This window comes from Myotis myotis, unplaced genomic scaffold (genome assembly GCF_014108235.1).
Source record: "Myotis myotis isolate mMyoMyo1 unplaced genomic scaffold, mMyoMyo1.p scaffold_m19_p_10, whole genome shotgun sequence".
NCBI classification, from domain to species: domain Eukaryota; kingdom Metazoa; phylum Chordata; class Mammalia; order Chiroptera; family Vespertilionidae; genus Myotis; species Myotis myotis.
Window position 1 is genome coordinate 1,637,400 of NW_023416314.1, and position 69,711 is coordinate 1,707,110.

Consider the following 69,711-nt stretch of genomic DNA (forward strand, 5'->3'; position numbering starts at 1 on the left):
TTGGTTGATTCCTACATGTGCCCTGACCAGGGATGGAGCCCGCAACCCTGACGTAAGGGGACGATGTTGCAACTAGTTGAGCACCAGCCAGGGCACGCGCACCTTTTTAGATAGGATCAGTCTAGGAATGCAACGACTCCCCCATCTCTAGAACAGCGGTTCTCAACCTGTGGGTCGCGACCCCTTTGGGGGTTGAACGACCCTTTCACAGGGGTTGCCTAAGACCATCGGAAAACACATATATAATTACATATTGTTTTGTGATTTATCACTATGCTTTAATTATGTTCCATTTGTAACAATGAAATTGGGGGTCACCACAACATGAGGAACTGTATTAAAGGGTCGCGGCATTAGGAAGGTTGAGAACCACTGCCCTAGAAGAACGAAGGATTTCAGGTATGTGTGCATGCGTTTGAAGCAGAAGCTGCTTATTCCTGTGTTTTGTGTGTGTCTGTCTGCTTCTAGGTGTCTGTGCATGAACATTTGTATTTCTGTTTCTTCGCCTGCGTAGAGAACATGCATAGGTCTGTGGGGACACACACACTCTACACGGGGGGGACATGTGTGTGTTTGTTAGTGCTCACCCTGTTTCCAGTTTCGGAGAGGACCTTGCTCATCCTCCAGCTCAAATCTCTCATGTGACTCGCGAGGGAGGACACCGAGGCCCAGAAAAGGAAAGTGACTCATCCAGGATCGCCAGTGGGCTAAGGTGGCAAAGGTGAGACTAGAACCCAGAATTTCTGATTTGTAGGCCAGGACTCCTTCTATAATATTAAAATAAATTACAGATGGAAAAAAAACAGGCAAGGAAATTCTTATTTGTTTTTTCCTCCTCAATCAATGAATAAGTATAAGAAGGTCAGCTCTGAATTAGCTACACGACCCCAAATGTTAAGTTTTTAACATTGACCTGGTCCGTATTGACTTCTTTTATGAAAAGCATATATATATATATATATATATGTGAATTTCAGAACACGTATGAAGGCTTGGTTTTTGAAGAGAAATATCCAAAATATATAAGCTGTTGTATGAGTTAAACAGTAAAAATAGCTGTTGTTTCTCATGATGACTCTAGACCTAATATAACATGACAAAATAATACCCCAATATCCATGATTAACCTGAATTGGAGAGGGGTCACCTCCCAGGCCTTCATGTTGCTGCTTCAGCTGCATTGGTAACACACACACACACACACACACACACCAACCACATCATCAGCCAACATTCTATTCTGGTGCAACAAAATATTGAAAGTGATCACTGTGGATTTTGTTGTTGTTAAAAATATGTTTTTATTGATTTTTTTGTTTTGAGAGAAAGGAAGGAGAGAGAGAGAGAGAGAGAGAGAGAGAGAGAGAGAGAGAGAGAGAGAGAGACATTGGAATCAAACCATCAACCTTTTAGTGCACAGGACGATGCTCAGCCACTGAGCCACACCGGGCAGGGCTGACCACTGTTTTCAAACAGCTGGTCCGTCCATCCTAGAAAGGAACCTGCAGATCTGAGGCTTTACAAACACCATGCCAGGACATGCGCGTAGGTGGCAGTGCGGGATGTGTGGGCTGAGTGGAACTCGCGTGCGAGCAGGTGTGCTGGCGTTGTATTACGTTCACGTTATGTCTGCTGGCGACGGTGTTTGCTCTCGCCGCGGTGTGCGTGTGGGTGTGAGGGCTTCCATCCAGCGTGAGACCAGCGTGCATCCAGGGCTTCCATCCAGCGTGCAGGAATTGTCCCTTCTATCAAAATAAAAAGCCCTCCCAAATGTCAGCTGTGGGAGGGCGCCGGGCTCAGGGCGGGCGTGGGTGGAGCACCCACGCTCCCACCCGGCTCCCTTTCCCTTGGGGTCCCCTTGCGGATTCTCCTGACGTTGCCACGCTAGCTCTCTCGGTAAATTCCAGTTAAGAGGGGATTTCCGAACACAATAAACCAGACTGTCATTTTCAAAGTTATGTTCCTTAAAGTTATGTTTCTTAAACATAAGTGCTGCCTGTTTTGGGTCCTCCCTGCTGGCCATCTCCCCCTGCTCTGCGGCCTTAAGTGCGCCTCCTCCTGGTCTTTGCAGCTTCTGGCCTTGGCGCTGGCCTTGTCACAGCAGGAGTGCAGTAGGTCACCCTTGCCTCCTCCTCTCCCCATCCCCCACCCCCAGGCCAGGTCCCCAGAGCAAAGCCAGGACCTGTAGTGAGGTGTTCAGCTGTGCTTACAATGGGCTGGCCCTGGGCTTGAAGTATTGAATCCTCACAGCAGTCCCCAGTTCACAGGCGAGGACAGGCTTGGTACCCATGACTTCCCCAAGGGCACGCAACGGCAGACTTGGCTGAGATCTCAGCTCTATCTGACCCCAAAGCCGCACCCTTCACCGTGACAGCATAAAGGCTCCCTGTTCCCACATACAAGCCTCCTCTTTAGGGACACGGTGAGGGACCCCGCCCTCAGGGAACGCTTGGCCCTTTCACAGTGCAGTGGTCCCTGAACGGCCCAGGTGTAAGCAGCATGACAGGAACAGGTTGTAGGATGCACTTCAGGTGGTGGAGGCAGAGGGCCTCCTCCCTCCCTCCAGCACGTGGGGCAGGAGCAGCTGGGCTGGCGCGCGCAGGCTCACTCAGCGCCACCCGCCCCAGCAGACAGCAGCCCTTGCACCTTCTGACTTGGCCGTGTATTTTAGGCTTGGCCTGACCAGGTGCTCTGGGTCAACAGGCTTAACTGGATTCTTTTCAGCAACCTTCCCTTTAGAGGGGAAGGGACAGGAGGGGAGGATGGGCCCGGGCGCAGGGGAGAGAGTGACGCAGGCCCGTTGCTTCCTCCCTCTTCCTCCCTCGGGCCTGTTTCTCTATATGTAAAGAGAGGCTTCGGCTGGTCATCCCAAACACCGTCTGCCTGGGTTTGTTCGCTCCCCGTGCACAGAGTACAAAGCGCTAGGGACAAAGCCTCCACTTTAGGGTGGTGACAACGCCCTAAAGCAGGGGCAGCACAGTGGAGAACAAGCAGCTCTGCCCCGGAGCCGGGAGACCTGGGTTCTAGTCTTGCTTGCGATACAAACGGAAGTGACCTTGAACAAGCGAAGCCTCGATGTGCTTACCTGTTTTAAAAGGGGGGGACAAAGCTTCAACAGATATTGTGAGGATCACAGGGAGCAGCTGTAGTGGGAGCCCTTGAGACGTTCTCTTAAAATGTTATACAAAAAGAGCAAATGCGCCTGGCAGTTCCTCAGGAAGCTAAAACTAGGATCCAGCAATTTCACCTCCAGGTACCGGAAGCAGGATTCAAAGGAAGAGATACTCACGGTCAGAGCCACATCATTCACAACAACCCAAAAGGGGAGTGTCCATTCACAAATGGACAGATCAACAAAATGTGGTCTCTGCACACGGTGGAATAGTACTCAGCCACGAAGAGGAGTGCAATTCTGCTCCATGCTGGAACGTGGATGGCCCGTGAAGACGGCATGCTAAGTGGAATAAGACAGGACAATATGATTCCACTGAGATTACGAGCTACCTAGAATAGCCAAAGTCATAGACATGAAAGCAGATGAGAGGTTATGTGGTGGGAGGAGGGGAGGATGGGCGCTACTGTTTCTGTTTGATGATGAAAAAGTTTTGGAAATGGGTAGTGATGATGGTGGCACAACAATGCGGATGCACTAAATGCCACTTGGGAACAGTTAAAATGGTGGGTTCTACGTTATGTATATTTAACACATCTTAAAGGTAAACGCACTTTAAAGTTTTAGTTAAAATCTCTAGGGTTATCTTGGCAAAACCTGGGGATGCGGAGTCCTAGTTCCCTTCTCTGATCTTGGGCAAGACATTTTGGGGAAGTAAATTGTCTTCCTCTGTCAGATGGAGCTAAACAGCAGCCCCTCTCCCCTGCTCCCTTCACACCCCCTCTCCCCGCACAACTCAGAGAGCTGGGTCAGAGCACGCCAGGAAGCAGCTGGCGCATCCAGGTGGCCTCTGTTACCCTCAAGGAGGGGAGGCCCAGGCCCAGGCCCGGCTTACCCATCCTCAGAGCCGCTGGGATCCCTTTTCTGGACCCTGCCCGGGGCCAGGAGGGCTTCTCACCCTTGCCAGCTCCCACCGCCGACCTGGCTCAGCCGGCCTTGGGCCCGTGCCAGCTCAGGGTCCGGCACTCAGCAGGCTCTCACCATTTACTTTGTACTTGCGAGGATCCCCTCCCTCACGCCCTGCTCCATCCTGCACCAGCTTCATGCAGGTTGGCCTAAGGGAGAAGCCCGTTTTGTTTGGTGAGGGAGCTGGGGGTGGTAGGTCTTGAAGATGCAGGAGAGGAGCAGACACTGAAGGACACGGATACTGTCTAAACAAGTCCACGTGCAGCGCCCAGAGAATCCCAGCGGCCCCCAGGCTGACCTGCAGAGGTGACAGGGCTGGAAGGCAGCAGCTTTGAGCTGTGGGGTGGAGAGAGCGCTGACGGCACCCACGGATCTTAGTCTGGATTTATGGAGACCCCCCCCAATGGGGTAAACTGGCCTGAAGGAGGCACAGAGCGCTGTCCCCAGGTGACGGCCGGGAGATCCGGGCATCTTGGCACGAGCACGGTGGGCTCTTGGCACTCCTATGACACACGCCTGTGCGCGCCCGCAGCTCTGAGCGCCCGCAGCTCTGAGTCGCCGGGTGGCAGGGACCCCTTGCCTCCCAGACGGCGAACCCCGGGCAGGGTCCTATGTCCGGGTCCTCGACCCTGTCCTGTGCGAGCGGGTCTGGGGGCCGACTTGGGCGGCGCTCACCCCCGGGGTGCCGCGGGGGGGCGGGGAGAGCGGCGCCTGGCCCAGCCCCGCGGATGACAGGAGCGGGGAGCCGGGAGGGAGGAGCCGCCGAGCGCTCGGCGAGGAGCAGAGAGCGGCGCGGAGTCGGGCGGCTGCGAGCGCGGAGCGGGGAGAGGCGCTGCCGCACGCGGCCAAGGACCATCCCCGGGGAACCGGCCTCTGTATGGCATGTGGCTGGTAACTTTCCTCCTGCTCCTGGACTCTTGGCACAAAGGTGAGCCCGCGCGAGCCGCCGGCGGCGGGGGCAGCGCCGGGAGCGCGCGCGCTGACGGCCAGGCGGGGTGCCCGGTGGGGTGCCAAGCGGGGTGCCGGGCGGGCTCCAGATGTCCGGGGACCGACCCGCTGCCCGGCCCTGGGTGGGTGGCAGCGGGGACAGGGCGAGCACCCGGAGAGGGGCCGGGTGAGAGTCGCCCCGGGCCGCTCCGCTGGCCACCGCTCCTGCCGTTTTGGTGTCGAGGTGAGGGTGGTGGGGGGTGCCCGAGCCCCTCCCCCCTCCCCGCTCCTCGCTGGGCGCCGTTCTGCCCCGACCCCTCCCCAGCTCCCGGGCCGCTTCCTGCGGCTTGGGGGCGCTGGGACCCCGGGGTGCCCTCTGAGTTGCCCTCCGAGTGGCCGGGTCCTCGGGCGGGGGGTGTCCACGGGAGCCCTCGCTTCTTCCGGCCTCAGACCCGGCGGCTACTCCACCGTCGCCCCCGCGCGCCTCCGCCGCCGGACCCCTACGCTGCCCGAAAGGCGCCCAGTGGAGCGGGCTCGATGCTCAGCAGAAGAGCTGGGGTCCCGAGAGCTGGGGTCCCCAGGAGAGCAAGTTGTTCTCCAAACCCAGAGGCCGCCCTCCCAGCTCCCCCTCCCCCTCCCCCTCCCCCCCTCCTCGCGCACCCGGGCTTCGCGGCTCCGCCTTAGCTACCGAGCAGCGCGCTCCAAGGCGCCAGGTTCTCCGCTGCGTGCCCGTCAGCCGGTCAGCCGGACACGGGCCGGTCTTCCGTCCGGAGCGGGGATGGGGCAGGAGGGGCGGGGCGTGTCGCTGTCCGGCAGAGGAAGCGTTGCCAGGGTGGGTCCAGGTGTCCGGCGTGCCCAGACCTGCTGGCGCTGCGCACCTGACCTCCAAGTGGCCGGGACCGGCAGTTGGAAGGGGGCAGACGTCTCCGACCAGAGCGCCTGGGCACCGAGTCGGGGCCAGGCTGTTGGCGGCCGGGCTTCCAGGCTTTGGTAGAGGACGTGCCCGGGGCGCGCAGATGGCGGGAGACCAACGGCCGAACTCCACGCCCTTGTGCGGGAAGCACACACGCTGTGCGCTCAGCTTGCCGGGTTCAGCCCTCCAACTTTTCTCCCTTCCGCCTGGGGGCGGTTTCTCCCCACCCCCCTTTGCCCAGGTGATGACCCGGGAGGAGCGACCACTGTTGACCCCTGGGCGACGGGAGAAGGGCAGTCCAGCCAATGGCGGGCGCTCCAGGGGGCCCAGTCCTCCGTGCAGAGGCCCCAGGGGTGCGGTGTCCCCAACCTGCTGTAGCTGGTTGCTGCGGCTCCTGGCTTTGGGGGGGGGGGGTAACCCCTATTCCATTTGTCAATACTCCTGGACAAAGCCAGACTGAAGGCCAAAGGCACTGCTGGGGTTTGCCTGGAGGACTGGTGAGGGGCAGGGGAGGGGGAGGGGGGAGTGGCCTCCCAGTGGTGGACAAGGTGAGTTTCTCAGAGCAGTGGGGCCGCTGGGGGCCACACCAAGCCTGGGCCAGGTTGGCTAGCACCTTGTCCCCTGCACAGCACCCTCCCGCCCCACTTTCGGGGAGCGAGAAGGCCGTCTAGCGTTCAAGTTCCCCCCACACCCCGCTACACACACCACCCAGCCTCCCTCTCCCAGGCTCTTCCTGCCTCCCCGCCCCCGCAGGCTGGCTCGGCTTGCAGTTTTAATTACATTAATATTAAAAATACATAAGGTGAGGAGCGGCAGCTTCTCTCGGGTTCCCTCTCGCCCCCACCCCTTTTCCATTTTGTCTGGTGAGAAAGCGGGGCCTGAGCCCTGCACACCGGGGCCCAGCTTTGTCCTCAACCCACCCACCCCCTCTTTCTGGGGACCTCCTCCTGAGCAGCCCATTCCCAGGAGTGGAGGCCCCTGCGCAGAACCCGATGCCCCTCCCCCCCCCCCCCCAGAAGCGGGGCATTAATAAATGAAGCTCCGCTACTCGCTACTCGATAGGAGGCAGCAGATGGAGGTGGGGGCGGAGACGGCCCAGAGGACAGCGGGGTGCCCAGGGGCAGCACCCTTTCCAACTCGGGAAGGAAGTTGCCCCTGTCCTAGGTCGGCCTGGGAGGTTGGAGGTGCAGGTGAGGCAGCACCTGAGTGGCTCTTTGGCCTGCAGAGCCCTGGCGCGCCTGCCATGCAGTTGCTCCAGCCTCTGCGCTGGGCCGGGCGCCTCGCCAGGCAGGCCTTTCATTTGCTTAGAGCCTTGATTGGGTCTTAGGTGCCAGGTTGGTCCCCGGGGCCTGTTCGCTTGGGCTGCCGTGGGAGGGAGGGGGCAGAAGCGGCGGGGAGGAGATGGGATGCAGTGAGAGCAGGGGAGATAGGGTTTGGAGTATTTTTCTCTCCCGTTGCCAGCCACCCCCGCGGCACCAAAGAAAATGTAAATGTGATGTACAAGCCTGTTTCAGAAAACAATACCCTCCTGCAATAATTTGTACGTCCATCTGTGAGGAGCGGGAGGAGGCAGAGCCAGAGGAGAGGAAACGAGGAGATGGCTCATCCTCTGGACGGAATTAAGCGGTGATTGAATGTGTTTTAAGCTTCTGTTATTTCCATTCCTCTCGAAACCTTTTTTTTTTTTTTGGATAAAGACTGAGCTCAGACCGATTCCCCAGAACTAAACTGGGAAGATATTTTAATAATCGGTTATCGAGTCTTCAATAACCGTCTTATTATCGCCAAAACAAACCCCGGCTTGGGCAGCCAGATGAACCCCAGCGCGGCTCTCCCCGCTTCCATCCCGCGTGCCAGCATCTGTGTCGCCGGCATTTGCATTTTTACTGTGTAAAAGACCAGCTTCCCAGCAGTAAAATTCCTGTTTTCTAAAAGCCAAAGTAATGGGTTGCATTGATTTTTTTCATTTCCCACCCCAACCTCTCCAATGGGGACTCGTGGTTCTTCTCTCTTGAGAATACCAAATTAAAAGCCTTCGTCGAACCATTAAGCAAATCTCTAACACTCTGTTCAGTGTCTAATTAAAAGAGGGGGAGTGGGGGGGGGGGATGTGTTCAAAATCTTGAAATGGCAAATGCAACTCCGGGGAAGCAGGTGAAGAAGGCCCAGTGAGCACTGGGGTGGGGCGGCGGGCAGCGGCTCTGGCGCTAGAATTACACGGGCGAGAAGGAATTGCCTGGTGCCCACAAACCTCTGCGATGCGGCATGCTTCTGGGCACCAGGCAGCTGCCTTTCCTATATTTCCGCAGCAGAATGGGGAGCTCAACTAGGAACAAAAAGCAAGTGAGCAGTTGACCCGAAGGCAGCGTTAGGTTAGCAGATCCCAGGAGGGGAGAGGCTTCTGTTTCCTAAATTGGCAGGTGGGGAGGAAGGAGGTGGGCATGCAAGCACCGGTTTGGCCTAGAGATGTCTTGCTAAAGAAGCAAGCCCCCAAACAGAGAGGCTGGGAGCCCCCCCGACACGGGGTGGGGGTCCGCCCCAGCATCTGGTGGGCTCTTGGCCTTTGACAAAGGGGTGCGGACCTCAAGCCCCCTTACCTTCTCCACGGCTTCAGGAAACCCATGCTTGGTACCCACGGCTCCAGTGGGCACCCCTGGGCTTGGTGGAGGATGATTGTTGTGGATGAGTTGAAGGGAGGGTGGGTATTCAGAGAACGTTTTGTTTTTCGGGGTATAGCTCAGGCTGGGAGAGTCTTCCCTCCATCAGGGTCTCGTTGAGGGGACATTTGAAGCAGCTGAGAGGAGAGCCCCCACCCCCAGTGCTTTCTCAGCCCCGAGCACCGTGTATTCCCGGGAGCACCAGGCCTGAGTGGGGTGAGCCACAGGCAGCAGAGATGCAGGGTGTGGGGGTGCCTGGAACTCAAGGGCAGGCCCTGGATTTACATATAATTTACATTCAGATTTGCATGCTCACCTGCCCAGGCCAAGGGCCTCCCCCAGGAGCATCCAGGCAGTGGCCTTGTCCTGGTAAAGAGCGGGAGTGAGGCAGGAGCCGGGGCCTGGGATTTGGGGTGTGTGTCTCTCTCCTCTGAGTGTTAGGCATGCGTGGACTCAGCACCCAGGCACTGGCTCTGCTGTTGGGGAGGATGGGCAGTATGGCCGACCAAGCTTGGGGCGTGGGCTGTAGGAAGAGGAGGGTGAAGAGAGGGACTCGCCAGCAGTGGGAACAGGGCCAACATGAGCCCCCGGTGAGCGCCCGGACTCCCGCCCGAGGCCCAGTGCTCGGGGCTGTGGCTCCCGAGAAGCAGCCCCTGATGGGAAGCGGTGTGAAGTGCGGCGAACTGTTCTTTTCCCTCCTGGTCTGTGGACTTCCGGCTTGGAGAAGGCCGTGCCCTCTGCGGGGCTGGGGGGAAGAGCCGGCCCTCGTGTTCCAGCGCCTGGAGGCCACGGTCCTGCACGGCGGCCGGGGGGGGGGGGGGGGGGGGGAGGGGGCGGCGGGATGGCAGGCGCTGTGGTCACAGAGGGGGGTGAAGAGTTGGGATCCTGCTAGAGGAGCAAACGCCGGAGGGCAGCTGAGGGCTCCTCTGGGGACGGAGCCCGCTGGGAGCCTGCCTGGGGCTGGGGCTGCAGCCGCAGGAACGGGTTTGTCTGCATTTCCAGGCTCCAAGGCCTCCCAGCGAGGTTCTGGCTCGGGCCTCGCCGAGCCTCGCTTTCTCCAGCTGTGAAATGGGGTTAAAGGAGACAGTGCCTACGAAGCAGCAGAGCAGAGGTGGTGCTCATACACACATGGCCTCTGCTTCCGTTCAGCACTGCTCCCCCTCCCCGCCCCTCCCCAGCCCCAGCAGATCGTCAGGTCCTGCCTCAAGCAGCTGCACTGGCCAAGCTAACCGGCTTAGATGTAGAGTAAGAAAGACTGAGAGGGGACTTCCACCAGCTGGGTAGCTTGTAGCCTCATCCTCAGCGACAGAGCGGAGCCCCGCGGCGCCGGGTGTCCCTGGGACCCAGCACTCCCTTCCTGGCCGTGGCTGACGGTAACAGCAGAAAAGGGGAGGGCAGAGGTTGGCTCCAGACATGGTTATGGGGTGAGGCAAAGGCCAGCTCCTACCTGCCAAAGCAGAGCTGGGATCGGTTGCTAAATCTCTACCAGGACTGGTCAGAGTAAGAACTGTCTGGATTTGATGCCATAAAGAGATGTAAATGGGCCGCACAGGGTGAGCCCTACCTTGTAGCGGGGTGGCTTTCTCTGTCTCTCCTGCTGGGAGGAGTCTCGCTGGGTCTAGGTAGTTTGTGTATAGAGAACACCCTTGACAGCCCTTGACCTTGGGTGTCCCCGACGACTCCACCCTCCATGACCCAGTCAGCCTCGGAGACACAGCTCCTGACCTGGAGGCCAAGTGTTGCCCATGGCAGGTTGTGGCCTGTGGGCTCTCTGAGTGTGGGGGCTGTGGGCACAGCAGCCATGTGCCCTGTGAACAGATGTTTGCCCAGGGCTGGGTGAGCATGAACAGTGTTAGCCTTGAGTACCTCCTCTGCCACCAGCTGCTATCCCCTCGTCCGTTCAGCCGCCTGCCCCACCGCCCCGTGCTCTGCTCTGCATGACGCGTGCACTGACCGGTTCCAAGATCACCATCTTCATGAAGAACAGTCATTCAGTGTGAGCTGCCTGCCCATTGAACTGTGTGTGTGTGTGTGAGTGTGTGTGTGTGTGAGTGTGTGTATGAGTGTGTGTGTGTGAGTGTGTGTGTGTGTGTATGAGTGTGTGTGTGTGAGTGTGTGTGTGTGTGTATGAGTGTGTGTGTGTGAGTGTGTGTGTGAGTGTGTATGAGTGTGTGTGAGTGTGAGTGTGTGTGTGTGTGAGTGTGTGTGTGTGAGTGTATGTATGAGTGTGTGTGTGTGTATGAGTGTGTGAGTGTGTGTGTATGAGTGTGTGTGAGTGTGTGTGTGAGTGTGTGTGTGTGAGTGTGTGTGTGAGTGTGTGTGTGTGTGTGTGTGTGTGTGTGAGTGTGAGTGAGTGTGTGCATGTGAATGAGAAAAAGCATTGTCCATGGGCCTGGGGAATAAAGCGTGGCCTGAGTCAGGCGGGTTACCTAAGAGTCCACATGCCTCTATTTCCTAATCTGTAAAATGGGCACATCACCCTGCCCGACTGTCCCACAGAGCACTTGGTACTGCATGTGTGGGAGAAGAATGAGGGGCATCCTTGGTACATCACGTGACAACACTTTGTAAACCGAACGGGGTAACATATAAACACACACATGTAAAAACACAAAAATCGGTTTCAGCCTTGTGAGTGCTCTGCTGAAAGAGGAAGTATAATTACTGTCATTTCCTCACGGGGAAACGAAGGTCTCGCAGCTGCGTGGGGCGGTCTCGCCTTCTGGGGCCCACCTCTAGAGAATGTTCTCAGCCTTTGCTTTCATCCACATGGGAACAGCTGAGGCAGCGTGTCCAGGCTGGCAGCGGCTTGTGGAGCAGACACGGCAGATTCCCCGCTGCCCAGCGCCCGGGGGTGGCAGTCCCTGCCTGGTCCCTCCCAGGCCCTCGGAGGCAGGCTCCCGCAGAGCCTCCGGAACCTTCCCAGAGGGCGAGGCTCCCTCCCGGCACCCAGTCTGTGGGGAGATCCGTGAGCTCTGGGTCCTACCTTGTGTGACCTCACCTGAATGAGAGCAATGACTGGAGCCAGGTCCTGAGAGCGCTGCTGGGTCAGGGTCCTGGGCGCCCGGCTGCTGGGGGGTGAGAGGCAGAGACCCTGCCTCGGGGAGACTGCGTGGGCAAAGTCTCCCGGGGGAAGGTGTCCCCCAGTCAGATGCCCGCTGCCAGGGCAGCTTCCCACCAGCAGTGGGTCTCCCTCTGCCCCAGCCCCTCCGGCCCCAGGAAACGCCTTCCCTCCCAGGCGCTCGCCTGGTCATACAGCTCGACTATGACAGTCACCCTTGGAATCGGCCAGCCCGGTCCAGGCCCTGTCCCTCTGCTCCCTGGTCCTCCACCCTTCAGACCACGTGGCTCCAGGCCAGTGATGGCGAACCTATGACACGTGTGTCAGAGGTGACACACGAACTCATTTTTTTGATTGATTTTTCTTTGTTAAATGGCATTTAAATATATAAAATAAATATCAAAAATATAAATCTTTGTTTCACTATGGTTGCAAATATCAAAAAATTTCTCTGTGTGACACAGCACCAGAGTTAAGTTAGGGTTTTTCAAAATGCTGACACGCGGAGCTCAAAAGGTTCGCCGTCACTGGCCCAGGGGCAGCCTCTGCCCTGTGCTAACCGTGACTGGCTCATAGGCAAATGTGCTCTCCTCCAGGCACCCGGCGTCCCTGCTCCCTCTCATGCTCCTTCAGATGGCATTTCATCTCCCCACGCTGCGTCTCCATTCCTGAGGTGCTGCTTCGGCAAGTGGGGGTCCCCGAATGGGAAGCGGTGGAGACGGGTCTATCCCAGCTGGGACACAAAGGCAGGACAGCCTCTTTCTCATTCACACACACACACACACACACACACACACCTGCCGAAGGAAAGCTGGGATCGGTTGCTAAATCTCTACCAGGATTGGACAGAGTAAGACCTGTCTGGGTTTGATGCCATAAAGCGATGTAAATGGGCCGCACAGGGTGAGCCCTACCTTGTAGGGGGGTGGCTCTCTCTGTCTCTCCTGCTGGGAGGAGTCTCACTGGGTTTTAGGTAGTTTGTGTATAGGGAACACCCTTGACAGCCCTTGACCTTGCGTGTCCCTGGACGACTCCACTCTCCATGACCCAGAGGCCAGCTTCTCCATAGGCCCCCGGAGCCCTTCCCTGAGGCAATGCTCCACAGAGAGCCCAGCCTGTGGGGGGACCTGCGAGCTCTGGGTGCACAGGTCCACCGCTCTAGGCCTCACGCTCTCCACCAGGAAACCGAGGGGACTGGACAAAATAATCTTTTAAGCCCCTCAAGCATTAGCAGTCTAAATCGAGGGTCTCTGGGACAACTGTGCCGTCTGGGCCAGCTCCCTGGGAGACCCTCAGGCCACGGGGCCCGGGACAGGCCTGGCGGGAAGGGGCTGGAGGTTGGAGTCTGTTCACTGTCAGCTGTTGGCCCATAATTTCTCCTGGAGCCAGTGGAGCAGGGCCTTTAGGTTGAAGGATGGTTGATCTTCACCGGGTCCTGTAGGTTCCTGGTTGCTGGTTACAGGAAGTGTTCGTGCTGAGAATCTTTAAAAAAAAAATGGGGAAAAAGAGCCCTGGCCAGTTTGGCTCAGTGGACAGAGTATCAGCCTATAGACCAAAGGGTCCTGGGTTCGATTCCGGTCAAGGGCACGGACTGTGGTTGCAGAGTCCTCCCCGGCCTGGGCCCTGGTCAGGGCGTGTGCAGGAGGCAACCAATCGATGTGTTTCTCTCACATTGATATTTCTCTCTGTCCTTCCCTCTCTTCCACTCTCTCTAAAATGGGGAAATATCCTCGGGTGGGGATTAACAAAAAAGGAGAGGAAAGAACAACCATGTTTGTGATGGACAGAGGTGGAGTACTTGGACCCTGGCCAGGCTTCCAGAGGGGGTAGGATGGCCTCCCCAGGGCATTTGGAAGTGGGGGTGGGTGGTATTTTGGCATCTCGGTGCCTAGAGTATGGAGCTGCTAGCATTTCCTTGTGGAGAGGACATACTGGGGATAAAGTGTTTGATGTCTGGGACAGTCCCAAATAAATCAGAACTCTTCTACCCGAGTTGCTGTCCTTCGTCAGAGACCCCCTGTGGTATGTTCACCACCTGGAGACAGGACACACCTGGGATGCCGGCCCCTTGAGAGGCGCAGCTATAGAAAGGGACCCTGCTCTCTCACTGTCACATGTGGCCTCGTGTGGCAGCCACATTCCGGGCTGGTGTCAGGGCCAAAGGCACCGTAATGCAAGTAAAGGGTCTGCATGGTGCCTGGCAAAAGCCAAGTGCTGCAGAGACAGTGGGCACGGCCTGGTGAGGATGGTGAAGCAGGTGCGCCCGGTTCGGGGAGCCATGGACTGAAGTCCCCGGATTCCGTCCCCGCTGCTCCGTCTCGTCCCAGGGGAAGGACCAGCTCTGGCCGAGGGCCTAGACTCCGTCTGTCTTCAAGACGCGCACACAGAGGGCTTCCTGATGCTGCCGCCGGACCGCTCGCTCGGCTGGATTTGGATGGACGCAGGGGTTGAGCTGGGCCCCGGGCACCGCTGGCCGGTCCTCTCTGGGCCTAGTTTTTCCAGCTGTGGGGCGAGGACAGTCAGAGTGAAGACAAACAGTATACCGGAGGTAGTTTCCGGTTGTTCGTACGGAAAGCAATACCATCATTGATGAATCAGACGAGAGCAAACCGGTCTGTGTGCTCACACTGCAAACCTAGTTTTGCCCGCCTGCATGGGAGCGGGAGCCTTTGTGTGGAGATCAGCCTCGCAACGAACCGGAGCCTCACAGGCCCGCACGGCTGCCGAGCTGCATGGGCTAGCGCAGCGCTTGGCCACGCTTTGTCGTCGCATGGCCTCGATCAGCAGGTCCAGTCACTGCGGTGCGAAGGTCCTCAGGCCGACCGGGAGAATGCCCTCTGCTGGGGAAGGTGACCTTGGAGCCCAGATGGCAGGTCCATCTTTTCCCAGAGGAGGACGGCCGGCCTGGACACCGGGCCACCTGAAGCGAAAGCTTCCTGCCGGGGCAGACGGCCCTCCCACTGTCTGGGGGGCCCACACATTACATAGCGCTCCAGCGACTCTTGTGCGGGGTAACGTTGAGAGCTTCAGTCTTTCCTTGTGTCATTGTTATTAGTGTTATTGTAGGTGAGAGGTAAATGCTTGTTGTGGGGTATTTATTTCACAAATAATGCTTGTGCTCTAATAACAATGATCACAGCAAAAGATACTGAGGTGAGGCGGGCCCTTTCTCACTAGGAACCATCACCCCTGAAGTCATCTACCTGCGAGCCCTCTGCACAGGGTCAGAGCTGGCCCAGGTTGCACTTGACACAGGGGTCAGCGCTGGCCCAGGTCGCACTTGACACGGGTCAGCGCTGGCCCAGGTCGCACTTGACACAGGGGTCAGCGCTGGCCCAGGTCGCACTTGACACGGGTCAGCGCTGGCCCAGGTCGCACTTGACACAGGGGTCAGCGTTGGCCCAGGTCACACTTGACACAGGGGTCAGCCCTGGTCCAGGTCACACTTGACACAGGGGTCAGCGCTGGCCCAGGTCACACTTGACACAGGGGTCAGCGTTGGCCCAGGTCACACTTGACACAGGGGTCAGCCCTGGTCCAGGTCACACTTGACACAAGGGTCAGCGCTGGCCCAGGTCGCACTTGACACAGGGGTCAGCGTTGGCCCAGGTCACACTTGACACAGAGGTCATGCTCTGGCCCAGGTCACACTTGACACAGGGGTCAGCACTGGCCCAGGTCACATTTGACACAGAGGTCATGCTCTGGCCCAGGTCACATTTGACACAGGGGTCAGCGTAGGCCCAGGTCACATTTGACACAGGGTCAGCACTGGCCCAGGTCACACTTGACACAGAGGTCATGCTCTGGCCCAGGTCGCACTTGACACAGGGGTCAGCGTTGGCCCAGGTCGCACTTGACACAGGGGTCAGCACTGGCCCAGGTCACACTTGACACAGAGGTCATGCTCTGGCCCAGGTCACACTTGACACAGGGGTCATGCTCTGGCCCAGGTCACACTTGACACAGGGGTCAGTGTTGGCCCAGGTCGCACTTGACACAGGGGTCAGCGCTGGTCCAGGTCACACTTGACACAGAGGTCAGCGCTGTTCCAGGTCACACTTGACACAGAGGTCAGCGCTGGCCCAGGTCACACTTGACACAGGGGTCATGCTCTGGCCCAGGTCCCACTGCTCTTAGTGGCAGAGCGGGACTCACCTCTGGCTTCGGGGTCTGAGTGGGTGGCCGTTGTGCTGAGTGCCCAGTCCTATGCTAAGCCCCGGGATGGAGTGGTGAGCGGGAGGGGAGCTCACAGCCTGCAGGGAGCCCCGCCCACTCCCCTTGCCTCCCGCTCCCCTGAGGACCCACTGTGCTCTCCCACCCATGACTGTGCCCAGGCAGACTCCTCGCTCAGGCCCCTGCCCGTCTGGGGTGGGGGCGTGATGGGGCCCAGCGCTGGCTCAGCTCCCGGGAGGAGCCCCAAAAGTGAGACCAGTCAGTGTCCTGAGGGGGGAGCACAGTGCCTCCGTCCTCCCCATGGGGGAGGCCGCGGATGGTGTCAGTCCCCTGGGTGGTCATTCCCGATGATCGGGGACAATTCAGGGTGCACCTGGGAGGAAGCCTCGGTTGGCCAGACACCCTCCTCCCAACCCGGGCGGCCCATGGGTGACGAATACCTGGTGTCCCCTTTCTTTCCACAAACTAATCCCCCTGGCCAGAAGCAAGGCAGAGCGAGGGAGTTGATGCAACGAATATTTAGGTTTCGGGGGTGACCCTGGGGCAGCCAAATGCCCGGGGCGATTTCCGGTTTAAAAATATCGCTGTGCTATTTCCACTCGGCTAATCTCTGGGGGTGTGGAGCCTGTTCTATGGGGCGGCATCGGGTGCTCAGTGTTACCGCGAGGAGATTAACTGGGCTTAAAGCTGGGCGTCTGTCACATCACAACCGAACCCACAACTTCCATTTTCTATTAAAAACCCACTTTCCCCTCCGACCAGAGAAGCGCTGCTGTTGATCTGAATGTCTCTCTTCACATGTGAAGTGCTGCCCCCCCCTCGTTCTCTCTGTGAATATTCGCACTCAGCCTGCAAGGGAAGCAGCAGCAGCCGGGCTGGGGAGTGAGGGAAAGGAGGCGTTTCCTGTCCAGGGATTTGTTTCCCAAATTAGATTGGCCTCAGAGAGTGAAGGAGAAACCTCATCAGGCCCCAAACTTGTGGCAGAAAACGCCCGGGCTTGGGGGCCAGGCCGGCCTTGCTGGGGGCTGGCTCTGTCTCCGTCTCGCTGTGTGACTTGGGAAATCTCTACCCATGAGCCTCTTCTCCTCCCCCGTACATGCAGCTCCTTTGTGTGAGGATTACATGAGAAGCCCGGTGCATGCACACAGTAGGTGCTCAATTAATGTTAGTCTCCTCTCTTTGGAGAGCTTTGCGCCATTGGTCAGGGAAATGGTGTGGCCAGAAGGAAGTTGGGCACAGGCTCCAAGAACTCGACTGACCTCAGTCACCTGTCCTGAGCGATCAGGCCATGCGCACCAGGAGCCTGCAAACCTCCCCCCGCGCCCACCACCGTGGGCCCAGCCAGCTGATTCCGCCTCCTCTCCCCAGTCCCACCCAGTGCCCTGCCTGGAAGGTTTCTGCCGTGTTCCCCACACATGCCAGACTCACACGTGTCACCGAGCCACTGTGCAGGCGGTCCCTTCCCAGGAGGGCCTCATTCCGATCCTCCACCCAGGCTAGGCTCAAGCCCTGTACCCAGAGCCTCCCCGTTCCCAGAGCTTCTTCTCAGATGCTGAGTAATGGACCTCCCTGCCGGGGCTCGTGGGGAATCCGTGCTCAGCCCTCTGCTCACTGCCCTGGCGCTGGGGGACCCTTCTGGCCAGTCCCCTCCTGATGCTTCCCCACACCGGGCCTGCTCCTGATCCCCTGAGAACCAAGTCTTTCCTGGTCCCTGGTCAGCAAGGATGCGGGGAGGACAGCCCTGATTGCGGGGGAGGAGGAGGTGAAGGAGGTGGGAAAGGGCTGGAGTCCCACAGGTGCAGAGGGGCACTGGCCCCGGCATCCTTTGCCCTCACCTTAGGCCCCCTGGCCCCTGGGGTGGGGGTTGCTGGGACCAGAACAGCAAGCCCATCCCTCAGACTCACACCTCATCAAGTGGCACCAAGCACAGTCACATTCCCTGTTGCCCTTGGGCGGTCCTGGGAGGGGGTGGGGGTGGGGGTAGAGGGGAGGTAGGTGATGCAGTCCTGCAATCCTCCCTCTTTTGACACCAGGGCTCAGAGCGGCCAGAGGGCTGCCTGAGGCCACACAGCTGGGCAGGGAGGAGGAGGGAAGTAGCTCTGTCAGACCCCCGGCTCCGGCTCCGGCTCCGGATCCGCACACACTTCTGGCTCTTCTCTGAGCTGCTGAGGCTCAGAAGACTCCTCCAGGAGACTGAGAAGGAGGGAAAGCCCCGCGTGAAGGCCACGCCGCCTCCGGGAGGCCCTCGGGCCCGGCTACTCCCCTGCCGTGGCGAGGACTGCGCGCACCCACTGCCGCTGCAGCCACTCACTGTGCCCTGGGCCAGCCTTCACCTGGGCACGTGGCAGAGATTTGAGGTGGTCAGTGCCTCAGTTTCCTCTTTGTGCATCTGCTCACTCCTTTCTCTGAGCAGGTGGGATGAAACTAAAGTCATGTTTGTGGAAGGGCTTCTGCATCTGGGGCTGACAGCTGCCTGTGATGGTAAAATATGAGGCCGATGTAGGTGCAAAACGCTCTTGTTTTACGCCCGAGGTGATGCTTCCTGACGGCCACGCGCTGTCAGCCGCAAGCAGCGATGAATGGTTGGTCTGACCCTCCCCGGCCCAGGCTCGGAAGACAGCAGCTCTCACCCGGGCAGGAGAACCAGGAGGCCGCTCTCCTTTGCTGTAAATCTGTTTTTCATCCGCCTGACAGGTGGCTGGACAGTCCCGGTCAATCCATCAAGTAGATCTTCTCTTGTGGCTGCTGAGACCCTGTCCCTGGCTCTGGCAGGCCCCGGGGCCCGCGTGCAGGCAGGGGTGGGCGTTGTGGCTGGCGCTCCTGCGGGAGGGTGGGGAGCCTGGGAAGGGGCTCCCTCACAGGCAGGGAGGCTGGGACAGGTGTCCAGTGGGAGAGAAGAAGGCTGGGAATGTGTGTTGGGGTGTGGGGGCTCAGGGGATGGAAGACATGTTGGGGAGGAGAATGCCGCCTATATTTTGTGGTTTGACTTGTCATCAGCTCCGTGCCCGGCTCAGCAAGGGCGGCACCATTGGTTTGCGGCCCGGATCCGGTGCTGACTGGTACCCTCTGTGTTACTTTGGGTAAGTTAGTTAACTCTGAGTCTTCGTCTCCTTACCCTTCTATGTAAAATGGAAATAGAATAGTAGCATCGCGCCCTGGCCAGTTGGGCTCAGTGGATAGAGTGTCGGCCTGCAGACTGAAGGGTTCCAGGTTCGATTCTGGTCAAGGGCACATACTTGGTTGCAGGCATCCCTGGCCCTGGTCCGGGCTCATGTGAGAGGCAAGCAATTGATATATCTCTCTCACATCAATGTTTCTCTCTGTCTCTCCCTCTCCCTTGCACTCTCTCTTAAAAAAAAAAAAAGAAAATTAATGGGAAAAATATCCTTGGGTGGGGATTAGCAACAACAACAAAAAAGATTAAAAATAATAATAAAATACTTAAAAAAAAGAATAGTAGCATCGCCTAGGAAGTCCTGCATACGTGAAGCCATGACTGTGGGACAGCATCCTCCTCCTTCCGTATGTTCTCACCTGCCGAGTCGGCGCCTGACTTCTCCGCCTCAGGAATCTCTCTGAGCCTCCCAAGCCCACTTGTCAGGCACAGGGCAGCCTTTCTGGGCTGCAATGTGTTCTGCTCCCAGCATCCACGAAGCGGCCGTGGTGAGGGGTCTGATCAACGAGGTTGTCTCAGGAAGCAGCCAGGACCCCAGAGTGAGGGCCCCTGTCCCCACAGGCGGGCACTGTGAAGTGCCGGTCGTACAGCCCCCAGGAAGGGTGTGTGTGGTTGTGAATTCTGTTCCCAACGGTTGAATATGGAAGCTGGCGGCCAGGTGGTGCTGGAGGAGGAGGCAGTCCCCGGTGTATTACTGCGGTGGCTACAGCGATCTCATGGCTGGAAATCGGACTCTGGGCCCAGGTGGCCTGCGTCCGCCTCTCCAAGCCCTCACTCACCGGTTGTGTGGTCTTGGGTGAGTGGCTTGACCTCTCGGCACCTTAGCTCCCTCATCTTTAAGCGGGATGATGACGATGCCGACTGGTAAGGCAGTGGGGAGGACTGAGAGCGGTCCTGTAGCGGGCGTACGCTGGTGCCCGGCGTGCTGAAGATGCTCGGCAGTGGTTTGTTGACTGAATCCCAGCAGCGGGTCTCTCAGGAGGTGAGCAGGCTCGAGGAAGGGAAGCTGGCGAAGGTGGACCCTGAGAGAAGCTTTCCTACACCTCAGTTTGCCCACCTGTGAAATGGTGTGATTGCGTGACCTTGGAGAACGCTCCAGCCACTGCCAGTGGGCACATCTGAGCTTCTCGGGGTCTCCTGGTGGCTACCCTCCTCTTCCCCAGAGCAGACCTGCTCAACTACCTGCAGCAGGACTGTCCCAGGAGGAGGAGGAGAAGGAGGAGGAGGGGGAGGAGGAAGGGGAGGAGGAGAGGGAGGAGGAAGGATGCTACCACTCCCGGAGCCTCTGGGCGCTCAGTGATGCACTTGCTGTAAGAGGTCTCCCTGACGCCCTAGCTGGAGCCGAGGACGGATGTGTGTCTAGCGCTGCTGCCCGTGGCTCCACGTGGCTCCTTATGAGATGCTGTGAATCGCTCTGACCAATGAAGCTCAATGGCCTCCCTCAATGCGCTGCCTGGTACATTCTCCCTGGAGGCCCGGCTGGGAGTCAAGCCAAGAATATTAACGCGGTCCAGATGCGGGCCTTCCCCTGCCCGAAGAGTTGTGGCAGTTGAGGTCAAGTTGGACCCTGCACTCCGAGCAGTAGCGAGCGGGTTTGGGTTCGAGTGGTTCGTGTGGTCCTTGATCTTCCTGGTGCAGAGGGTGCGGCTTCCCCCGTGTCTGCCCCTCCTGGTCAGAGGTGGTCCTTCTCAAAGGGACAGGCCTCTCCGTGGGGAGGCAGGGCCCAGATTCCCTCACTCAGGGCTGCTCCCCGTTGGGGCAGGAACGCCGAGGTCCCGTGCTGAGATGCGTGCTGAGACGCTGCCCTCCCGTCGGTGGCCCTGCCACAGCAGCCGCTGCCATGGGAGCATGCTCTCCCTGTGAGCTGGGGCGGGGGTGGGGGACGGTGGCCGCTGGCCAGGGAGTCCGCAGCCTGGTCCATCCTCCCCACATTTATGAGCTGAGGAAACGCTGATCAGACGGGGAAGGGCATTCCGCAGTCGGCCATGGCAGGGCAGGTTGAGAAGTGGGCGGTCTCTTGCTCCCACACTCAAACGCATCACCCACAATCCTTCCTTCAGCCTGTGGGCTGGCATTTTCCAAACTGGCCTCCAGAGGTCAAGGCCGCTCTCAGGTCTCCTGGGGTCTCCGTCTTCCAGGTGAGCACCCGCACTCCTTTCAGCCGTGCCTTGCAGGACACGGGCTTACACCTTTGCCCGCTCGGCGGGGGTGGGTACGAAGTGCACCGAGGCCTCTTTGGGAGCAATGGAGTCACATGTCTGGTCTGGGGCTTATTAGCTTTGTCGTCTCAGGCAAGTCCCCAATCTCATCTCAGCCTGTAAGAGACAATGATGAGGAGCAGTGGCACCTCCTCCCCACCAGGTGGTACAGGGGATGGGTGTGAGCCTGCCTACGTACAGGACCTGCTCAAGAAATATTTATTACCTAAGCAATGGCTTCCGACCCTTCAGCCTAGCAGAGTGGTGGCCTCCTCTCGCCGCGCAATGTTTTAACTGTCCCTGTGCGAGGCCGGAGTTTCTGCAGGGTGGTCTGCCTCTGGCTCACCGTTGCCAGTGCCGGTAAACAGTTGGCGCTCAGTAAGCGCTTGTGGAGTGAGGTGCTTGGCGGTCCTGAGTGTGGGCTCGCTGCCTCTGGCCCGTGAGGGTCTTACCAACTCCGCTAACCGAGCCGCTCCCTTGCCCCCTGCAGCCCGCCCGGAAGATGCTGGCACCAGCCTCTACTTTGTGAATGACTCCTTGCAGCAGGTGACCTTCTCCAGCTCCGTGGGGGTCGTGGTGCCCTGCCCGGCTGCGGGCTCCCCCAGCGCAACCCTTCGATGGTACCTGGCCACAGGGGACGACATCTACGACGTGCCCCACATCCGGCACGTGCACGCCAACGGGACGCTGCAGCTCTACCCCTTCTCCCCCTCCGCCTTCAACAGCTTCATCCACGACAATGACTACTTCTGCACCGCGGAGAATGCCGCCGGCAAGATCCGCAGCCCCAACATCCGCGTCAAAGCAGGTGAGGCCGGCCCCTGCCCGCTGCAGGGAGCAGTCTGGAGGGCTGAGCTGGGGAGCGGGCAGCACCCATCATTCTGACACGTGTGTAACATTGTGGGGGAGGGGGACTTGGCAAAAGTCAGTCCCTCAAGGAAAGTTTTGTTCTTTGGAATCTTAACTCTTTGCCACTCACTGTAGGTCCTTAGGCTGAGAACACCCCTTGCTATTTTTTTAAATATTTTGTATTGATTTCAGAGGGGAAGGGTGAGGAAGAGAAAGACAGAAACATCAATGATGAGAGAGAATCATGGGTCGGCTGCCTCCTGCACACCCTACACTGGGGATCAAACCACAACCCGGGCATGTGCCCTGACCAGGAATCAAACTGTGACCCCCTGGTTCGTAGGTCAACACTCAACCACTGAGTCACGCCAGCTGGGTGAGAACATCCCTTTCTGAGTCTCAGTTTCCTCACCTACAAAGGGGATGCCAGTCTCTACCCTGCTTCTCACCGCCTGTGGTCATTGTGAGATCGCACACATTCACATGAAGTGCTCATGTTGGTGCTTGACTCATGGAAAACATCCAATGAGCTTCTTCCCTTCCTTCTTAAATTAAAAATAAAACCTTTTATTGAAACAACTAGAGGCCTGGTGCATGAAATTCATGCATGGGGCGGGGGGGGGGGGGGGGAGTGTGGCGCTCATCCCCTCAGCCCGGCCTGCACCCGCTTGCAATCTGGGACCCCTTGGAGGATGTCCGACTGCTGGTTTAGGTGGGATTGGGCCTAAAATGGCAGTCGGACATCCCTCTGGCAATCCGGACTGCTGGCTCCTAACTGCTCACCTGCCTGATCGCCCCTAACTACTCTGCCTGCCTGGCTGCCTGATTGTCCCTAACCGCCTCTGCCTCAGCCCCTGTCACTGCAGCTTCATCTGGAAGGTCATCCGGAAGGACGTCTGGAAGGTCATTTGACTGTCTGGTCTAATTAGCATATTACACTTTTATTATTATAGACTAGAGGCCCAGTGCACAAAAATTTGTGCACTTGGGGGGGTTGGGGGGAAGGTCCCTCAGCCTGGCCTGTGCCCTCTCACAGCCTGGGAACCCTCAGGGCATGACCACCTGCTGGCTTAGGCCCTGGCAGTCAGACATCCCTCTGGCAGCCCGGGAACCCTTGGTGGATGTCCACTTGCCAGTGGGGAGCAGGCCTAAGCTGCAGTCGGACACCCTTATCGCTGCTGAGAAGGCGGGAGAGGCTCCCGCCACCACCGCTGTGCTGGCAGCCATCAGCCTGGCTTGTGGCTGAGCAGAGCTCCCCCTGTGGGAGCCCACTGACCACCAGGGGCTGGTTGGTTTGCCCTGAAGGGTGTCCTGGATCAGGGTGGAGGTCCCGCTGGGGTGTCTGGCCAGCCTGGGTGAGGGGCTGAGGGCCATTTTCAGGCTGACCACACCCCCTTCAGAGAGGGAGGTCCTGCTGGGGTGCCTGGCCAGCCTAGGTGAGTGGCTGATGGCTGTTTGCAGGCTGGCCACAGCCCCCAGCCATCCAAGCTTCCAGTGGAGGCTGGCTGGAAGCAGGTATCTGGAATTTATTTAGCTCCTATAATTGAAACTTTGTTGCCTTTAGCAGAGGCCACAGCCGGCCAGGGCAGACGGGAAGCTTGGCTTCCTCCATTGTGGGGGCAACCAAGCCTCCTGCTTGCTCCAGCTCCGTGGCTGCAGGCCACCACCTTGCTTGGGTTAATTTGCATATAGTTGCTCTGATTGGCTGGTAGGCGTGGCTTGGGGCATAGCAAAGGTATGGTCAATTTGCATGTTTCTCTTTTATTAGATTAATATATAAAGAGAAATGCATTTATTATACGCATGCAGCTTGATGCATTTCCCAAAGTCTAACTGATACCCAGCTCAGGATATGCAGTTAGTCACACGGAAGCCCCCTTATGCGTTTCCCATCACCAGACCTGGGAGAAGCCCCTGTCCTGGCTCCTGCCTGATGATACTGCCGATGTCTGTACTTTAAACAAGTGGAGTCCCACAGTCCACGTTCTCTCGAGCTGTTTGCTCGCCGTTCTGTTTGTGGGATTCACCCCTGCTACTGTGCGGGAGCCATGCATCCATTGCTGTGGTCTCCTGCTCCCCACGCTGCCTGCCCTTCATCCGCCTGGTGATGGCCTTGCGAGGACAGTGTTTCTCCTGAGAGCAGCCATTCAGGTGAAATTCATGGTGGAAAACTGTTAGCAGTGAAGGAGTTTGGCCTTTGGAAATAGTAATTGGTCAAGGAAGTTGAGCCTTTCTCAGGCGGCTTCTCTAGAGAAAACAGAAAGTCTCATTTCTCGGAGTCAGGCCTGCAGGCCCGGCATGACACAGGTCAGCTACTTGGCGAGGACGTCCCTGTCCGCTGGGTGTCACCTTCAGCTGTGTGGTGGGCCCGGGCTGGCTTGGCTGAGTTCCTCTTGGCGAGGACGTCCCTGTCTGCCGGGTGCCAGCCTCAGCTGTGAGGGGGCCTCCACTGTAAGGAAGCAGGAAACTTGGGGAGTGGTTTTTCTGGGAAGAGCTTGTGGTGGGAGAGGACAGGTGGCCTGGTAGCCCCTGCAGGGGTCCCGGCCTTGAGCACCATCCCTTGGGCACAGGGGAGAGTTCTAGAGCGAGGTCTCTGACTCCGGGTCTGTCTGGCTCAGGAGTGCCTGTTGCAAGTACAGGTGCTGAGTAGCTGGGCCCAGGCGTGTGGGGAGCGAGGAGGGGGGGAGTTCTTCGTTAAACAGCTGATCTTCTTCCCATTTCGTTGGGTGGGGGAGGGAGTGATCTCAGAACCCAGGGCCACGCTCAGAGCCTCGCCTATGGGCTCCCGTGGGGTTGCCTTTCAGGAGCCTTCCTTTGTCCCCTGAAACGCAGGGGGCCGGCTGGGAGGGAGCACTGGGCGGGGTTGCTGCCCGGCACCGGCCTCCACGGGCCAAGAGGAAGTGAGGTCACATTACCTGGCACAGACTTCGTTGGGTTTGGGTGCAATTCTCACAATGACCCTGTAGAGTGTTTCTAACCAACGAGGGACTGAGAGAGGTTCCGTCACCTGCCCAGGGCGCGGCCAGTCCCACAGAGATGGCGCTGTAATGAGGCCCAGCCCTGCAGCCCCGCCTCGGGTGCCAGGCCTTCTACACGCTGCACTATTATTACTGCCATTACTTCATTATTATTTCCTTTTACAGATGAGGCTGCAAAAGGTTAACAGTTCTCGCCCAGGGCACACAGCTGCTCAGAGTAGGAGGCAGCGCCCGCCCGCCTGTCTGACACCCTAACCACTGGCCTCTGCTGGTCCCTCGGCCCATCCTGGGGGTACGCCCCAACCCCACCCTTCTCCTCCTTCCCTCTGCTTCCCTCCAGGGTCAGCTTCCCTCAGTCTTTCCTGTGTGCACCCCGCATCTGCAGTGCTGTGGCCAAACCCAGGAAGAGGGGCCCACGGCCCCACAGAGCCAGCAGCAGCGCCTCCCTCACCCCTCTCCCTCCCACTCAGCTGTGTCTCTTCCCATCACACCACCAGCCAGAGCCGGGAAGGAACAGAGCCCTGAGCAGGGTGGCAGGGCGGGCCCAACGGGAAACAGCCAATGAAGAGGCTCTTGATGAACCTGGGGGCGGGGGCGTGGGGGCCGGGGGGGATGTCCCCCTGAGAGCCATGGCAGGAGGGCACCCCCCAGGTGCCTGCTGAGGACAAGGCCGGAGGCAGTGGGGCTCCGGATACCCCTCGGCCGAGAAGGGGTTGAAGGATGGAGGGAGCCCCCCGGAGAGGCCAAGTGGAGGAGGACAAGGAAAAGAGAGGGCTGGGCCCGTCCAGCATGGGCCTGACACATGGAGTGGCTACAGGTTACAGCCCCGGAACCAGCCGGGCCCAGGGCACGCTGAGAGGAAGGGTCTGAGGCCGGGCGAGGCGGGCCCAGGTGTCCGCAGTGTTAGGAGGTGGGGAGAGAAGAGGGCTGTGCTTTGGAGGAGCGTGGAGACGCCCATGTCTCCGCACGCTGCGTTTCTGGAGACAAAGAGAGCGACAACCATTCTGCCCAGGAAGGCAGCAAGCCCCCAGTTCTGCTCACGTCCTCCATTTCCCCAAACTGCTTTCCACAGTGCGTGGCTGTGCCCACACCCAACAAAAAATCTGTGGTGAGGTCACGTGTCCATTTTTATCTGGCAATTTATGGCCCCCATGCCCCAAACTCTTGCCGCCCTGGGCCGAGGAACATGTGGGAACTGCAGTTTGGCTTCCTTAGGTGAATTCTAGAATACTCCCTCATGTCACCCCCTGCTGAAGGTGATCACACTGCAGGGCTCAGGCGCCCGCAGCGTCCTTCCCGTTTAGTACAGTTTGTCAGCGCTCCTGACCGTGGGGCGGGCGGTGTGGGATTGTGGTCTCGTGAAGGAAGGCTGGTATTTCAGAAGCAGAGTGGGCTGCCCTGGGGGGCGGGGGGAGCTTGCTAAAGAAGGAGCCACACAGGCAGGAGTAAGATCCCAGCAGGGCTCGGCTGTGTGGCTCAGTGGTTGAGCATCGACCTATGAACCCCGAGGTCACAGTTTGATTCCCTGTCAGGGCACATGCCCGGGTTGTAGTCTCCATCCCCAGTTGGGGGGGCGGGGCGTGCAGGAGGCAGCTGATCCATGATTCTCTCTCTTTGATGTTTCTCCCTCTCCCTTCCTCTCTGAAATCAATTAAAATACATCTTTTTAAAATCTTGGCAGGGAGTCCTGGGCCGGGTAGGTGGGAGGGTGGGAAGAGGTGGTGGAGGCTGAGGCTGGGTGTGGAGGGAGTGGGGGCCTCTCTGGGCCCCGTGTCCAGTGGAGCCGCGACACAGGCCTTCCCGGGCCCTCTCTCCGCAGTGTTCAGGGAACCCTACACCGTCCGGGTGGAGGATCAGCGGTCCATGCGTGGAAGCATGGCCGTCTTCAAGTGCCTCATCCCCTCCTCAGTGCAGGAGTACGTCAGCGTCGTGTCCTGGGAGAAGGACACTGTCTCCATCGTCCCAGGTAGGAAGACCGCGGGGCCACGCAGGCGGGGCGGGGGGTGGGGGCCGGGAGCGATGTCGCAGGGGTGCCGTGTGGGTTGTTGAGCTCCCCGAGGTCTTGAGCTGGTTCTGGGGAGCAGGTTGCTGTTGTTCTGGTGATGCTTCGGCAAAGTGTCTTCGGTCTCTGCTCAGTGCCCTCCGTGTGGGAGGTGCACAGCCATGTGCCAGCAGCCTCCACCAGGTGGGTGGGGCCCTGGCCCCTGACCCCTGACCCTGGGGCTTTTCTCGCCCTTGCTCTTCAGGATCGGAGTTGAGGCTGGAAGCTTGTTTGTGGAGGTTGTGGGGAGAGGGGCGTAGAGGCTGGCCTGTGGCCCGTGTGCTTGCATTTCTGCAGGACCGTCTGGGGCTCCTTTCATGAGGCAGCTGAGACCCCTCAGAATCCCGGCTGCCCGGCCCTGGGAGGGAGGTGAATGCCAGGTGGCAGGCTCACCTGTCGGGCTGCTGGGATGCAGCCTTCAGCATCGGCTCCTTCTCCTGGTCAGGGTTCCCCTTTGGCAGGAAAACAGGTCTAGAGACCCCAAGAGAGGACCCCAGTCCTCAAAATGCCCCCGGCCTCGTTACACACCATGTCCCCTCGCCCCGCCTCCCCACTCCCCATGGCCCAGGGCACCCCCTTCTCCTTCCTTCCGGGACCTGGCTTCCGTTCTGTGGAAGGAGGCGCTTGGCCTGGTACTATGTGCCCCTCGGCGTTGACGTCCCGTCACTAGTCCCCCGAGGTGACGCGGCTGCTCAGGCGTGCGGTTCGTTGGGGAGGACAGACTTCCTTGCACATGGCCTCGGAAGTGGGCTTCCCAGTCCCGGCGCCCTGGGCCCCGTGGGAGGCCGTTGCACAGCCCGGGGCTCCGGCCCCTGTCGGACCCTCCCCTCGAGCGGAGCCCGACCCGGGGCCTGAGGGTCTGGTGGCCCCAGGGCCCAGCTGGGAGGAGGCGGGCGCCTGGGCGCTCACTGCTAATGTGGCAGCATCCTTCTTGTGAGACACTGGCCTGTGTCTCTCTCTTGGTACATCTTCCTCCTCTCGCTCGCGAGCAGGTGGCAGGCCTGTCTCCGTGGCCCCAGAACTGGTGGTGGGACAGGAGTCCGAAGCCGCTTGGGCAGCTGCTCCCGCTGCGTGTGAAACCACAGGGAGTGGGAGAGGCTGGGTGCGCACTCGGGCTGGGGCGAGAGCCTATGTGGGCAGCACACGGGGGTGCGGGAACACCAGAGACCTGGACGGTGCTGGAGAGCTGGCTGGGCCCCGCCAGGCGGCCACGTGCAGCTCCACAGGGTCTGGGACGAAGAGGCCGGGGCTCTTGTGTCCAGATGAGGCACCAGGTGCACAGCCCAAAGGGGTGATGCTGGCAGCGACCATGGGCTGGTGCGGCCAGAGAGACCCTGGACCGGACCGCTCTGGGCGAAGCCCCAGCAGTGATGGGCACTGAATGTCTTGTCTGTGCACCAGGCAGATGGAAGGGGATTCAAAGTCCTACACACTCGCTTTGTGGAGTAAGTTATATTCATTAAAATAAGAAGACAGAGCCCTGACTGGTTTGGCTCAGTGGATAGAGCGTCGGCCTGCGGACTGAAGGGTCCCAGGTTTGATTCCAGTCAAGGGCATGTGCCTTGTTTGCGGGCACATCCCCAGTAGGGGGTGTGCAGGAGGCAGCTGATCGATGTTTCTCTCTCATCGATGATTCTAACTCTCTATCCCTCTCCCTTCCTCTCTGTAAAAAATCAATAAAATATATTTTAAAAATAAAATAAGAAGACAGAGAAGAGGAGGAGGAAGAGGAGGAGAAAAAAGGAGAAGGAATTTTGAGTGCTACCTATACGCCAGGCACTGGGCTAAGGAACTTTCATGTAATATCTCATTTTATCCGTATAAAATGCCGTAAGTGTATCTTCATCCTCTCCTTTACGGAAGAGGAAACTGAGGCTCGAAGAAGTAAAGTAACTTCTTCTGGGTCACACAGCTAGTGGAGGGGCAGGGCGAACCCAGGCCTGTCTTCTCAGCCTGTGTACTTAATGCACAGGGGGCTGCCCTCCCCCCCTCCCCCCGCACCTGCACAGGGAGCTGCCCACCCCGCCCCCCGCACCTGCACAGGGAGCTGCCCACCCCGCCCCCCACACCTGCACAGGGAGCTGCCTGCCCCCCCAACCTGCAGAGGGAGCTGCCCTCCTCCCCCGCCTGCAGAGGGAGCTGCCCCCAGCCCTGACCTGCACAGGGAGCTGACCCCACCCCCACCCCCTGCCCCCCGCCCCTGCACAGATGTCTCAGGGAGAGCGGCACAGTGAGGGCCTGTGTGCTGCGGGCAGCGAGGCTTCGGCCTCCTGAAGGGGAGAAACATCCGTTTGGCTTTTAGGAAAGGCTTTTGGAACCGAGTCGAATGCAGTGATTAATAAGCGTCTAGAATTTAGGACCCAGCTGCCTGGGCTTGAAACTCACTCACTGCTTACCAGCTGGGCAAGTCACTTGCCATCTCAGAGCCTCAGTTTCCCCGACCGTAATGCAATGAGGAGGAGGATTCAGTGCTTTAAGGAGGAGAAGTGTTACATGGAGTGTTTGGAGCCTGTGGGAGGTGTTGAGGACGGCCCTGCTCGGGTGCTGACCAGCGGGCGGGGAGCACCCCGTGCTGCTGCTTCCTGGTGGGCATGCGTGTTATTACGTAACAGGGTCTGTTCCCTGTGAGACTGAGCTTCTTGAGGGGGGAACGGGACTGCTTTCATCCACCTCCCTGGCTCCTAACACCTCCCTCCGCCCCAGCACACGCAGGGCATTGCCACTGACGCCCAGGGGTGTCCGATTGCACGGGTAGGGGAAGGAATGGGGAACAGCGTGGGCAGAGGCACAGCAACAGCAGTGAGCGCAGGGCGTGGGGGAGCGACAGCCCAGCTCAGAGAGCGGACAAGGGGCGAACTTGGCTCCTGGGCTCAGGAGCTGGAGGCAGCAAGCTGGGGGGCCCTTTACTTGGTGAGGCCCTTGCAGTGGGTGCTTCGGGCCGTCTTTCATGTGGGGACTGGGCTGTGGCCCCCAAAGGGCATAACGGTCAGTGGGTTTGCTGCTATCCTGCAGGCGCTGGGAAGCTTTGGTTCAGCGGGACCCGTTCTCTTCTCTCCTTCCGCCTCGGAGACGTTTCCTCCCCTGCTCAGCCCTGCAGCCCCTCCATTATCATTCGAGACCTCTTTACAGCTACAGTTCAGATCCAGGGACAGACTCCCCAAAGCACACACATCCAATCCCCCACCCGGAGGCGTCCCTGAAGCCAGCGGCCGTGGCTGGGCACCCAGGCTCTGTAGCTGAGGACCCGGAACCTGGGCCCACACGTTGCCTGCTTTCGTTTTGGAAAACACATTCTTTACAGGATCTTTTCATAAAAGTGGGATTCTCTGCCAACCAAGCTCACACTGGACTGTGTGTGCGCGCGATTGTGTTGGCTGTGGGTTGGAAGGCAGCCATGCTGAGGGGAGACGTACTGATGAGGTTGCCTTTGGGTTAAGGAGGGACCCGGAGCCGGAGTTCCATTCCATCCAGGGAGCATGGCATTGGCTCTGCCAGGCTGGGCTCAGCTGCTTCACCAAGCACAGGGCCAGCAGGAGCAGGTGCCCGAGGGCAGGAGGCGGGGCAGGGGCCGAGGTGGCCAGTCAGGCCTGGGAGAGCAGGTGCCTGGGAGGAAGGGGTGGGTCCAGGCTCCTGCCTTCAGGGTTTCTCCAAGGGGCTTTGGCAGGAATTCGAGGCTTGGGGCTACACGAGCTCTGTGCATTGGAAAGTTGTTGCCAGGCTGTCCTCCCCGCTGCCCACACTTGGGGGAGGCGTGCGGGGGGGGGGGAGAGGGGGCACACAGGTGAGCTCCTGGAGCCGGCCCCTGACTCTAAGTCGCCTGTTGGCTGTGCTGTCCCAGGGGTTTGTGGAGGTTGGAGAGCCAGCCCCAAAATGCTGCTTTTCTGGAGCTACACCTGCCCCTCCCTGCACCCCTTTCCTTCCCTCCAAGCGGCCATCTTCCCTCCCTCAGGCTGTTTAAAGGCGTGTGGGCAGGAGCACAGCCTTCCACCTGTGCAGGCAGATCCTACCCTTACGTCCCTCCCGGGGACTTGGTCTCTGGGGAGCGGGCGGCCTGGGAGTCACAGGCCTGGGCTGCGCACGAACACACCATTAAGGCCTGCAGCGAGCCGAGCCGGGTTTCATTTCCCATCTGCACACTCACCATTACGATGCGTGTTACTGGATATAGAGATAAATCCGCCCTGTTTCTAATAGCTTTTAATTTCCACCAGACCTGATTATATCGATGCGGCCTCCTGCGGGAGTTTCCCAGCATGCTCTTCCCCAGCATCCTGCGGCGGAGGTGGCCCCGGCGGGGAGGTTGGGACACGGCTTTACGCGGGCCAGATGGATTTGCTGCTGCCCTGGAGGCCAAGCCTGGATCTGCTCCCTCGTCTATGGGAACAGGGCCAGGCCGGGGCACACTGGGCACCTGCGTGCTGGGGAGGGGGCGGCAGGGCGGGGAGGACTCTGGCCCAAGGGCTCTTTTCTGAAGGTGAGCAGTGCTCCCTGCCTGCGGCCCCTGTGCCCGAGCTGAGCACCAAGGAGCCCCCGCCCATCCCCCTCCCGTTGCCCCAGGGTTCCACGTCGTTCATGGGTTTCTGCTCCTCTTTTCTCTGGGTCCTGCTGCACTGGGCCCGCATTGGTCCCCTCCTTCCGGTGCATGCCTCCCCCTCCTTGGCCCTACACTTGGGTCACGTGTCCTCTTCGGCGAGGCCTCACCTGACCCGGGCAGAACCGCTCCCTCCGGTTCCGCCCCTGCAGTGCTTACTCCGCCTGTCTCCTGTTGTCGGCGATGTTCCTCTCTGTCCCTGTGCTGCAGGAGGGTGCAGCCTCATCCCTCACAGCTCTTCATCCCGGGTCCACAGCACCCGCCACAGCGTAACACGCGACGATGAATGATGCTCTCTCTCCTGTACTGAGACCTGTGGTCGGCACTGTGTGCACATTCACATGTGTTGCCGCTCATCCTCACAATAACTCTTTAAGAGCGAGAACATTTTCTGTTGTGTTGCTCCTCCCTCCCCGGCCCTCACCCACCCAATTTGATACATGATGACATTGCGGCTCAGGGAAGGGAAGCACCTTGCCCAAGGCCACACAGCGAGCAGGCAGCTGGTGTGAGCTGGGATCCCGTGGGTGGCTCTGCCCCGGCTGCCTCTCCAGGGCAGGCTTTCCTCTCTGTGGCTTCCTCCTGCGACTCTGCTGTTTAGATGCAAACCTGGGGAACTGGGCTCTCCACTGCCTGGAGGCAGGGGGCGTGCAGGCGAGGGCCAGCCCGTGCCTATGAGAGGTGGATGGATGCTCAAGGCCACTTAACAGGGGGGTCTGGGCTCCTGCTGGGCGCTGAGCACAGGCTGGGCCTAGCAGCGGGACCAACTTGACCGTGACCTGCCCTTTGGCAGCGCCTGTCTGGAGCCCCAGCACCGCCCCGGGAGAGGCTAGTGTGCAGGGGCTGGGTTCCGTGAGGGTCGCAGCCCGAGCTCACAGGGCTTTCGCAGGCCCAGGACGCAGGGTGAGCGTGTCGGTGGAGGCGGCAGCACTGGCAAAGGCACGCAGGCCACAGGCGAGGAGGGCGGGCGCCAGGGACGCGGCCGGAGGGTGAGAAGTGGTGGGAGAAGGCTGAGGAGGACACCAGTACATTGAACCCGTGAAGGCGCCATCTAGTCCTAGAGAAAAGGACTCAGCCTGGTCACAGCGACTAATAGTGAACGCACACGAAGCTGCCAGGCGCTGTGCTGAGCATGTCGTCTGCTGGGCTCGTTTAATCCTCGCAGCCACTGGAAGGTGAGGGGACCGCTGGTCCCCATGTTACGGACGAGCGGGCAGAGGCACAAGGAAGCGCGTGCGCTGGCTGAGTCGGTGAGGCAGCCCGCAGTCGGACTCCATGCAGACCCCACTGCCTGCGCCCCAGCGTTGCACTATATTGCCTCACAAAAGTGAGCGCACAGAACATGCACATTCTGCAAATTGTCAGAGTAAGAAAACAACACATGTGAGACTGGGCGGGTATCTGAGCGGACGGTTCACGAAGAGGCAGTGGGCGTGGCAGGGAGGAGCCAGGCTGCAGAGTCCGCTGGTCTTCATTGGCAACCCGGGCAAGCTCCTTTCAAAGCCTCAACTTACTCACCTACGAAACGGGCACACTGAGACCGTCCCACATGGAAGTCTTTAGATGAAAATTAAGCCGCTGGAGAGACGCCTTCTCGGATGGAGGGGCGGCCTAAGCCCAGCAGGAACACGGCCACTCAGCTTCGTGGCATTGCCGGCCCCGGGCTCTGCTGCCCCCTCTGGGGGCTGGGGAGGCAGAGCACAGGGGGGCCAGGGGCCAGCCACCGAGAGCCGAGTGCTGCTGGGTCGCAGATTCGAGAATGGCTCCCCTGAACGTGATCTTGAGAAAGCCGTGAGCAAGGGGCTGGGTTGGCGACCACAGAGGCGTTTTGATTTCAAACAGGCCGTGGCTCTCTCTATCTGGGCAGAAGGAGGGAGACAGTGGCCGAGATGTGGTGTTGTTAATCTCTGCATCCACTCGTGCCTTATGTGATTCCTGATCACACTCATGTTTAGGTCCAGAATGAGGAGTGTGGTTTGCCACCAACTCGGCAAAGATCAGCTCTGCAAACCACCTGGTCTCCCCTGCTCCCAGCACTCAGTCCCTGGCTGTGAATAACCAGCGTCTCCGTAACCAACGCTGGTTGCGAGGCGCTCCCCCATGGCCTCCCTTGCTCCTCCCGGTAACCCTTACCTTCCCCGCTTCGGACAGGGAGGCGGGCGCAGTGAGGCCGGCGACTGGCGCAGTTAGAGGAGCGCGGAAGGGAGGAAATGCACCGTTAAATCCACGTGTGTGCAGGCCCCGTGGCAGTTCCCCGACGTCCTCTCCTTTAACCTCCTCTGAGCCCTGGGAGCGGCCTCGGCCCCATTCTCAGGTGGAAAGAGAATGTGACTCGGGCCAAGCAGGCTGCTCCCGGCCACGCCGCCGCCCGACGTGCTTGGACCCAGAGCTTTGTCCCCAAAGCCCAGCCTGAGGCCTGTCCCTAACTGTTTGGTGTGGTGGGACGGGGACCTCCGATTCAGGCAGCCTTGTTTTCTTCCTGGGGCTGCAGAGAGAAAGTCCCCTTCCTCGTGCCTTAAACACAGTCTGGCCTCAGCCAGTTTGGCTCAGTGGATAGAGTGTCAGCCTGCAGACTGAAGGGTCCGGGTTTGAGTCCAGTCAAGGGCACATGCCTGGGTTATGGGCTCCTCCCTGTCCCAGGCCTGGTCAGGACACGCTCAGGAGGCAACCAGTCACTGTGCTTCTCTCACATCAATATTTTTGTCTATTTTCCCCTCTCTCTTCCTCTCTCTCTAAAAATCAATGGAAAAATATCCTTGGGTGAGGATTACAGAAGAAAAAAAAAGAAACACACACACACACACACACACACACACACACAAAATCCGGTTTGCAGGTTAGAGATGACAAGGAAGCACTCCGAAGGGGCAAAGGGATTCTTTGCCCAGCCAGGCGGCTAGCCTGAACTCGTCATCGTGGTTGAATAAGGTTAGTGAGGGAATAAATGACGAGCATTGAGCTCTTCTGCTTCAGGGCTTCCCACGTGCGGTTTCCCTTCATCCTCACGTGTCCTGTGCAGCGGGCAACATTATTGTCCCCATTTTGCAGATGAGGAGCCTGAGGCACAGAGTCTTCTGCTCACCTGCCCAGGGCCATAGAGTGCGGCGGGAGGGAGCCGGCGCCGAGCCCAGAGGGTGTGACGGGAGCTCTTGGAGATGACGTGAGCCGCCTCTCACATTGTGCCCTGCTGCCTGTGCCACCTTTCATGTGTAGAGGGCCCTCGGCTTACACAGCAGTTCACAGGCATCGCACTGAATCCAACCCCAGCCGAGGGAGACATGTGCTTGACCTCACTTCACAGACAGGGAAACCAAGGCCCGGGTGGTGGAGGGGTCTCCCCAAGGCTGCGCAGCCAGGGAAGGGGCCACCGGGGCTCTGGGTTGATGCCTACACCCTCCTTGTGCCCTGGCCAGCGGGATGCTTGGCATCTGCATGCCGGTCGGTGGCTCCGGCAGCATACGCTGCAGCTCCTGACACGGGCAGACGTGTGTGTGTGTATGTGTGTGCGTGTGTGTGTATGTGTGTGCGTGTGTGTGTGTATGTGTGTGTGTGTGCTCGCGCGCATGCACATGCACTCAGGTGCCGCTGGCTGTGGGCACGTGCTGTGCTTTGCTTTCCCATTTAGTCCATGGCAGGCGCTACATTTCCAGAGCACCCACTGGGCAAATTTCGGCAGATGTAAGACAATTGCAGGACAACGTGGTGCCCAGATCATGCCGTGGCAGCGGGCGGGAGCAAGCGGCGTTGTTTGGTTAAGTTGGCACCTCTGTAAGTTACCCTGGAATCAGAGCGGAATTCTTTACAGAAGGTTATGCTACACATAACTCATTGTTGGGCCGCCTCGTTGTTGTTTAATGCCCACCTCACTGTGCCGTGGGCTAAGAATGTGTGTTTAGTGAAGTCAAGGGTTGCAGGGAAATGATAGGGTTTTCAACAACCCATTTGCTTGGCTGGTGTTCACATCAGAATCCATCTTGCTTTTAGTTCTCAGTCTCATTGCAAACATACAGTATTGCTTGCCGAGCTCTGGCGTTTAATGCAGAGTAGCATTTATTCAGAAGGAGCCAGCGGTGCCTGCAGAATGGGAGAGCTATGTATAGATGGCACTTCCTGCCAAGCCTGTGATTTTGAACTCTGTTGCGTATCAGCGAGACTTCGCTGCCAGAGCTGGAGCCACGCTGGGGACAGGACTATGGCTGCGAGCAGAGGCCTGCACAGGTGCAGTGGGGATCTGCGTCTGCCTGCCCGTAGCCTGGGGCCTCGCTGCTCCAGCACATGGTAGGCACTCAGACTATGGTCGTCAGTTGCCCGGAGGAACATTTAACAGCAGGCGATGGACCCTCAATTCGGTTGTAAAGGGGATGGACTAAAGGAAGAGAAGGGTGTGACTCTGGGGCTGCTAGAATAAAGTCCTCATTTGCTCCTGTTATGCCCCAAATCAGCAGGGCTTGCTTGGAACCCTCTTTGATGGAAAAGGTGTGTTGCAAAGCTACAGGGCATGAGCTATGGCCTCAAGGACGTGGGGTCAAATCCTGATCCTACTCCTTACTTACCATATGATCCTGCATAGGTCCTTGAACCTGTCTGAGCTTCAATTTCCTCAAAGAGAGGATTAGAAAATATGTACTTTTTCTATGTAGGAAAACATATTTTCCACGTTACCTTATATTTTCCTATATAGATATGTTTTCAATAAATAGGTTCTCTATATGTAGGTTTCAGTTTTTCCTAGTGCTGAGCAGACAGACACATGGCAGGATTAGTCATTATCTCCTTGTGACCAGGAAGGGAGGGGGAGTGAATTTCCAGGAGTGAGCATCCAGGTGTGAACATCCAGGAGTGAGCATCCAGAAGTAAGCATCCAGGAGTGAGCATCCAGGTGTGAGTACACTGGTGTGAGCATCCAGGAGTAAGAATTCAGGAGTTAGTACACAGGTGTGAGCATCCAGGAGTGAGTATACAAGTGTGAGCATCAGGTGTGAGCATCCAGGAGTGAGTACAATGGTATGAGCATCTAGGAGTGAGCATCAGGTGTGAGTATACATGTGTGAGCATCCTGGAGTGAGCATTATGTGTGAGTACACGGGTGTGAGCATCAGGTGTGAGTATCTAGCAGTGAACATCATGGTGTGAGCACATCCAGGAATGAACATGTAGGTGTGAGCACATCAGGAATGAACATCATGGTGTGAGTGCATCAGGAATGAAAATCATGGTGTGAGCACATCCAGGAATGAACATGTAGGTGTAAGCGCATTAGGAATGAACATTTAGGTGTGAGAGCATAAAGAATGAACATCATGGTGTGAGCGCATCAGAAATAAACATGTAGGTGTGAGCACATCCAAGAATAAACATGTAGGTGTGAGCACATCAGGAATGAACATGTAGGTGTGAGCACATCAGGAATGAACATTTAGGTGTGAGCACATCAAGAATGAACATCATGGTGTGAGCGTATCAGAAATGAACATGTAGGTGTGAGCATATAGGTATAAGCATTAGGTGTGAGCATATTGGAGTGTGAACTTGGCTGTTATCATCTTGGGGGTAGTTTGGCTTTTAGGGCTGCGGGCATAAGGTTGGGATGATGAGAAATCCTTACAGGCAGAGGCAGGCTAAGTTCTGTGACTCCACAAGCAGAAGCCTACTCCCTAAGCTTTGACCTTGGCCTTTGTGTTCTACCGCGTGTTGCTGTGTAGGGTCCTCAGGAGCTCAGGCAGGTGTGTTACTGGCTGCCCTGCCCCCTGTGCAGTGACTGCTGGGCTGGGTGGAGGTGGGAGCAGCCCTCTGCATGCTAGGGCAGGGGCAGGAGGGCCCAGAGACCGGCTTCACTATGTCCTCAACTTCGGAAGTTTCCCTCTCACACCTAGCGATCCCTCCCTCCACTCCAGGGTCAGAGCAGATCTGAATCCCCATGTCTTAGGGACCTGGAATCTGCCAGAATTCTGGAGTCTGCTGATAAGCAGATGGCAGGGTGGGGGCAGATGGCTGTGGCAGTGAGTGGCAGGGGCTGGGAGTGGGGACAATGGTGGAGTGTGGGCTCCGAGATCAGCTCTGCTGGGCCCTGAGGTCACCAGGCAGGGGATGACCTTTGTCCTCTGTGCGACGGTCTGGTGGGCTCTTAGGCCATGTGAAGCAGAGGAAGAGGAAAGGGCTGTATCTAGAATATTCCGGAGACTGCTCTGCTCTTCCTGACATAGGCCTAGGGGGGCAGTTGTGCAAGGCCTGATAGATGCACACCCTCGGGCCTGCGCCCAGGCAGGGGCACAGAATCCGTCAGGCTGTCGCTGACAGTGCTGTGCTCTATGTCGACTTCATCCCCTGGATGTGTGGAAATGGCCGTGTTGGCACAAGCAGCCACCGGCTGGTGAATTTTCAGTTCATTATTTAGTTTAGCAGATGCTTTTTGAGCACTTCCTGTGCATAAGATGCTGTTGTGTAGACAGTGATTCCCAAGAGCCTTTGCTTGGGGATATCAAAGGGTTTGGAGAAATTCTTCTTCCCACACCTCCAAAGGAACTCATTCAATGAAGATATGTGTGTATGTGTGAGTAATGTGCGTTGTGTAATTTGTACACAATGGGTATGTCCATCTGTGCACTCACACTCACAGCGCTTACTGTGGAGGGGAGGTAGACCCCCGGAGCGCCTGGAGCGGGGCCCGAGGCAGGTGCCTTGGCCCCTGATGTGTGGGCAGGGGCAGCGCCCGCAGCAGCCGGCTTGTGTGTCTGGTGAGTGTCCAGGGGTTGGCCTTTTCTGCTGGATGGAAAGGACAGTTCCTCATTTCCCCTCATCTTCCGGGTCCATGTGGGTGGCCTCGGTCTTCTGAGTTCTATGGACAGCCTTGGATCGGTCACTATTACCGAGGCCTGTGGCGTGTGGGGAGGGGGGCAGAGGCATGGGAGACATGGCGCTGCCCTCGAGGGGCTTGCTGTGAATAGGGAGGGTGCTCATGGGGTGCAGATGCCCCCACACGAGGCAGAGTGAAGAGGACACAGAGGGCACCGCCTCTTCTGCGATGAGGTCAGGCTCAGCGTGGGAAGTGACACTGCCCTTAGGTCCTGGAGGAGGACTCGGCCCGGAGGCTCAGCTTCTGCAGCGCTTTTCAGCTCGTGGCTCTAGACCAGCCGTGCGCAAACTACGGCCCGCGGGCCGGATCCGGCCCGTTTGAAATGAATAAAACTATTGAAGAAGCCGAAACCGGTTTGGCTCAGTGGATAGAGCGTCGGCCTGCGGACTGAAGGGTCCCAGGTTCGATTCCGGTCAGGGGCATGTACCTTGGTTGCGGGCACATCCCCAGTAGGGGGTGTGCAGGAGGCAGCTGATCGATGTTTCTCTCTCGTCGATGTTTCTAACTCTCTATCTCTCTCCCTTCCTCTCTGTGAAAAATCAATAAAATATATTAAAAAAAAAAAAAAAAACTATTGAAGAAAAAGACCGTACCCTTTTATGTAATGATGTTTACTTTGAATTTATATTAGTTCACACAAACACTCCATCCATGCTTTTGTTCCGGCCCTCCGGTCCAGTTTAAGAACCCATTGTGGCCCTCGAGTCAAAAAGTTTGCCCACCCCTGCTCTAGACTCACCCGGGAGCTTTTCAAAACGCTGCTGTCCGAGACCTACCCCCAAGAATCGAGTCAGGATCCCTGGGTGTCAGACACAGGCAGCTGTATTTGTGAGAGCCCCGAGGTGAGCAGCCCAGGTGGTCTGGTGAGCAGCCCCAGGTGGTTCTGGTGAGCAGCCCAGGTGGTTTGGTGAGCAGCCCCAGGTGGTTTGGTGAGCAGCCCCAGGTGGTTTGGTGAGCAGCCCAGGTGGTTTGGTGAGCAGCCCCAGGTGGTTTGGTGAGCAGCCCAGGTGGTTCTGGTGAGCAGCCCCAGGTGGTTTGGTGAGCAGCCCCAGGTGGTTTGGTGAGCAGCCCAGGTGGTTTGGTGAGCAGCCCGGGTGGTTTGGTGGGCAGCCCCAGGTGGTTTGGTGAGCAGCCCAGGTGGTTCTGGTGAGCAGCCCCAGGTGGTTTGGTGAGCAGCCCCAGGTGGTTCTGGTGAGCAGCCCCAGGTGGTTCTGGTGAGCAGCCCAGGTGGTTTGGTGAGCAGCCCCAGGTGGTTTGGTGAGCAGCCCCAGGTGGTTTGGTGAGCAGCCCAGGTGGTTTGGTGAGCAGCCCCAGGTGGTTTGGTGAGCAGCCCAGGTGGTTCTGGTGAGCAGCCCCAGGTGGTTTGGTGAGCAGCCCCAGGTGGTTTGGTGAGCAGCCCAGGTGGTTTGGTGAGCAGCCCGGGTGGTTTGGTGGGCAGCCCCAGGTGGTTTGGTGAGCAGCCCAGGTGGTTCTGGTGAGCAGCCCCAGGTGGTTCTGGTGAGCAGCCCAGGTGGTTCTGGTGAGCAGCCCAGGTGGTTCTGGTGAGCAGCCCCAGGTGGTTTGGTGAGCAGCCCAGGTGGTTTGGTGAGCAGCCCAGGTGGTTTGGTGAGCAGCCCCAGGTGGTTTGGTGAGCAGCCCGGGTGGTTTGGTGAGCAGCCCCAGGTGGTTTGGTGAGCAGCCCCAGGTGGTTTGGTGAGCAGCCCCAGGTGGTTCTGGTGAGCAGCCCAGGTGGTTCTGGTGAGCAGCCCCAGGTGGTTTGGTGAGCAGCCCCAGGTGGTTCTGGTGAGCAGCCCAGGTGGTTCTGGTGAGCAGCCCCAGGTGGTTTGGTGAGCAGCCCAGGTGGTTCTGGTGAGCAGCCCCAGGTGGTTTGGTGAAACCCTGGCGCTCTGAGAACCGAAGCTGAGCTCTGGGGTGAGCAGCCCCTCTGACGGGAGCTCAGGGTGGGGGTGACTGAGGCTGCACTGAGCTGTATGTTCCTAATGGAATGGGGAGCCACTGAAGGTGTGAGCGGGGATGGTCTGGAAGGACTTCAGGGAGTGGTCTTCAGTGATTAAGGGTGTTCCCAAACCCCTGGCGATGAGCCCTGCTCAGCCTACTGGAGTCCCGGGAACGGGCGCTGGCCATGCCTGGGCGGGTGGGCTGCAGACAACCTCCCCACATGGCCATCCGTTTCCTGTCCCTTCCCCGGCGGGCACCTGTGGAGCTGGCCAGAGAGCCCCGTGGAGGAAGGGCCCGCAGTGTCACAGCCAGAGTGCAAGCAGGAGGGGAGCTACGGCGAGCGGCACAGGTCTTTCTCTAGAACTCCAGTGAGTTAAACACACCGTGCCTGCAGCGTACAGCACTTGGCATGTCACACGTCGACTCTCATCACGATTCTGTGCAGCAAGGAGCAGTTATCCCCACTCACAGATGAGCAAACAGAGGCTCCGTGCCTTCGCGCTGCTCCCTCGCTCACTCCTACCCCGGAGGAGAAGCCCTTCACAACAGCAGGGCTGTGGCCAGGCGCTGCGCAGGCACTGCCCACGTGCCTCCCACGTTGTGGGCAGTCTTCTGTGTCCTCATGGTCTGTGGTTCGCCAGCAGGAATACGCTGGAGGATAGAGCAGCCAGACCTCGCCTGCGGGGCTGCCTCACGGACTCGCCTTGCCGAGGCCCAGGTGCGTTGTTTGATCTCATTTTATTCTCGTGACAGCGGCTGTCATCCCCTTTCCAATGAGGAAACGGGCACAGAGCAGCCCCCAGCCCGAGGCCGGGTAGTAGAGTCAGCGTGGGCGGTGAGGCCAGGCTGTGCAACTGGCTGGCACTGCCCCTGCCGTGACTGAGAGCGGGGGGAGAGGGACAAGAATGAAAGCATAGCACCTGCCCTGCGCCAGGTGCTGTGGCCTGCTGTGCACAGACTGACTTGTTCCTTCCCCAGCATCATGGTAAGCAGGGTGGAAGAATTGCCATCCCCATTTGAGAGATGAAGAAAAGGAAGCACAGAGCATGAAGGAACACGCCCAAGGCCACACAGCTGGTACGAAATGGGGTGGGGACTCAACACAAACCATCTGGTCCCAGAGCCCACTCGTCACCTGTAGGCCGTGCCATCCGGCCTCCTGTTTCCAGGTCTGGGGTCCTCCACTGGACTGGGCTAGGAGGGAGGCAGACCCCAAAGGGCAGGCGTCCACCTGGAACTGAGGCTGTGAATCCCCAGCCTCAGTCTGGACGTGGCCAGGTGTGCGGCCTATAGCTGGAGGCGGGGTGCCCAGGTGTGAGACCTATGGCTGGAGGCCGGGTGTCCAGGTGTGAGACCTATAGCTGGAGGCGGGTGTCCAGGTGTGAGGCCTATAGCTGGAGGCGGGTGTCCAGGTGTGAGGCCTATAGCTAGAGGCGGGTGTCCAGGTGTGAGACCTATAGCTAGAGGCGGGTATCCAGGTGTGAGACCTATAGCTGGAGGCGGGTGTCCAGGTGTGAGACCTATAGCTGGAGGCGGGTGTCCAGGTGTGAGGCCTATAGCTAGAGGCGGGCGTCCAGGTGTGAGACCTATAGCTGGAGGCGGGTGTCCAGGTGCGAGGCCTATAGCTGGAGGGGGGGGTGTCCAGGTGCGAGGCCTATAGCTGGAGGCGGGTTGTCCAGGTGTGAGGCCTATAGCTGGAGGCGGGGTGTCCAGGTGTGAAACCTATAGCTGGAGGTGGGGTGTCCAGGTGTGGGGCCTATAGCTGGAGGCGGGGTGTCCAGGTGTGGGGCTTATAGCTGGAGGCGGGGTGTCCAGGTGTGGGGCCTATAGCTGGAGGCGGGTGTCCAGGTGTGAGACCAATAGCTGGAGGCGGGATGTCCAGGTGTGAGGCCTGTAGCTGGAGGCGGGGTGTCCAGGTGTGGGGCCTATAGCTGGAGGCAGGTGTCCAGGTGTGAGACCTATAGCTGGAGGCGGGGTGTCCAGGTGTGAGGCCTATAACTGAAGGCCGGGTGTCCAGGGTGAGGCCTATAGCTGGAGGATGGGTGTCCAGGTGTGAGGCCTGTAGCTGGAGGCGGGGTGTCCAGGTGTGGGGCCTATAGCTGGAGGCGGGGTGTCCAGGTGTGAGGCCTATAACTGAAGGCCGGGTGTCCTGGGTGAGGCCTATAGCTGGAGGTGGGGTGTCCAGGTGTGGGGCCTATAGCTGGAGGCGGGTGTCCAGGTGTGAGGCCTATAGCTGGAGGCGGGGTGTCCAGGTGTGGGGCCTATAGCTGGAGGCGGGTGTCCAGGTGTGGGGCCTGTAGCTGGAGGCGGGGTGTCCAGGTGTGAGGCCTATAACTGAAGGCCGGGTGTCCAGGTGTGAGGCCTGTAGCTGGAGGCGGGGTGTCCAGGTGTGAGGCCTATAGCTGGAGGTGGGGTGTCCAGGTGTGGGGCCTATAGCTGGAGGCGGGTGTCCAGGTGTGGGGCCTGTAGCTGGAGGCGGGGTGTCCAGGTGTGAGGCCTATAACTGAAGGCCGGGTGTCCAGGTGTGAGGCCTGTAGCTGGAGGCGGGGTGTCCAGGTGTGAGGCCTATAACTGAAGGCCGGGTGTCCAGGGTGAGGCCTATAGCTGGAGGATGGGTGTCCAGGTGTGAGGCCTATAGCTGGAGGCGGGTGGCCTGGTGTGACCCTGTTAGCACCTCTGTGCCCCTGCTTTTACCCCTCTCCTTGGGTCATCTGTCTGAGGGTCACCAGCCCCCTGAGTGTGGTGGGGTCAGGCTAGGACGGGGTGGGTGTGGGGGGAGTGCTTGGGGTTCTGGGTCCAGTGCTGCCACTAGATCACTTTTTGCCCCTTCTGGGTATCAGTTTCCTCCTCTGAAAGTGAAGGGGCTGGAACAGATGACCCCGCAGGTTCCTGCCAACTCAGTTCAGTTTAACAAACTCCACTGAGCCCCATGTGTCCTCCAGCGTGCTGGGCACGGGGACACAGTGACACGTACGTGTCCTGCTGGGGAGACAGACATGCTAGGAAAGGGTGCCAACACGCGTGTTTTGTAAGGAAACTCTTGCAGGCATGCAGGGCAGGACCATCACAGCAGCCATGTCTGTGAGAGCAAATTGCACTTTACATGCCTGGGATGGAAGGCCACCCCACAGCGGCAGGCGTGGCCCAGAGCTTTACAAATCGCCTGGACACGTCATGACAGACGTTGAGCAGAAAAACAAATGCAGAAAGGTGCGGACAGTATGGTCCCATTTGTGTAAAGTTTGGAAACATGCAAAACAGCAGCCTGTGTCGTCTCTGGATACATCCATATGCAGCAAACGTACGAAAACATGCCTGAGATCAACAGACACCGTGTTACGAGATGTGCGTGCTTCCTCTGAGGACGGCGGCGGTGCCCACACAGGAACACGGCTGTTCCAGACTGTCTCATGTCTGAGAAAGGTCAGAAGAAAACAGCAAGATACCCATGGCTGTTTGAATATTATGTTTATCCGTTTCTAGATGCATGATCTATTTCATTAGAAAAGCACCCATTTCAGCACCATTTGCAAAACGGTCACAGTTTAGGTTCCCAGGTGACAGCCTAGGAGGGGGGACTGGGATGCAGAGTGTTAGGTGAAAGTGAGATTCAGGGGCCGATCCCAGAGGGGGTGCTGGTGGAGTTGGGGAGGGCAGTGCCCATGCCTAGAGCTCAGCCTGCCCTCTGCCCCCGGCCGCCCGGCAAGGCGTGGGGCTGAAAGTGGTGTGACTGAGGTGTAGCCACCTGTGGCCCCGCTGTAATCTGATTCCGGGCTGATGGGAGCCTGGAGAGCCAGCACGAGGCCACTGAAAATGAAGAATCAGGGTGTTCATGGGACTGTGAGCAGAGCTGGGAGCTGAGGCAGCTGGTCAGTGTCAGGCCCGCTGGGTAGGGACCAGGGACTTGGGGATGAAGGGAGAGGCCGGATAATTCCTCCCTTTGAGAAGCTGACTCCGTTCCAACTCCAATGGCAAGAGAGAGCTGGGGTCCCCAGCCACGGGGAAGCCTGAGAGGGAAAGGCGATCCCCGAGGGCTCCCGTGGGGCCACCTGGGGACGTGCAGAGCAGGGGTGTGCCGGCAGAGGGAGGCAGGGGCGGCCACTGCTGCCTTCTCGCCTGGCTCCGAGGACACCCAGGTTTGTTCCAGTTGGCCCTGAAGCAATAAAACCCCCATCCCGCTCTTCTGTTCCCCGCCCTCGCCCTTCACATCCCCAAGTTCCCAGGTGGCACCTGCAGGTGGTACCGTTGCTTTGTCAGGACTGGAAGGGCCTTGGAAGTCGTGGCGCCCAGTCCCCTGCCATGCGATAGAGGCCTTGCCTGGGCCTGGGCCTGGGCCCGGCCTCAAGAAGCACCCTCCTGCGGGCGAGGGAGCTCTCTCTGGGCAGGTGGCCGTGCTGAGATTGAGGCCTGGGCATGCCGCCAGGTTTCTCGAGAGCAGAGCCAGTGTGCAGGGCAGTGCACCGGTGTATCATGAGCAGGAGTGACAGACTGCTCCTGGGAAGCGAGGTTCAACTCCCAGCTTAACTGCAGGAGGCCTCTTCTTAGAAAAACCTTGAGGTGATGTTGGCAAGCGTGTGGACAGGTGGGCACTCACGTAGATGCTGGTACAACCTTTCTGGGAAGCAGTTTGGCAATATGTACCTGAAGCCATAAATGTCCATATTCTTTGGGCTCTTAAGAAGAAACCCAAGATGGCAATAAAAATTTTTGTTAACTGCAATGTTATTTATAAGTGAAAAGAATTTTTAAATCCTAAATGTCTAATAGTAGGGAATGATTAAATAATTGTGCAATAATCCAATGAAATATTCTAATACATTTTAAATACATTTTTATTGATTTCAAAGAGGAAGAGAGAGATAGAAACATCAATGATGAGAAAGAGTAATTGATTGGCTGCCTCCTGCATGTCCCCCACTGGAGACTGAGCCTACAACCCAGACACGTGCCCTTGCCTGGAACTGAGGAATTGAACCGGGGACCCTTCAGTCCGCAGGCTGACGCTCTATTCCCTGAGCCACACCGGCTAGGGCTCCAAAACATTTCTAATTGCATGAAAAAATATCTTAATATGATGTTAAGTGGAAAATACAGTTTACATATAGTAGGATCCTAATTGGTTAAAAATTACACATATACACATACACACATGTGCACGCACACACAAACACACACATGTGTGCATAATATGCACATACATGGAAATATGCACGTATATGTACATGTATTCGCATATATGCACATACATACACACCTACATGTACATATGTATGTACACATAAAGATACATATGCATGCACACATGCATATGCACGCACATATATGCATATACACATGTATGCACATATGCATGTGCATGCACACACGTGCACATGTGCATATCTACATGCATACCTGTGCGTACACATGCATGTACATGTGCATATACATATACACATATACTATATGTATGTCATAGGTGAACTCTTGAAAGAAACACTGCAGAGTGCTGGTGACTGCTGTGCTGTCTCTGAACAGCGAGGTTAGGAATGTTTTTGTTTTCTCTTCCCTTGTTTTCTGTATCTTGTGAGTCTGTATAGAGGAGATTGAACAGGAAGCGGTTTTGAAACAGAACAGCCATGTTCAAGTGTAGACGTCTGGCTGAGTAGCTGCCTCCTGCTTGTTCAGGAAGCTCCTCTTTAATGAGCTTCCTCCTTCTGTTGGACGAGAATCTGCTTTTGTGAAATTCCTCCCTTAGGCCACCTCCAAACTTCCACAGAGTGAGTTTGTTTCTTCCCTGTGGCCTGCCCTCCTGTCCCTGGCCCAGCCCAGTGTCCACCCACCCCCGTCCTGACCAATGCGACCATGTCTGCAGCAGCCCCTCTGTGAGATGACCCGGCCCAGCGCCAGTGGTCAGTGCCTTCCTCAGACCCCAGGCCCAGTGTGTGCTCCCGAGGCACAGAAGCAAGGCCCGAGGGCGTGGCGAGGCCCCTGCTTACAGGGACCTGCTGTCTCTGCCAGCATAGCTCAGGCCAGCAACTTCAGCAGCCACCTCAGGGTGCCAGCCCTCGGAGCACAGCTGGGGCAGCGTTGTCCGCAGCCACCTCAGGTGCCGGCCCTCGGAGCACAGCTGGGACAGCGTTGTCCGCAGCCACCTCGGGTGCCGGCCCTCGGAGCACAGCTGGGGCAGCGTTGTCCACAGCCACCTCGGGGTGCCGGCCCTCGGAGCACAGCTGGGGCAGCGTTGTCCACAGCCACCTCGGGGTGCCGGCCCTCGGAGCACAGCTGGGGCAGCGTTGTCCACAGCCACCTCAGGTGCCAGCCCTCGGAGCACAGCTGGGGCAGCGTTGTCCGCAGCCACCTCAGGTGCCGGCCCTCGGAGCACAGCTGGGGCAGCGTTGTCCACAGCCACCTCGGGTGCCGGCCCTCGGAGCACAGCTGGGGCAGCATTGTCCACAGCCACCTCGGGTGCCGGCCCTCGGAGCACAGCTGGGGCAGCATTGTCCACAGCCACCTCGGGTGCCGGCCCTCGGAGCACAGCTGGGACAGCGTTGTCCGCAGCCACCTCGGGTGCCGGCCCTCGGAGCACAGCTGGGGCAGCGTTGTCCACAGCCACCTCGGGTGCCGGCCCTCGGAGCTGGCTGCTCTTGGTAACTCTGGACTTCGGTTTCTCCGCGTCCTCATTCGTAAAATAAGATGAACTATACCTTTCTATAACCCAGATATCAGTGGGATGGCCCTGCCTCTTAAAAGCTATAAAATGCCTTTGATCTTCCTTCCACATCCTCAGAAATGCCCTGTGTCCTTCAGAGGCCTGAGGTCTAGGAGGCCACTGGTCTCCCAGCTCTGCCGAATTCCGCTTCTTTGCCGTTTCAGGGCTTCTGCTTTGTTTTTCCTGATGCCGCCCAGATAGGGCCTCGGCCTCCTCCGCATTCTGACAGAGGCCCGCTCACAGAGGCCGCGCACTGCGCAGACCTTCCCGGCTTCTGGGAGACAGAGGGCATGGACCCAGGAGAGGCTGCTCTGTCCCCAGCAGCCCGCCGGGCACTCACCTTGTCGAGTGGCCTCCCCCACCCCGTCCCCAGCTGCGCAGGCCCATGTCTGAGAGGAGAGCACCGCTTTTCTTCTTCCCGAATTCACCTGGGCAGCTCAGAGGGCACTGGGGTCTCCCTGCGATGTCAGGGGTGCGTGGTGTTGCTGTGTGTTAACACATTTAACAGTAATGTAGCCGGACCATCAGGGCTGCAGGCTGCCTGTTATTACTTGAGCCAATTCCGCAGCACTTATTCCCACCCTGCCAGCAATATGGGAGAGCAACAGGTCACCCACAAAAATCTGCTCTGCACCCCACCATAAGCCAGCTGCTATATTGGGCAGAAGGACAAGATTACATGGGGAAGTAGGCAGAGGGCATGCCAAATGGGCAGTTCACAGGTCTGGAGATTTGCAAAGGCCTGTGGGTATGTAAAGGCTGGGGGTCTTCAAAGGGCTAGTGATATGCAAAGGCTGGGGGTCCTCAATTGGTTCAGTGGTATGCAAAAGGCAGGGGGGTCCAAAGGGCTGGAGATTCTGGTCTCTGCAACAAGGTTGTTCATCTTTCCCTGATTAGAGGCAGCTCCTATGGGGAGGATGGGCTGCTTTTCTAGGTGAGCTCCCAGCCAGGTTAGAATGTGCCTTCTTTAATCACAACAAAACAGTACAGAGCACGATTAATATTTCTTGCAGTTATAGTTGGTCCCCAATATTCTATTTCTGCCCCTATCCGCGAGAAAGCCTGCGCTTCATCTCCTCTCCTTTCGCTTTACCAAAGAGCGTGGTTCTCCTGCTCCCAGGACGGGGCCTTCCTCCAGGTGGCGGCGTGTCACAGGGACTCCAGACACACTGGTGGCTGTGGCTTTGGTGGCCTGGGTGCAGGCCCCGTGTCTCGCCTCAGTAATGGGAGGGGATCGGCTGGCTGGTGCTCCCCACCTGCGGCCAAGTGTGCCTTTGTGCCAAGGATGTCAGCCGCACTCAGAGCCGCTCCACCCCCCGGGGCTGGGACCATTTATCATCTGATTTGGTGACTCAATGAAAAGAAAAGATCAGAATTTCTTAAGAAGGTTAAAAACAAAACCAAGAACCCCTTAAAATGGCTCGTTTTGCATTTGACTGGACTCTGCAATTTGCTATGGTCCTGAGGAGAGGGTGTGGGCTTGGCGCTCCTGAGCAGGTGGGCATCTTCCAGAAGGTGCTCTGGCGAGGGGGCGAGGGGGTGAGGGTCAGCAGAAGCAGGGGCCAGGCCTGGGCAGTTACTCACCTCCCAGGGCGTCCTCACCCCTAGAGGGAGAGAGCAGCGGAGGTGGTGCCCACCAGTGTCCTCACCTCAGCGGGATCCTGAGCAGCTGCTACTGTGTCCCGCGGCCCCTGCCCCCTTCCTCCGGGAAAGCTGTTCCTTATCGCCTCTCATCTGACATAACTGAGCAGCTACCCCTACACCTTCTTATAATGGTTGTCTATTTCTTTACAAGCCCTGCACTCACCTTTTGGCCCCACAAGGAGAGGAAGTCGGCTCAAGTGGGAGGCCTTTGAAGTGTTTCCTTGGACACAGGTCTCAGCGTCGGTGCCTGAGGCAGTGCCTCCCGGGGTTTGCTTCCTCAGCACAGGCAGAGCCAGAGCGCAGGGAACTCTGCTGTTCCCCTGGGGCAAAGGGGAGAGGCGCCTACGATGGGGGTTACTGGCTCCCAGGGGGGTGGGGGCATCTGCTGGCCCAGGTCCTGCCCTGACCCAGGATCAGGGTCTCTGAGCACAGGCTGCCCAGTTGTGGAGTCAGGAGGAGACTGCGGGGAGCGTGGTAGGAAGTTGCCAGCAGGTAGGTGAGGGGTCCGATTGGAGCCGCGATTTTCCAAGCATCGTGAGCGTGAGCGTGAGCATGCGGAGTGGCCCAGGTAGCCCCACAGCCCGCCCCCTCTTCTCCCTCCTCTGTTTCCACGTGACCCCTCCCGAAGGGACTTTAATTATAAAGTCAGTTTCGAGAATAGCTAAGAGGGGCTGAGCCCGTGAGCTGTCACCATCAGCTTTCAAATCCTTCCTTCTGCTGCTGGAGGACCCTCATGGCCCGCGGCCCTTCCTCGCTCTCTCTCCGGGAAGGCATGTGTGCCCATCATCGATTCCGACCCGCCCACCCGTTCCCGCGGCGCCCCCCAATCCCGGGTCCTGGCCCACGAGGCCGTGGTGGTGCGGGTGACAGTCAGACAGAGCTTCCCTTCTCAAGGAGAACTGTCGACATGAAGGTGGGGAAGATCAAGGAGCAGCGGCTGCTGAGGGGGCCGGGTGACAGAGAGAGTGACGGCCCTGAGCTGAATTAATTCCCTGGTGTCGGGTTTAATGAAGCGCTGCCTGGGAAGCCTCAGGAAGGCAGTCACGGCGATCCGATCCCATCCGATCGGGCTGGGTGCGCGCAGCTCCAATTAAGAGTTTCTGCATCTCACAGGAACAGGCCCCTTTGGACCTCGGGGCTCAGGGCCCCCTGCCCTGCCCCCTTCCAGGCTTGCAGGGCCCTCATCCAGACTTCAGGGACCTTTGCTCCTCTTAAAGGGAAAGGTATCCAGGGTCATTTTTGAGCTGCCCACACACATCCCTGTGGCTTATCTCCCGCCATCTCCCTTAATTGTCCTTAGGTGAGGCCCACGCCTGGTCCCCAGGGAACAGAGGCTTAACCCTGGAGGGGCCTGGTCCAGCGCCACCTGGTTAGTGACGAGCCAAGACAAGGACTGGGCCCCAGAACAGTCTCCCTGGCCCATCTCTGCTCTGGTAGCGCAGAGACGGCTGTGTCTCTGAGCCCCACTCAGTCACAGGTCCCAGCAGCCAGTTCAAGGTGATCCTCACAACCACTGCTAATCATGGCAGCCGAGCCCAGCGTCACACTTGACGACCAACAACAGCATACACACACCAGCTCACGTGTACTTTCTGTGCTGCAGGCCAGGCAGGTACTCTCCCCAGGGTCTGAATCCCAGCTCAGCCACTAACCAACACGTGACCTTGTGCAGCTCCTAGTGCTTGACTCCTCAAAGCCTCCTTTCTCACTGAAAATGAAGAAGAATAACTGATCACACACAGTCACCATGGGATGGACTCTCATTTTATACATGGCGAGTGAGGCCCCAGCACAGTGACAAAGGGCAAAGGGAGAACTGGAACTCGGCCTCCTCACTCCTAGGCCTGGGCTGTTTCTGCATGGCATTTTGCTAAAATGATGTTGCCATTCTTCTCCTTCTTCCTCTCCCTCCTCCTCCTCCTCCTCCTTCTTCCTCTCCTTCCTCTTTCTCCTCCTCCTTCTTCCTCCTCCTTCTCTGTCGCAACCTTCACAGCGAGGTTCAGGATCTGAAAGAGAGTCTGACGCACAAATGAAAATGCTATACAAGAAATATGAATTTAGAAGGCATGGGGGGCCGGGTGGAAACGTTTTTCTTGAACCAGACTTAGGATCTTTCCATTTAACCAAACCATTCTCCTTTGGCTTATTCTGACACCAGTGTAATTCCATGGGTGTCTTGCCATCAGCGTTACAAGTGAAAAAAATTAAAGTAATTAAGGCTTTGGTGTAGTCTACCTACAGGAGATTTCTCCAGCATCACTATTCTCCCTTTTTGTTTTTCAAGTTGGGATTTTAGCTGCTAATGGCGTTCTATAATTGCCTGTCCTTGGGAATTGTATGGTATTCCTGTAATGTGTTGGATTTTTACGATATTGCTGGAAATGAGTTTGTGTATGTAGTTTTATTGTTAGTTTTAATAATTTTTGGAATCCCTATGATGGCAAAAGCAGCTAGGCAATGATTAATGACGTGTTTTGCCATTTCCCCTGTAGATGCGGTGGCCCACGAGGAGCTTTGAAAAAGTGTCCTCAGAGACATGCAATGCCCCAAGGCATCCAAAAGGAGTATAGTGTGTTACATCCATTTGCCAGATATGGTCCCTTATCAATCCTCAAGGGTTAATTCCTGTATTAGGCCTTTGAGGCAGATGTAACATACAAGCGGGACATTCCTTGACAATTTGTTTTGCCTGCTGTAATAAAACAATTAACTGATTCGCATATGCATTTCCTTTTGTTAAAGGACCTGGCAGGGTTGTATGAGCCCTAATATGAGTAATATAAAAGGGATATTGTCTTTGCTGTACAATTTGCTGTACCTGTTTAAATAGTATAAATAGATTTTGGTCATTGAGTCATTTAATTGAGCAGTCTCAATTCTGTTTACCAGGCCAGCAGCATAGGCAGAATCAGAAATAATATTAAGAGGCTCTTGGAAATTCTGTAGTGCAGCCTTGATAGCTTCTAATTCAGTCCTTTGTATAGAAGTGTGACTGGTCTGGATGACTCTGTCTGAGTCCATTGTATGATCAGCAGCTTTTACCATTAGATAAACCATCAGTAAAAACAGTTAATTCTCCAGGAATAGATTCCTGCCTAGTATTTATTTATTTATTTTTTTTGGTATAATAATAGGGGTGTAATATAAAAATTGTAGTAACTTGGTTTTTAGTAGGTGACAACCAAGTTCCACTGCCAATTCAAATCAGTCTGAAGTAACATTTCCAATTGCTTTCCAGTGAAGGGAAGATAGATGCATTGGGGTTCTTCTCTAAGCTGCCTGCAGCGCTTTCTGAGTTGAGATATTAATTGAGCCATGAGTTCTATATATGTAACTATAGTTTTAGAGGATTGATGCCCTAGGTCAGTGGTCGGCAAACTCATTAGTCAACAGAGCCAAATATCAACAGTTGTTCTTCAAAATAGAGTCGCCCAGGCCGAAAACCGACTTCTGCGCATGGGCCACAAAGTTTCAATTGCACTGTATGTGCACGCCCACATGTGGTATTTTGTGGAAGAGACACACTCAAGGGGCCAAAGATCTGCATGTGGCTAGAGAGCCGCAGTTTGCCGACCACTGCCCTAGGTGGACCCACTCAATAATAGTAGGAGAGTTCTTATTTTGGACAATACCTCCAGTGCGACTATTTGCAGTAGGATTAATCTGTCCTAATAAAGGCAATCCAGGCTGTACCTGTGCTACTTGAGCTGAGGAGATTGCCTGCTCAATTTTTTGTAACTCCTTCTTAGCTTCATCTGTTAATGTTCGGGGTGAGGAAAGATTAGAGTCACCCCTAAGTATATTGAATAAATTTATCATTTCTCCCATAGAGATTTTTAGATAAGGCCTTAACCAATTAATGTCCCCAAATAATTTTTGAAAATCATTTAAGGTCTTAAGGCAATCCTTTCATATTTCCACATTTTGAGGCCTAATACATTGATTTTTAATTACGGTTCCTAGATATTTGAACGGTGTTTCTTTCTATACCTTTCTCAGATTTTTAAGCCCCATTGAAGGAGTTTCTTTTTAATTTGGTACACATTACTAAAGTTTGCTTTTCCTGTAGGCGTGCCATAAATTGCTACATTAAAGACTTTTACTTTCTTTTAAAGAGAACAACCAACTTGGTTGCTTTTCAGAAAAACAGGTAGGAGAAAAACATGCTGCACAATACTGCAATGCATATATCTCAAGTAAAAGTAACTTTCTTTTTACTTATGGTGTCTTATTAATGGTGAGATTTAATTCTTGAATAATAATGTTTAGTTTACTTTGTAAGTAGTAGTGGAAGAGATTTTAAAATTTCTCCTTATTAAGCTTAAATTTACTTTTAAACAGCATTCTTTTTGGCTAGTGCTCATTTGCATATGTATGCAAATCTTATTTTGGACTTTAGTAGAACCAATTGCTTATAAAGTATTGGCTTCTCATATAAATGAGCTTGAATGAGACCTTGATTATACTGTAAAAAGCTAACTTATTAAGTAATTAAAGTAAAGACCTTTATTGAAAAAGCAAAGTAAGCAAACTTAATACATTTGACCCATGAAGTACAGATTCCACCCCATCCCCCAGCCAATCTGAAGAGCAGGCTGGTGGGAGTCTGAGGCAGTATGTGTGCTCCTGTTTTGAAATTCCGCTGCTGAATATTCTGGTTTTGCTTAAGAAGTATCAGCAACCTTGTCCTGCCGAGCTTAGAAGCTGAAACTTTGATAACATTCAAAATACATGCATATAAATAGAACACAGTTATTAATTTTTTATTTGACAAAGCTTCCCACGTGATTTCAAGTATATTAGATCAGCCTAATTTAGTTCAAAAATATTTCTTTTAAGAAGAGAGAATAAATCTTTGAATCATTCCAGGGCCCTGAAATGTCCCAAAGCTATCTCTCGGTTAAAGTCTTGAAATTTAACTTGAAAAGACTATTAAATATATATAACCCAAAGGTTATATTATACACTTTTTGTAATTATTCTAAAATATATCAATTAAATTTAAACTGGTTTTAATATTAAAAATTTGGTTCGGATCATAGAATTAATCCTCTTTTTTAATCAGGCCAATAAAATATTATATCCTAGGTTGAAATTTTACCACACAAGGACTACAATATATTTTGAACTACTAATTTCTCCAGAGAAAACACAAGAATTATTTTCCTCAAAAATGAATTTCCATACTTCATGCATTCTATTATCACAACCATTATAATTCTTCCAACTTAATTTGAACTTTTAACTCTTAGAAGCCTCAATTTTTAGGTGGCAAGTTAAATAGCATTTTTCAGATTAGAAATATATTTATATTTTTAAGGATATTTTTTAATAAAATACAAGTCATATTTAATTAATAGATTCAAATCTCTCCTAGATTTTTCATATGAGGCAAACTGATTAATATTTTAGTATTTTGTTATTTCAAAATACCTAGATATTTAATAATTTTTATTATTTAATTCAGCAAACTCCAAAGACTTTGGAAAACTATGTTTAGTCATATATAATTACCACTGAAAAAGATTTTTTACCATATACTCTTCATTTTAGTTGTATATATTTTGCCTTAACAACTTTGCGATTTTAAAGCCAATTATTATTACTCAAGGCACTTTCCTTGGCAAATTCTGTAACAGAGATAACTCACTGACTTTCAGTGACTTTAATGTTAAAGTACTATTTTATTTTATTTTTCTTTATAAAAACAGGAGTGCCCGCAGGACCTGGGAGGCAACCTTGGAATGCGGTCCATTATTATTCAAGAACTGCCCATTATTATGGAAACACTAATCTTGTTGCCCAAACACAGCCTGTATATTTTCCTTGTGTCATTTTCGCCATCTTCTAAAGAAAAACAGGCTGAAAAAATGTAAGATAATTAAAATGTTTGCCTGTTCTATAGCATCTGTGAAGAGATGGGGCTTAGGCCAAGAGGCCACCCAAAATCAGGTGGGGTGCCTTCCTCGTAGACTAGCCTTTTTCTCTTCATGGACATGGAAGTCTCCAAACTGTGAGAACTAGCTTATTATTCAAATGTCAAATGACGGCCTGGGAAACAAAAACATGGTAAAATGAGGCTTTTAACAACACTCCCGAGAGCGGGCGTCCATTTTACAGGATCACCAAGAGACCTAGTGATGAATGGGCTGGGGCCTTTTTCAGTTTCCTTTACTTTACCTCTCCTTGTCCAGGGGAATCTTTCTAGGGCTTGTTCTATGGGCCACATGTACCGCTCATATTCTCTCTCCCCACCCTCACATCCTGTTTGCTCTGGAGAAATTTAGTAATGGCCTGGGCATCTACTGTCTCTTTTCTATGAAGATAAATTAAGGGCATGCTTAATAGACTAACAATAAACAAATTAAACCAAACAAAGACAGATAAAACAACAATTAACAGACACTCATATATCTGATATTTATAAGCACACGTAACACATAGACAAGGCTTAATAAATCAGACTTCTTTTCATGGATCTTTCCAATGTTTTACATTGCCTGGGACTTATAGCCAGATGCAGCCTAGACCTCAGCCTGTTGTTCACAGATCTCATCATATTCTCTCCACAGCACTGACTGGCATCTAAAGTTGTTTTAGCTAAAAGCTGCCAGTCCCAAGGCCTCACATGGTAATTTTCATACAAAGCATTAGCATCCTTTTGTGAAAGGACTGTAAGCCCATTTTCTCTAGTGGATGAGCCTTCCCACACTAGAGGCAGAGGATCTGGGGCCTTAGGTGTTACAGACTTTTGATCCCCAATACAAAGTGGGCATAATGCAGTTCGAGCAAGAGCCCACATAGTTAAAGATGACAAGGGCACTCGTTTTCCTTGAGCCTTCTTTAAGAGAGGACCTTTTGACACCTTAATTCCTTTATCCTTAGCATGCAAGCTAAAATTTTACAATGATGTTTTTGCCTTTTACTCAAATTCTTCCCCATTATAACCTGGCTGATTCCCAAAACTGTTCCCATCCACTTACAGTCATGGCTCTGAAGCTGGCTTGGCTTTGTGCACGTGAACGTCCCACCTTTCCAGTGAATTTCCACTTTTCCTTTTTCACTTCATTTTTCACTCAGGCGAATCTTTTCCTCCAGATTCCTATTTGAGTGCCAGATGCCGCAACCTTCATGGTGGGGATTCAGGATCTGAAGGAGGGGTGACGCACAAATGAAAATGCTATACAAGAAATACGAATTTAGAAGGCGGGGGGGGGGGGGCAGGTGGAAACCTCTGTCTTGAAGAGGCACCCCAATTCTGGCCAGTCCACTTTTTATTTACTTGAATACACATTTGCCCTTTAGCAATGCACACAGGCAGATCAAAGGTAAAGTTTGGTAAACAGCATAAGGATTATCAGGTTAGGGAATTGCCTGGAGCCATTGAGCCCAAAGCAGGGCAGTATTATGCTGATTTTCAGCCCTCCTGAATATCACAGTCCATTGGCCTTCCAAGGGGTCTTTTAGCATTAATATGCTGTTGTTTGCTTTAGCCTGTGGCACTTCTCTCCTCATCATCTTAGCCACCATTGATTAAGCCTTTGCTCTGTGCCAAGCACTATGCTAAGTGCTTTACAGATTTCACACCATTTAAACCCAACAACACCACTATGTGGTAGGTTTTAAAGGTGTTCCCATTACATTAGAGGGAACCAAGGCTTTCGTGGTCACACTGCCCAGTGAAGGGCTAGCGAGTGGCTTCTGCAGGGTTCGCGGCCAGTCTGCTGGACTCCCAGGCCTGCAGTCACTCCCCGTGCTCCCACCCCTCCTGCCCCCATCCTGGGTCACGGCTCCCCTGGGTCAGCCATGGGCCAACAGGAGAGCTTAGACGCTAGTTCCCACTGGCTCCCAGCATCGCGTGCCCGTGTGCCAGGCTCTGTGAGTGTGGGGCCAGGGCAGGTTGGCGGCTCAGCCTTCCTGGTGTCCTTACTGCTACACGGGGCTTCCATGCTAACATCACCCCGGAATGAGGATTTGCTGTGTTCCCCAATAGTCACAGAAAGAGGCTTCTTCTCCCTCGCCCTCAGCATGGGAGGCTGAGGCCCAGGGACCACACACAGCAGGGTCACGCCGGGGCTCTGGCAGCCACCCGGCCTGGCTCCCGGCCCTGCCACTTCCCCGGGCCGCCCTGCCGAGTATGTCTGGGGCCCCACCAACACGCACAGGAGACATCCTCTGGCTAATACGCAAAGAAGTCCTCTTTGTCCCAGTGGCCTGCTCGTGGCCCAGGCCATCCATGTGCACTGGCCGGGAGGGGTCTGGACGAAGTCCCTTGGAGACCCAGCATCCTTTGCTGTCCTCCAAAGCCCTCTGCTAACTCACCCTGGGGCAGGCCGCTGCCATGAGATACCCTTCAACTCATCCGTGCCTTCCCCCTCCCCCTCCCCCTCTGTCGGTAGGACTGCTAGGGAGGCCCTGGCAAGAGCGACTGGGGCAAACAGACACAGGTGAGCGTCCCACCTGGAGGCCTGGGCTGACACAGCATCCCCTGCCTGCTCAGCCTCCGTCCGTGTGACTTCAGTCCCCTGAGGCTTTGGCGAAAGGCCTCCTGGAGTCAGAACCAGAGTCCCTCTCCCCGCCTGGACCGGACTTTGGACAGAACAGAGAAGGCTCGTGGGGAGGGGTGCTGCCTCTGTGAGGTGCTCCGGGCCACGGAAATGTCACACCCAGTGGCTGGGAGCTGGCAGAGTTCAACACCATCAGGCAGTGGTACCTTTATGAAGCACCTGTTAGTAAATCACATCCAGGACAATCAGCCCCTCGGAGGGGCTGTCGGGGAAGCTCTGATGGAAAGGGGACCCAGATGCAGACCTGGGAGTGGAGTCTGTCCTTCCCCAGGGAAACCTCTTTCCTCCCTCAGTTCCACTTGGCAAGGTCAGTGCCATGGCCCTGGGTCAATTTCTGTAACTCCGGTGTCCTTGACCTTGAACAAGGGCACTGTCATTTGCCCCGGAGCCTCCGTGTATCTCCGGGGGGGTCGCTGGGGACGCTGGGCGTTGAGGACGCGTTGTGCTGCTGGCTCTGCGGCTCAGGGCGCCTCTGGAAGACAGGCTCGCCAAGCTGCTCCTCCCTCGTGCAGCTCCCTGCCCGGCCCAGAGCACCCAGGCGTGCGGCAGAGAGAAGGAGCCCGAGAGGGGTTAGAAACTGTCTGAAATAATTCCATCCTTCCCTGGAGACGCCACGTGAATGTTATCTACTCACCATGGCAACAGATTAAAAAACGAAAAAAGGTGTGAGCGTGTCGCCGTGGCTGTGATAATTCAGATTCATCATTCAGATCAGATTGGAGTGGGAGATGTTTTAAGGGAGCAGATGCAGCAGAGGGTGCGGCTGCAAATACTGCAGCACAGACGGTGGGGATCCTGCCCTTTAAGAAGCGGAGCGCAGCTTCCCGCAGCTTTTCCAGAATATAATTATTTCATCAAACCCCTTGCAACCAGGACTCATTACCAGCCTGGGTAATGCACAGTCACGCCTGCACGCGCAGACACACACAAACACATACACATGTGTGCATGGCGCCCCAGCCTCGCCCTCAGCCTCCGGCCTCTCCCAAACAGAAACCTCGGAGAGGCCCTGACAGCGTGAGGCCTTGGCAGGGCCGGCAGGCTGCGGCAGGAGGGCACGGCGGGGGCGCAGGCTCCATGCGGGAGGGGAGGCAGGCCCTGCTGGGCAGGCTGGCAGGCCTCCCTCTCCTGCTGTCCTGCCCACATGAGCCGCCCGCAGTTCCGTTCGTTTCCTAGAGCACAGCCTTGGAGGGCCTGGGCGGGGCTGGGGCAGGGGTGGGGCAGGGGCTGGGGCGGGGGTGGGGCAAGGTGGCCTGCTGTGCGGTCTCTGTCCCAACTGGTGACTAACCAGCCATGTTCATGGACACCGCGGTCCTGCTCGCTGCCCAGGGCGCCGTCTGCTCCGACCCTGTCTTCTGACCCCAGGCCAGGGTTTTCCTACCGGTGATGTCACCTGGGATCAGAACCAGCACCGAGGCCTACCCTCTGTTCCTTTCCCTGCCTCGCGCACCCCAGGGGGGACAGGCGTGCGTGCAGTGGCCCGTGTGCTTGGCAAAGAGTAGGCACACCAGGAACCCTTTGTCAGTGTTGCTTGGGCGCTCTCTACCCTCCTCTGCCCAGCACATGTGCTTGCAGGTTCTGCTATTTAGTATCTGGCAGTTTCTCACCAGGTCTTGGTCTCCAGCCATTGGGAGTTCCCCACTGTCGTCACCTTCCTAATCCCTTGTCCCTGGTAGGGCCCCGAGCACACCCCCCTTTCCGCTGCCTTCCCTCCGGCCTGGGCCCAGAGGACACAGTGCCTTCACCCGGGTGCAGGGGAAGGGCGATGCCAGGGTATTCACAGGAGGGCAGGGCATGGGTAGGAGACCAAGGCTCTGCGAGTGAGAGGGGTCCCTGAGCTGGGGTCCCCTCAGTGATGCCCCACTTCCTGCTGACAGATAGGCCCCCATTGCTCTTTCTCTTCTACCCCAAGTGCCCCTGAACCAACATTTCCCAGATGAGAAGCCCAGGCCAGGCCTTCTGCCTCTTTGCAGGCAAAGCCCAAGTAAGCGCAGGGCCTCCAAGTTCTTAGCTGTCACTCATCGGTCCTTGTCAATCAAATGTCAAACAGGCCAGGCAGGCGTGTCAGTCGGCGTGCCTGTCCCCCACTTGGGGTCCCTGCTGGCCTGGGGGTCTGCTATGTTGAGGACCAGCAGGGCTCAGGCTGGCACAGGCATGGGCTGCCTGCTCCGCTACCGCATCAGCCTGGCGAGGTGGCCTCTCCCGTCCGGTGGAGGGAGCGCGCCCGCCCTCCGCCGTGGGCACGAACTATGCCCGGGCAGACCGCCCAGGGACTCACTGCCCGAGATCCAGCCAGCCCGGCGCTGAGGCCCAGCCGTGAGGAACCACCAGCAGGTGTGGCCTCGTGTCCGCGCCTCAGCGTCTGGTCAGGAAGGGCCCAGGCTGCCCGCGGCCTCCTCCCCGCAGGTGGGCGGGTCCCGAGGCCGCGGTCTGCGGGTCTCCCCGGGCTGGTCCCCCTGCCTGTCAGCAGAGGGCTCAGGGGTCTTTTTCCATGAGCTGCCTGGGCCAGGCTACAGGACACAGAGCGCTAGAGAGGTGGGTGGGTCCCCAGCCCCCGCTGCACCCCACGAGGAGACAAAGCTGCTTCTCTGAGGACAGCAGTCCCGGGTGCACGCCGCCCGTGGGTCGGGAGGCGGCGGACCGCTGATTTTTAGGGTACGATGTTTGCACCTGGAAGGTGCAGCTTCGCAGCAACAGCTCTCCAGCCGTTTCCAGGCCCCGTCCACCCGAGGAGGCCAGGAACCCGGGTGCAGGGCTGCAGGAGGACTCTGATTTGGGGCCTAGTCCCTTCCTTTCTGCACCCCTGTGCTGTGGTCATCTCTGGAGGGGGTGCTCCCCTGCATAGGGGAGGCTGAGGAAGGCTGACGAGCCATCCCTCAGAGCCAGCAGGCCCCACCAGGAACCCAGAGCAGACTGGACCTCATCTGGCCAGCTCTGCTCAGCCAGCTGAGGGGTGCCTCAGGAGTGAGCCTGTAACCCCCCTGCCTCTCCCCTGTCACCCCAGGAGTGAGCCTGTAACCCCCCTGCCTCTCTCCGGTCACCCCAGGAGTGAGCCTGTAACCCCCCTGCCTCTCCCCTGTCACCCCAGTAGTGAGCCTGTAACCCCCCTGCCTCTCCCCTGTCACCCCAGGAGTGAGCCTGTAACCCCCGTGCCTCTCCCCTGTCACCCCAGGAGTGAGCCTGTAACCCCCGTGCCTCTCCCCTGTCACCCCAGTAGTTAGCCTGTCTTGGGGGGGATGAGCAAGGGAGGGGGAGATGTTGCAAACCCTTTGTGGCCTCCCTGGATAGCTGGGTCTCCCCACGTGGGGGTGAGAGGCCTGAAGCCCCAGCTTCCTGCACATGCAGCCGGCAGGGCTCTAAGCACCAGGAGCAGCCTGGAGTCCCACCTCTCTCCTCCGATCCAAAGAGGCCGAACAGGAGAGGGGGAGAGGGGGAGAGGGGGAGAGGAGGAGAGCGGGAGAGGCCGGGCCCTGCCCTCTGCTAGCGGGAGCCGCCTTCGTGCTGAGCCCCTCCTGGAGCCCTCCTGGCTGGTGACCAGGGAGAGTCAGATATTACGGAAAACTCGCTGGGACACGGTCCTGCCTTCCTTCCGATGCCCGAGGTGCTCTCAGAGGGTGGGGGCCACCTCCCCTGCGTGGCAGGCTCCGGGGCAGGGCCAGGCGGGGGCAGAAACTGTGGGGAGGACAGAGGCAGTGCAAACGGGATGTGGCTTTTCCAACAATGACCAGGTCAGGCCGTGGCCTGGACCCCTCAGGAGGTGGGAGCTCGCCGTGACTGAGCACGTCTAAGGCAGGGCCAGCTGGTCATGATAACATTAGTTACAGCTACGGAGGAGGGCCTACTGCGTGCCAGGTATTCCTACTCTGTGCCCACTTTCCCGTGTAACCTGCAATTTAGGTATAATTGTCCCCACACTGCCCAGGAAGTGGGGAGCTCAGACAGGTCAGGTAATGTGCCCAAGGGCACACAGCCTGTCACTGGCACAGCGCCGCACTGCACGGGGCGTGTGGGAGGCAAACCCTCGGTGAGGGGAAGTCCCTCCAACAGCCTCTAAGAAGCTTCGTCTGTATAATCTACAACGGCTGGCTTACTCTGCGGCATACGTGGGTGGGCAGGTTGAGTTTCAAAAAGATGCCTCCTAACGCATTTGCCAAATCCTGGATTAGAATAATAAAAATTCATTTCCAGAGACTTCCAGCGGCCAGGCGCTGTCCTAAGCACTTTCCGTACATTAATTCAGGTGATGCTCAGAATTACCAGGAGAACCTGCTACTGTTCTCCCCATTTTACGGATGCAGACACTGAGGAACTGAGAGGTAAGCACACACTAGGAAGCACACACTGGGATTTGAGGCCAGGCATTTAGCTCGGACGCTCCATGCTTCACAAGTAGAGCAGAGTGTAATAATACCTGCAGTTCTGGGAGTGTAATAATACCTGAGGGTCTGGGAGTGTAATAATACCTGAGGGTCTGGAGTGTAATAATACCTGTGGGTCTGGAGTGTAATAATACCTGCGGGTCTGGGAGTGTAATAATACCTGCGGGTCTGGGAGTGTAATAATACCTGAGGGTCTGGGAGTGTAATAATACCTGCGGGTCTGGGAGTGTAATAATACCTGAGGGTCTGGGAGTGTAATAATACCTGAGGGGCTGGAGTGTAATAATACCTGTGGGTCTGGAGTGTAATAATACCTGCGGGTCTGGAGTGTAATAATACCTGCGGGTCTGGGAGTGTAATAATACCTGCAGTTCTGGGAGTGTAATAATACCTGAGGGTCTGGGAGTGTAATAATACCTGCGGGTCTGGGAGTGTAATAATACCTGTGGGTCTGGGACTGTAATAATACCTGAGGGTCTGGAGTGTAATAATACCTGAGGGTCTGGGAGTGTAGTACCTGAGGGTCTGGAGTGTAATAATACCTGCGGGTCTGGGAGTGTAATAATACCTGCGGGTCTGGGAGTGTAATAATACCTGCAGTTCTGGGAGTGTAATAATACCTGAGGGTCTGGAGTGTAATAATACCTGCAGGTCTGGGAGTGTAATAATACCTGCGGGTCTGGGAGTGTAATAATACCTGAGGGTCTGGGAGTGTAATAATACCTGCGGGTCTGGGAGTGTAATAATACCTGCGGGTCTGGGAGTGTAATAATACCTGCGGGTCTGGGACTGTAATAATACCTGAGGGTCTGGAGTGTAATAATACCTGCGGGTCTGGGAGTGTAATAATACCTGCGGGTCTGGAGTGTAATAATACCTGCGGGTCTGGGAGTGTAATAATACCTGCGGGTCTGGGAGTGTAATAATACCTGTTGGTCTGGGAGTGTAATAATACCTACGGGTCTGGGAGTGTAATAATACCTGAGGGTCTGGAGTGTAATAATACCTGAGGGTCTGGGAGTGTAGTACCTGAGGGTCTGGAGTGTAATAATACCTGCGGGTCTGGGAGTGTAATAATACCTGCGGGTCTGGGAGTGTAATAATACCTGCAGGTCTGGGGGTGTAATAATACCTGAGGGTCTGGGAGTGTAATAATACCTGAGGGTCTGGGAGTGTAATAATACCTGCGGGTCTGGAGTGTAATAATACCTGCGGGTCTGGGAGTGTAATAATACCTGCGGGTCTGGGAGTGTAATGATACCTGCAGGTCTGGAGTGTAATAATACCTGCAGGTCTGGGAGTGTAATAATACCTGAGCGTCTGGGAGTGTAGTACCTGAGGGTCTGGAGTGTAATAATACCTGAGGGTCTGGGAGTGTAATAATACCAGCAGGTCTGGGGGTGTAATAATACCTGAGGGGCTGGAGTGTAATAATACCTGAGGGTCTGGGAGTGTAATAATACCTGCGGGTCTGGGAGTGTAATAATACCTGCAGGTCTGGGGGTGTAATAATACCTGCAGGTCTGGGGGTGTAATAATACCTGAGGGGCTGGAGTGTAATAATACCTGAGGGGCTGGAGTGTAATAAAACCTGAGGGTCTGCAGTGTAATAATACCTGAGGGGCTGGAGTATAATAATACCTGAGGGTCTACAGTGTAATAATACCTGAGGGGCTGGAGTGTAATAATACCTGTGGGTCTGGAGTGTAATAATTCCTGAGGGTCTGGGAATGTAATAATACCTGAGGGTCTGCAGTGTAATAATACCTGAGGGGCTGGAGTGTAATAATACCTGAGGGGCTGGAGTGTAATAATACCTGAGGGGCTGGAGTGTAATAATACCTGAGGGTCTGCAGTGTAATAATACCTGCGGGTCTGGGGGTATAATAATACCTGAGGGGCTGGAGTGTAATAATACCTGAGGGTCTGGGAGTGTAATAATACCTGAGGGTCTGGAGTGTAATAATACCTGCGGGTCTGGGGGTGTAATAATACCTGAGGGTCTGGAGTGTAATAATACCTGAGGGTCTGCAGTGTAATAATACCTGAGGGGCTGGAGTATAATAATACCTGAGGGTCTGCAGTGTAATAATACCTGAGGGGCTGGAGTGTAATAATACCTGAGGGGCTGGAGTGTAATAATTCCTGAGGGTCTGGGAATGTAATAATACCTGAGGGTCTGCAGTGTAATAATACCTGAGGGGCTGGAGTGTAATAATACCTGAGCAGCTGGAGTGTAATAATACCTGAGGGGCTGGAGTGTAATAATACCTGAGGGTCTGCAGTGTAATAATACCTGAGGGTCTGCAGTGTAATAATACCTGTGGGTCTGGAGTATAATAATTCCTGAGGGTCTGGGAATGTAATAATACCTGAGGGGCTGGAGTGTAATAATACCTGAGGGTCTGGGAGTGTAATAATTCCTGAGGGTCTGGGAATGTAATAATACCTGAGGGGCTGGAGTGTAATAATACCTGAGGGGCTGGAGTGTAATAATACCTGAGGGGCTGGAGTGTAATAATACCTGAGGGTCTGGGAATGTAATAATACCTGAGGGTCTGCAGTGTAATAATAGCTGCGGGTCTGGGAGTGTAATAATACCTGCGGGTCTGGGAGTGTAATAATACCTGTTGGTCTGGGAGTGTAATAATACCTGCGGGTCTGGGAGTGTAATAATACCTGAGGGTCTGGAGTGTAATAATACCTGAGGGTCTGGGAGTGTAGTACCTGAGGGTCTGGAGTGTAATAATACCTGAGGGTCTGGGAGTGTAATAATACCAGCAGGTCTGGGGGTGTAATAATACCTGAGGGGCTGGAGTGTAATAATACCTGAGGGTCTGGGAGTGTAATAATACCTGCGGGTCTGGGAGTGTAATAATACCTGCAGGTCTGGGGGTGTAATAATACCTGCAGGTCTGGGGGTGTAATAATACCTGAGGGGCTGGAGTGTAATAATACCTGAGGGGCTGGAGTGTAATAAAACCTGAGGGTCTGCAGTGTAATAATACCTGAGGGGCTGGAGTATAATAATACCTGAGGGTCTGCAGTGTAATAATACCTGAGGGGCTGGAGTGTAATAATACCTGTGGGTCTGGAGTGTAATAATTCCTGAGGGTCTGGGAATGTAATAATACCTGAGGGTCTGCAGTGTAATAATACCTGTGGGTCTGGAGTGTAATAATTCCTGAGGGTCTGGGAATGTAATAATACCTGAGGGGCTGGAGTGTAATAATACCTGAGGGTCTGGGAGTGTAATAATTCCTGAGGGTCTGGGAATGTAATAATATCTGAGAGGCTGGAATGTAATAATACCTGAGGGGCTGGAGTGTAATAATACCTGCAGGTCTGGCGGTGTAATAATACCTGCAGGTCTGGGGGTGTAATAATACCTGAGGGGCTGGAGTGTAATAATACCTGAGGGGCTGGAGTGTAATAATACCTGAGGGGCTGGAGTGTAATAATACCTGAGGGGCTGGAGTGTAATAATACCTGAGGGTCTGCAGTGTAATAATACCTGAGGGTCTGCAGTGTAATAATACCTGTGGGTCTGGAGTGTAATAATTCCTGAGGGTCTGGGAATGTAATAATACCTGAGGGGCTGGAGTGTAATAATACCTGAGGGTCTGGGAGTGTAATAATTCCTGAGGGTCTGGGAATGTAATAATATCTGAGAGGCTGGAATGTAATAATACCTGAGGGGCTGGAGTGTAATAATACCTGTGGGTCTGGAGTGTAATAATTCCTGAGGGTCTGGGAATGTAATAATACCTGAGGGGCTGGAGTGTAATAATACCTGCAGGTCTGGCGGTGTAATAATACCTGCAGGTCTGGGGGTGTAATAATACCTGAGGGGCTGGAGTGTAATAATACCTGAGGGGCTGGAGTGTAATAATACCTGAGGGTCTGGAGTGTAATAATACCTGAGGGTCTGGAGTGTAATAATACCTGCGGGTCTGGGGGTGTAATAATACCTGAGGGTCTGGAGTGTAATAATACCTGAGGGTCTGCAGTGTAATAATACCTGAGGTGCTGGAGTATAATAATACCTGAGGGTCTGCAGTGTAATAATACCTGAGGGGCTGGAGTGTAATAATACCTGAGGGGCTGGAGTGTAATAATTCCTGAGGGTCTGGGAATGTAATAATACCTGAGGGTCTGCAGTGTAATAATACCTGAGGGGCTGGAGTGTAATAATACCTGAGCAGCTGGAGTGTAATAATACCTGAGGGGCTGGAGTGTAATAATACCTGAGGGTCTGCAGTGTAATAATACCTGAGGGTCTGGAGTGTAATAATACCTGCGGGTCTGGAGTGTAATAATACCTGGGGGTCTGGGAGTGTAATAATACCTGAGGGGCTGGAGTGTAATAATACCTGAGGGTCTGGGAGTGTAATAATTCCTGAGGGTCTGGGAATGTAATAATACCTGAGGGGCTGGAGTGTAATAATACCTGAGGGGCTGGAGTGTAATAATACCTGTGGGTCTGGAGTGTAATAATTCCTGAGGGTCTGGGAATGTAATAATACCTGAGGGTCTGCAGTGTAATAATAGCTGAGGGTCTGCAGTGTAATAATACCTGAGGGGCTGGAGTGTAATAATACCTGCGGGTCTGGGAGTGTAATAATACCTGAGGGTCTGGGAGTGTAATAATACCTGAGGGTCTGGAGTGTAATAATACCTGCGGGTCTGGGAGTGTAATAATACCTGAGGGTCTGGGAGTGTAATAATACCTGAGGGTCTGGAGTGTAATAATACCTGTGGGTCTGGGACTGTAATAATACCTGAGGGTCTGGAGTGTAATAATACCTGAGGGTCTGGGAGTGTAATAATACCTGAGGGTCTGGAGTGTAATAATACCTGAGGGTCTGGAGTGTAATAATACCTGCGGGTCTGGGAGTGTAATAATACCTGAGGGTCTGGGAGTGTAATAATACCTGCGGGTCTGGGAGTGTAATAATACCTGAGGGTCTGGAGTGTAATAATACCTGTGGGTCTGGAGTGTAATAATACCTGGGGGTCTGGGAGTGTAATAATACCTGAGGGTCTGGAGTGTAATAATACCTGCGGGTCTGGGAGTGTAATAATACCTGCGGGTCTGGGACTGTAATAATACCTGAGGGTCTGGAGTGTAATAATACCTGAGGGTCTGGGAGTGTAATAATACCTGCGGGTCTGGGAGTGTAATAATACCTGAGGGTCTGGAGTGTAATAATACCTGCGGGTCTGGAGTGTAATAATACCTGGGGTCTGGGAGTGTAATAATACCTGAGGGTCTGTAGTGTAATAATACCTGTGGGTCTGGGAGTGTAATAATACCTGCGGATCTGGGACTGTAATAATACCTGAGGGTCTGGAGTGTAATAATACCTGAGGGTCTGGAGTGTAATAATACCTGCGGGTCTGGGAGTGTAATAATACCTGCGGGTCTGGGACTGTAATAATACCCGCGGGTCTGGGAGAGTAATAATACCTGAGGGTCTGGGAGTGTAATAATACCTGCGGGTCTGGGAGTGTAATAATACCTGAGGGTCTGGAGTGTAATAATACCTGGGGGTCTGGGAGTGTAATAATACCTGAGGGTCTGGAGTGTAATAATACCTGCGGGTCTGGGAGTGTAATAATACCTGCGGGTCTGGGACTGTAATAATACCTGAGGGTGTGGAGTGTAATAATACCTGAGGGTCTGGAGTGTAATAATACCTGCGGGTCTGGGAGTGTAGTGCCTGCAGGCCATAAACAGGCTGCTGGGTGTTAATGGACTGTAGTCACTAAGGATGAATTGTTGAGGGACACACACAGGGTGTTTTCTCCCAACCAGCTGTAATTAAATGAGAAAGGGGATGCAGAGGGAGGGAGAGAATGCTTAGGAGGGTCTAGGCTTCAGGGAGGTCCCGCTGCCCAGGGAACCTGGCCACAGGCCAAGCAAACGGCTGTGCCAGGGAGCGGAGACCAGCTGGCCCTGAGGTGCTGGCCTCCTCAGGCCCCTGCCTCTCAGGGACCTGGTGGGCGCATGGGACCAGGAGCCACTGGCTCCCTGGGGAGCTGGGGAGGACAGAGAGCCATGTCCGGGACTGCGGGGCGCTGGGGAGACTCGGGGTGCAGTGGGTCACAGCGCGGGTCCCACTCCTGCTCCAGCCTCCGCTCTGTGCTGGCTGTCTCCCAGGCCACCCGCCTCCTGCTTCCTCACCCCTTCCCCGGGCCTGCCCCCCACCTGGCCACAGCCTTGGCGCCCTTGTGCTTGTCCTTTCTCTCCTCAGACTCAGTGCCTGGGACAGAGCCGCCTCTTCCTTCCTGTCCCCACGCCCTGCGCAGGGCTGGGCCAGAAGGACACTGCCCATGTGCTGGCGGGTGGCGGGGTGGGGGCGGTGGAAGAGAGTGCAGTGGGCATTGCCCTATTTGTGCGTTCAGAGGGACACTCCGGAGGCACAGAGACGGCACCTGAGGTCACAGCATCGCACACGCAGCTCCCTGCTGCTTCCCACTTTCCTGACCTGAGTCCCTTGGTGCGCAGGACCCCATTCCAGACAGCTGTCCTTGGGACCAGCATGCACCCCTCTCCTCCACACCAACAGCCTCCTCCTCCTCCTCCAGGTGTGTTCTCTCCCCCCTCCTCCCGCCTCCTCCTCCAGGTGTGTTCTCTCCCCCCTCCCACAGCCTCCTCCTCCAGGTGTGTTCTCTCCCCCCTCCCACAGCCTCCTCCTCCAGGTGTGTTCTCTCCCCCCTCCCACAGCCTGCTCCTCCTCCAGGTGTGTTCTCTCCCCCTCCCACAGTCTCCTCCTCCAGGTGTGTTCTCTCCCCCCTCCCACACCTCCTCCTCCAGGTGTGTTCTCTCCCCCCTCCCACAGCCTCCTCCTCCAGGTGTGTTCTCTCCCCCCTCCCACATCCTCCTCCTCCTCCTCCAGGTGTGTTCTCTCCCCCCTCCCACAGCCTCCTCCTCCAGGTGTGTTCTCTCCCCCCTCCCACATCCTGCTCCTCCTCCTCCAGGTGTGTTCTCTCCCCCCTCCCACAGCCTCCTCCTCCAGGTGTGTTCTTCCCCCTCCCACAGCCTCCTCCTCCAGGTGTGTTCTCTCCCCCCTCCCACAGCCTCCTCCTCCAGGTGTGTTCTCTCCCCCCTCCCACACCTCCTCCTCCAGGTGTTTTCTCTCCCCCCTCCCACAGCCTCCTCCTCCAGGTGTGTGCTCTCCCCCCTCCCACAGCCTCCTCCCTCCTCCTCCAGGTGTGTTCTCTCCCCCCTCCCACAGCCTCCTTCTCCAGGTGTGTTCTCTCCCCCCTCCCACAGCCTCCTCCTCCTCCTCCAGGTGTGTTCTCTTTCCTCCCACAGCCTCCTCCTCCTCCTCCAGGTGTGTTCTCTCCCCCCTCCCACAGCCTCCTCCTCCTCCTCCAGGTGTGCTCCTCCCTCCCACAGCCTCCTCCTCCTCCTCCAGGTGTGTTCTCTCCCCCTCCCACAGCCTCCTCCTCCTCCAGGTGTGTTCTCCCCCCCTCCCACAGCCTCCTCCTCCAGCCACAGGTTCTCCTCCTCCAGGTTGCTTCTCCCCCTCCCGACAGCCTCTCCTCCAGGTGTGTTTCTCTCCCCTCCTCCCCCTCCTCCCCAGGTGTGGTCTCTCCCCCTCCCCAGCCACATCTCCTCCAGTGTGTGTTCTCCCCCCTCCACAGCCTCCTCCTCCAGTTGTGTTCTCCCCCCTCCCACAGCCTCCTCTCCAGGTGTGTCTCTCCCCCCCTCCACAGTCTCCTCCTCCAGGTGTGTTCTCTCCCCCCTCCACAGCCACCTCCTCCAGGTGTGTGTCTCTCACCCCCTCCCACAGCCTCCTCCTCCTCCAGGTGTGTTCTCTCCCCCTCCCACAGCCTGCTCCTCCTCCAGGTGTGTTCTCTCCCCCCTCCCACATCCTGCTCCTCCTCCTCCAGGTGTGTTCTCTCCCCCCTCCCCCTCCCTCCTCCTCCTCCAGGTGTGTTCTCTCCCCCCTCCCACAGCCTCCTCCTCCAGGTGTGTTCTCTCCC

The 69,711-nt window shown here is 56.2% G+C and overlaps 1 protein-coding gene across 1 annotated transcript; it reads left to right on the forward strand.

The window, feature by feature from the left end:
* Positions 1 to 4,850: 4,850 nt before the first annotated feature.
* Positions 4,851 to 28,434, forward strand: LOC118664099 (Down syndrome cell adhesion molecule-like protein 1). The gene is made up of 4 exons (XM_036323971.1): positions 4,851 to 5,006; positions 21,676 to 21,993; positions 26,832 to 26,978; positions 28,139 to 28,434. Exons 1-4 carry the CDS (start codon positions 4,961 to 4,963, stop codon positions 28,432 to 28,434), a joined length of 807 nt encoding a protein of 268 aa, XP_036179864.1. The 5' UTR covers positions 4,851 to 4,960.
* Positions 28,435 to 69,711: the final 41,277 nt, after the last annotated feature.

Bases quoted from the DNA above. Each gene is read 5' to 3' on its own strand.
- LOC118664099 (XM_036323971.1), top strand. From the start codon at position 4,961: ATGTGGCTGGTAACTTTCCTCCTGCTCCTGGACTCTTGGCACAAAG. The intron at 5,007-21,675 runs GTGAGCCCGCGC...TGCCCCCTGCAG, and splicing joins CCTGGACTCTTGGCACAAAG to CCCGCCCGGAAGATGCTGGC. The intron at 26,979-28,138 runs GTAGGAAGACCG...GTGAAACCACAG, and splicing joins CACTGTCTCCATCGTCCCAG to GGAGTGGGAGAGGCTGGGTG.